Here is a 72,089-nt window from a genome sequence, read left to right on the forward strand (position 1 = left end):
ACCCTCATCAAAAAGCTGGAATGTTAAGTAGTCTCTTGTGTCTGTCTATATATATTGTGTGTCTATGGCATTGAATGTTTGCCATGTATATATACATTGGAATCCGCCCCGAGTCCCCTGCGCGGTGGGAAGGGCGGAATATAAATACTCTAAATAAATAAATAAACAAATAATTTTGTAATACTGCAGAATTTTGCAGCTACTGAAGTGATGAGGATGATTTTAAAAACACTTCATAATATATTAGGGGCATTGTTATTGTTGGAGCATGCAAGGAATCGGTGAGTATGTGTGTCAACTGCAAAATAAGATGCATGAAGCTGATTGGTTGGGCAATGCCCAGGGTGATGGCTGAGCCTGGGACTTTTGGATACTGTTACATTTTTGTTCAGGCTTGAGCTATGCAGGTGCAAAGAGAAGAAGGGAGAAGCAGAGAGAGACAGACTGATTTGCTTCATGGCTGCTGAAAGAAGGTCTCTCATATGGACACAGGAAGGACCATTTTAAATCTCTCATAAAAGGACATTATGTGAGTTGATGCAACTGATCACATTGTACATATGTTGTTCTGAACTACGAATAGTAAACTACTTGTTCTTTACTGTTCACCTGCGTGGCCTATTTACTCTCTCCTGCAAGGCAGTGTGTGGGCTGATCAAATATGAACTATACATGGTTTATTATACATTGTGCCACAGTCACATTATTTCTCATTGGGTTTACCTCTTGACTCACTAGAAAGTTTCTGTCAGCAACAGAATTCTAGGGAGGGCTGGGCATTTTGGAAATTCCATGTAAATTCCCTAGAATGCCTTGAGATTGAACCACTCTGGGAAGTTGGAAACTAAATCATTAACACTAAATTTACAGATATCTGGTGGATCCCTCTAAATGTGGGGTCCAGAAAAGATATCAGTGTACACAGACCTTTCCAAGCTGCTGGGACCTTGACAGCTGCTGCTGATGCCATGACATCACAGATTCTTCCTTGCCTTTAAAGCTTTCTGCAAACTATTGCCCTGCCTGAAATCCAAGTAGTACATGAAAAGTGTTCCAACTGCATATATATATATATCCTTGTAGGAAATGCCACAACATTTATATATAACAGAGGTTTTGAATATCAAATTGCCATTAACAAGTTTCTTTTAAATAATTCTTTTTTAAAAATAATGAATGTTCAATGATAGCATGAAAGATAGAGACTGAAAATGTTTAGTTACTTTTACACTTACAGGGGTAGACTCATTAAATGACTGAAGAGAAGTTTCGAGCGGTTCATATCCTGGCTCATACTACACTTTATAGTTTGTTATTAATGCAACAATGGGGTGGATGAGAGAAACATATGCTTTCAAACATAATAGCTTCTAGTGTTGAGATGGCTTTTCAAAAATCAGTTGAAAGTTAGGTTGTTGTAGGTTTTTCGGGATGTATGGCCATCTAGAAGCATTCTCTCCTGATGTTTCGCCTGCATCTATGGCAGGCATCCTCAGAGGTTGTGAGGTCACAGCCTCTGAGGATGCTTGCCATAGATGCAGGCAAAATGTCAGGAGAGAATGCTTCTAGAACATGGCTATACAACCTGAAAAACCTACAACACCCCAGTGATTCTGGTTATGAAAGCCTTTGACAATACATCAGCTGGAAGTATTTCAGTTATTTTGAGAAATGGATTAGCAAAGAGGTGCCTGAAATGTAACTATAATTAACTAAATGACAAGCAATTACTTCCACAAGCTAATTTCCAAGTTCTGAAGTAGTTGTGATTTGTTGCTGAAATTCTGGCCATAGCTATAAACAGGGAGGTAAGTCCAATTAACTACAATGGGAATGACCTGCATGTCATATGAAACTTGACCCCTGTTTCTAAAGGAAACAGCTGTTCTGTTCATATCTGTGTTCTGTTCATTCCAGTTTGTTTGCTCTGAGTGTTTGAAAACTGATTTCTATTTGTAAGTTTACTTGTCAATAAGCTTTAACTTACATGTGCTCTTTCAGCTTGAACTAGGGATTAGTAACCTCAGATAAAGTTTACTCAAGAGAAGAGGGGGAGAGATTTTCCAATGTTCCCCGTAAAGGTAAACCTTGGATATTGCCTTTTAGGTCAAAGACATGACTTTATACACTTCTAAATTGTCAGTGTTCTCAATGTCAGATTGGTTCAAGGCGTGAACCAGGTACCACTGAATGCCCCAGTTCAATTACTGTTACCTCATGGTCCATGAACTACAGCCCTATTATTTTCTGTAAATTTCCTATACTACAGTATGATTATTGCTTTGCTTTCTTCTCCCTTCCCTCTACACCAGGGGTCCTCATACTAAGGCCTGGGGGCCGGATATGGCCCTCCAAGGTCATTTACCTGACCCTCGCTCAGGGTCAACCTAAGTCTGAATTGACTTGAAAGCACACAACAACAATAACAACAACAACAACTATCCTATCACATCAGCCAAAAGCAGGCCCACACTTCCCATTGAAATACTAATAAGTTTATATTTGTTAAAATTGTTCTTCATTTTAATTATTGTATTGTTTTTAAGTGGTTTTTTTGTATAACAAATAAGATATGTGCAGTGTGCATTGGAATTCATTCACTTTTTTTTTCAAATTATAATGCAATCCTCCAACAGTTTGAGGTACTGTGACCTGGCCCTCTGTTTAAAAAGTATGAGGACCCCTGCTCTACACCATACTTTTCTTCACATACTACATTCAAACACTTTGGGCTTGGCATGTTGAGAATGCTTTGAGACCAAAGCAATGTTGTTTTGTTTCATCTTGTTTCCTTGCTTGTTTTTTTTTTTTTTTTGGTAGTATCACACTATGTAACAAAATTTGGGAAAAAATGTTCCTGATTTGAAAGTGTTATTTCCTGTTTAATTGTGAGGTACTTACTTTGAATGTAGTTGTTATACTCCAGAAACTTTGTTTTTTTGTGACTGCCACAAATTATATTGAATTGGTTAAGATTCTATGAGATATTCATTGAAAAACAATAGAAAAATGTGCTGCAGGATGTTCCACAAAAACAAAGTTTTTGCAGTTTAATAAACTTAATAAAACACAGTATTTTCTGTTGGTCAAAGGGGTTATGTTTGGGAAGTTTGACAGAATTGGTGGTGGGATACAGAATGCTCTTTGATTGCATGTGAACTATAAATCCCAGCAATGACAACTCCTAAATGCCAAAGTCTATTTTCCCCAAACTCCACCAGTGTTCACATTTGGGTATATTGAGTATTCGTGCCAAGTTTGGTCCAAATCCACCATTGTTTGAATTCCCAGTGCTGTCTGGACGTAGGTGAACTACAACTCCAAAATTTGAGGTCAACGCCCACCAAACCGGTCCAGTATTTTCTGTTGGTCAAAGGGGTTATGTTTGGGAAGTTTGACACAATTGGTGGTGGGATACAGAATGCTCTTTGATTGCATGTGAACTATAAATCCCAGCAATGACAACTCCTAAATGCCAAAGTCTATTTTCCCCAAACTCCACCAGTGTTCACATTTGGGTATATTGAGTATTCGTGCCAAGTTTGGTCCAAATCCACCATTGTTTGAATTCCCAGTGCTGTCTGGACGTAGGTGAACTACAACTCCAAAATTTGAGGTCAACGCCCACCAAACCGGTCCAGTATTTTCTGTTGGTCATGGAGTTTTGTGTGCCAAGTTTGTTTCAATTCTATCATTGGTGGAGTTCAGAATGCTCTTTGTAGGTTAACTGTAAATCCCAGGACCTACAACTCCCAAATGACAAAATCAATCCTCCCAAACCCCATCAGTATTCAAATTTGGGCGTATCAGGTATTTGTGCCAAATTTGGTCCAGTAACTGAAAATACATCCTGCATATCAGATATTTATATTATGATTCATAACAGTAGCAAAATTACTGTTATGATGTAGCAATTAATATAATTTTATGGTTGGGGGTCACCACAACATGAAGAACTGTATTAAGGAGTCGCGGCATTAGGAAGGTTGAGAAACACTGGGCTAGGCAATGCTGTATCATTTTAGGCTGGACTGTTTTTAACAGCTATTTGCTTTTTAATGGCATTGTAACTGAATTGTTTTTATAGTTGTAAACAGTTGAATTCTATTTGATATTTACCTTCTGTATGTTTCAGTTGTACTGCTTTTTAAATGTGAGCCACTTTTGATCACAAGTATAAAAACAACAATATCAACGACAATAATACAGTTCTGTGGAACTGCTAAGACTATGAAACAATGCCTATTTACTGAGAGAAATCCCACTGTATTGGTGCTCCTTGGAACGGGAGGATATATACAGTCTAAACAGAATGGGACCTACCTCTCAGTAACCTTGCACACAGCCTTGCATATCTATTTCAGCTACAGATCTGATCACTCAGTTAAAAAATAAAGGTTGCATAAGCAGTATGTTGTTTACATAGCATTCTAGAAATGGATGGATAAAGACTGTAAATGCTATCTCAAAAATGTTAGATCCACTGTCTGTTTAATCATTTGCAGCATTCTTAAAGTTCCCATTTTTGGTGGGAAGATCATTCCTTGCAGGTTCTTTAAATGGCTGTTTGTTACAGAAACTTTGGAATAATTCACATCTAAAGGAGAAAGCACTAACTGGTATGCAATTTAAACTTTTCCACAATATGCTTTGCACACAAAAAGAAAAGAAAAAAGAATTAAAATAAGTAGGCTCCCCCATATTACAGTTTTATAGATAATTGTGTGGTTGGGTTTGTCACTATGAGTCATGGCTAAGAGACAGTCGAGGTCAACAAGTGAAGGGCAAAGGTCATGCGAAGCATCCTGCCAATGACAGCTAGAATTGACCTTTATTTGACAAAGCAGAAATAACTTAGGATCTGAAGGAATGGTAGTTAAATAGCCATCAGAATATTGCATCTGAACATTGCATCTGGATTGATCCTAATCGGGCTTAATTCCAGACGCTAAATGGTCGATTAAAAGGCTATCTGAAAGTAAAATGAGCAAAGCAGGCAACCCCCACAGAAAATCCTACTAATAAAATACTTTAAAATGTTAAGGTGAGTCAGCTAAAATGACATACTTTAAGAAAATAGATCAATAATAGATTCTGTTGTTCAGAATACTCTGTATTTTTTGTCCAAAATCTTCTTATAATTTGTAATAGAAAAATAATGCATGAAGTGAAAATATCTTGAGTCAAATAAACTATATTTGGAGCCAAATTTTAAATGTATGATTTTAAAAGTACTTCCCACATATTAATTTTGTTATGTTTTTTACACTTTGTTTTTTTGTGACCTTTTGTTACATTATAGGCTGTGTCATCTGCTAACTATTAGTTTACTACAAATAGCATTTGCTTGGTATTCCCAAGGTCCATGCTCACTTCTAAGGTTATTTTCCCTTTTCAATGGTATCAGAAAAATGAATCCAGATACCAGAAATGAATCCTGCAAGCACCTTAAAAATATATATGACACTTTTCAAGGCAACTTCTGTCATTCATATTCCTTAGGAATAGAGAATCCTGCAAAACTGAAAATATTGGTGAATAAGCATTAAATACTTGCAGTTTTCTGTCTCTACCTCTGATGTGGTAGAGACAATGCCTCCTACTACAATGCCTCCTCAACCTGTGGATTTGGCAGGACAAAAGTAACGGACTACAGGGGAGAAAGAGACTGAAAAAGGCCTTTTCCTTAGAAACATAGAGCTGGAAGAGACCACAAGTGCCACCCAATCCAACCCTCAGCATCAGAAACACACAACTGAAGCCCTCCCAACAGATTGCCATCCAGCCTATGTTTAAAAACCTAGAGAGAAGGAAATTCCACTACTCTCCATGGCAGCATATCTCACTATCAAACAGTCCTTACCATCAGGAAGTTTTTCCTAATGTTTAAGTGGAACCTTCTTGCAGGTTGAATCCTCTGCTCCATATCCTGGTTTCTGGAACAGCAGTAGACAAGTTACTCCACCCTCAATAAGACAGCCTTTCAAATATTTAAACATGGCTGTCATGCCATCTCTTAACTTTCTCTTCTTCAGGTTACACACAGGCAACTCCCTAAGCCACTCCTCATAGAGCATGGTTTCCAAACCTTTGACCATTTTGGTTGCCCTCTTCTGGACATAGTCCTGCTTGTCAATATATTTCCTGAATTGTGGTATCCAGTGCTGGATACAGGATTCCAGGTGAGATCTGACCAATCCAGAATAGGGTGGTAATGTTACTTCCCTTAATCTAGACCAGTGATTCTCAACCTGTGGGTCCCCAGGTGTTTTGTCCTACATCTCCCAGAAATCCCAGCTAGTTCACAAGCTGTTGGGAGTTCTGGGAGTTGAAGGCCAAAACATCTGGGGACCCACAGGTTTAGAACCACTAGTCTAGACACTGTACAGCCAAGAATCACCTCGGATTTTTAGCTACCTTAATTAATTCCTCTGTTGAAAATCCTGTGCCATATCAGACGTCTTCTCCATCTGCAGAAAGTAGGGTTCCAAGATCTCAGATCCCGTTCCCTGGAGTGAAGGAGAAGAATCTCAGGAAGAGGGTGTTATCTTGGGCCCTTCCACACAGCCATGTATCCCAGAATATCAAGGCAGAAAATCCCACATTATCTGAATGTGGACTCAGATAACCTAGTCCAAAGCACATATTGTAGGATTTTCTGCCTTGATATTTTGGGATATAGGGCTGTGTGGAAGGGCTCCTTGACAACTATTATTTGAGTTCTCATTCTTAATTTGAATGCCTTAGTCTGAGCAACAGTGGTTGATTCTTCATGTATCATACTTAATGACATCAGCAGAAAGTTACCCTTGTAACACCACTATTGCAATATCACTCCCATGATCTCACAAGGGGTCAAATCTTGATCTCAGACTTGGGCCACAAACTCTCCAGATTTGGAATAGTCCTGACCTAGAAAAGTAGATAGTAGATCCTATAAGCCTTAGGGCGACCACAGGTACTTTCATACCTATAGAAAACTATGTATTTTATTGTTAACCAGCTCATTAAGATGTTGAATAGTCTAGATTTCTTTCCCCTCCAATTGTAATGCAAGGATAGGAGATCTTTGGTAGTCCTGATATTTTGGACTACATCTTCCATCAGACTCGGGTATCTTGGCCAATAGTGAGAGATTGTGAGAATTCTAATCTGAAACATGTGGAGATTTAAAGTTTCCTGCCCATGTAGTAATGTGTCACTTGTGAAGGTAGCATGTCTTTTTATTTCTGTATTTACCTCTATCATAGATTATCACTTGTGGCTGAATATAGTTATCTTCTAAAGGAAGAATCTTGGTGGGGGTCCGTAAGTGACTCTAGAGACCTATTCTGGACCCGCATGGTCTTTCACAGTGAAGACATAGATTTCCAGATAGAAGGTAGCCCTGGCAAGAGTTTGCTTGACGCACCTTCCTCTTGGCACGTTTCTCCCTTTTACTCCAGATTCATGCCTATTCAAAATCCATAGCTCTGTTAGTAATGGCTGGCTCCTAGTTAGAGCACTCGAGGGCTAGTTCTCTGTGTTTATGCCACATTTTTTTAAAGGTTAGCTGTAAGTCCATCTTTGAATCTCTTTTGCTGTTCGTCGACATTCGGTTTTCCATTCTTAAGCAGAGAATAAAGTAACTCCTTTGGGAGACAGTGATCAGACATTTGGACAACGCGGCCAGTTCAGCAAAGTTGATGGTGGATAATCATTGTTTCAGTGCTTGTGGTCTTTGCTTCTTCCAGAATGCTGATGTTTGTCTATCTGTTCTTCCAAGAGAGTTGCAGGATTTTTTTTGAAGACAATGCTGATAGAATCTTTACAGAAGTTGAGAGTGACACTTATAGATGGTCCATGTTTTGCAGGCATACAACAGAGTTGGGAGGACAATAACTTTATAAAAAAGCATCTCGATATTTAAATGTCCTGGTCCTCAAGCACTCTCTGTTTTATTTTTAAAAATGCTGCACTCACATAGCTCAGATGGTGTATTTTGGTGTCAATGTCAACTTTTGTGGAGAGATGGCTGCCTAGGTAGTGGAAATGATCAACATTTTCTAGTGTTACCTTTGTATTGACTTCTCATTAATCTTAGTATATCTCTACCAATAGTATGGGGCCATTGTTCTTTTGCATTTAGTCAATTTAAATAAAAGGGAAGGCACACTTCATGGCTCTACTTTTCTTTCAGTCCATTGTCATTCACCAAAGAGGGAAAAGTGGCAGGCACGTAAATGTTTGAAGCCTTCCTTAGTCGCCAGCTGTCATCATGTTTCAGTTCTTTTGGCTGATCTTATCTGCTGCAGAGTGATTGAAAGTAATTTGTTTTGGTTGAAAGTAATTTGTTTTTGAGAGTAATTAGATTATCTCTTTGGTGGCTTTCTACCTGGTGACCCACAGCTTCTCTCTGCCTTGTTGCTCATTAACATCAATTACCATAGAGGCCTTGCTCAAAGGAAGGCTTCCACTGCCCAAGAAAGGGTTCCCATTATGGAGCATCCTTCTTAAGCCTGTTAAGAGATAACAAACTTTCTGATGTTAAGCAATCATTGAAAGGTCAAACATATATGAGCCCACTGAGACAAATCACTCTCCTTTTTACTATCTGAGGGATCAGGATCACTAGTAATTAAGAAGAATGCTGGGAAGGGAATCATTGATTGGTTTCAAATGATGTGGAATCATGCATTGGCAGCAATAGAACAGGCCAGTTTTAGAACCACAATATATACGTGTGAAATCACAATGAAGGCATGCTATACCACACAGCTAGCTAGATTTAGAAGTTGATAGATGTAGAGATGTGAAAGCTTGGAAGGGGGAATCAGAAAGATTTGGAGAAAAAAGTTTCCCCTTTTTTTCAAAGCCTTTTTCTGAGAAAGAAAATTATTATTGAATTTTTTCTCTTAGTAATGAATTCACATTTCATACAAGGTATTCACATATTACTGCTTCAAATTTATTTTAAAAAATGGTGTAAGAGCAAGACTGTAATATAGTCCTCATATTGGTTTCCTTATTTTCAGTACATTCAAGGCCTACATTATGTCTTCTTGACACTATGGAGAATTAGCAGGAAGAGAAAATAACCTGTTGTATTATCTGACATTTTGTTCTCTTTTTACTGTTTTCCCTTCTGCTCCTCAAACTATCAAAACTGAGGAAGTTCCTGATAATCTAGGTGGTCCTTACAATTCAGGTCCATTTTTTGGCAAAATTAATTTAAAAAAAATGTAATTGTATGCTAAATAAGGTGACATCAACTATATCAAACATTATACTTTTAGCCCAGAGCTATATGTAATGAAATGTATGTTTCTAAAATATCAAAATTACTTTCAATCTGTTATTATTTTTGCATTTCTAATCCCCCCCCCCCAAAAAAATCAATTTTCACCCATGGCTTCAACATTTCTAGAAATTTTATATATCTAATTGAGAGAGGTTATAGATTAGAGCCAAACTTAATCAGACATGCATTCTAGACCTGATTTCAGTAAACTTATGGAAGAAGTAGTGTGATCCCCCCCCCCCTCACCCAATGGTCAGGAATACAAAAAAGAAAGGATTTAATGATGCATGGGAGTTTCTGAAAAGTGAAATATTGGAAGCACAATTTCATACAGTTGCAATGAGGAGAAAGAATAGGAGGTGTCTAAAGAAACCTGAATGGTTGTCTAAGGAACTTTCAACTGAGCTAAGATTTAAAAGGGACATGTACAAGATACAGAAAGGGGGGAAATTAACAAAGACAAAAATCAACAAACAAATAGCCAACACCTGTAGGGAAAAGGTTAGAAAAGCTAAACCACAGAATGAGCTCAGACTTGGTAGAGAGGTTAAAAACAATAAAAAGGGCTATTTTGGTATGACTATAGCAAAATAAAGAACAAGGAAATGGTAGGGCCACTGTATACAAGTGATGGCGAAATGCTAACAGTGGACAAAGAAAAGGCAGAAGTACACAACACCTTCTTTGCCTCAGTCTTCTCCCAAAAGGTCAACAGTACTCAGCTTGGGCATAATGGATCAGATAATGCACCGGGGGAAATGCAACAGAGAATAGATAAAGCGGCAGTACAGGAATATTTGGCTAATCAAAATCAATTCAAATCTTCTATGCCAGATGAATTCCATTCCAAGTGTATTGAAGGAACTGTAGAAGTAATTTCAGAGTTACTGGCAATCTTCTCTGAAAATTTCTGGAAAACAGAAGTTCCAGTAGACTGGAAGAATAAATAAATATATTAAATAAATATAATAAAAATAAAAATGGGGACTCAAACAATTACTGTCCCGTTAGCCTGACATCAATCCCAGGATTAACAGAGTCAATATTGTTGTGAGCAAAGGCATCCTGCCTGGAGATAACCCACCAAAACTGGAGAGTCAGGGAAAGCCTGAAAGCGGGCAACTCTATTCTGTTGAAACTATGTGCTTTTTATATTTTGAAATGGTGCTTAGTTTATGCATAAATAAAGCAAATAATCCTCCCATTTTCATTTTTTCCCTCCTTATTTTTGTTAGCAACTATGTCATTTTGTCTTCTGTGAAAGTGATTGTTTGATATGCGCCAAAACAAGAATAATAAAGACCTTTGAGGAATACAGTTAGCGGGCGTGTAAATGTGGTGAAGGAATGTTAGAGGCAAACTGAATAAATGACCTTTCTGCAACATTCTCCCTCAGTCACCATTTTTGTCTGCATTAGACACAGTTAATATGCTTAAAAATACTCTTCCCCACTAGTTTTCTTAACAATTTGTCCCCCAGCACTTCCTTGCCTTGATAAATTTCACATTGCTTAAGAGGGCCCCTTTAACAGTGATACTATGAGCAGCTCAAGACTGCTTGTATGGAACAACTCTAGATCTGAATCAATCCAATATATGTGCTTCAGAATTTATTGTGTGCCAGTGCTCCAAGGGGGATTCTCTATGCTAGCATACATTGCTGTGGTGGCCTTGTGGAGACAGGTTAGTTTTTTTAAAGCACAATGAAAAAAGGAAGATTCTTCACTATGGTCAGTAGGAAAAGCAAGCTGCTGATTCCAAAAGGACTTTTTATCTGATGCCATCCTTGGTGTGTATGTATGTGTATGTGTGTGCCCGTCCATCCATCTATCCATCCATCCTTAGCTTTTTGAAGATTATATATATATATATATATATATATATATATTATATATATATATATATATATATATATATAATCTTATTTCCCTAGTCCTGCTGCCTTCCCATTTCCACCAGTGAACCTCCACCCTTGTATTCTGTTTACATAATACAAAAATACAGGAAAACTATTGAATATTTATACCTCAGTATGTTCGAGCCTTTAACCATTTTCCCCTGGTTTCTCTGTCTATTCTCTAGTGTAAACACAATGAAAATAGATTGACTGTAGCTCAGAGTCTTATTAATCTTATACATAACCGTCTGTCCAAGGTTCTCAATAGTATTCATTTTGTTTTCTTCATCATCCTGTATCCCGTTTTACATCATTTCCCCTCCTTCTCCCCCCCTCCCCCGGAACAGTCTAGTACTCCTGCTATGCTTATTATAGTTGTTCAATCATGAGTATATTCTTATTTAATTCCTCATATCTATCTTTCCCCTTTATTATTGAAATGAGACGCTTCCATTTTGCCTCCCAGGTCTTTCTGGTTTGGCCTATCCTATAATAACTTACTAATATAGTCTTGGAGAAGGTAGTCAACTAGGTATTTATACCAAGTTTTTAAAATCCCATTTCTCATGGTCCTTCCAACCTAGGACAACTGAGACTTTAATTGCATCCATCACGTATTTTATTATTTCCTCCCATTTCATCTTTAGTAAGAGATCTTAGTTCCTCTCTTCTGTTTCCCACCCTTAAGTAGCAGAACTCAACAAGACCTCTTCCTTTTGCAGGCTTGGGCAAGACAGGAGAATACTTCAATACTTACTTCACTAGTGTAGTGTAGAGAAGGAACAGCCCAGAGAGCTGGATTATTACTGTTGTGTGTTATAGAGTCAAGGAGGATAGTGAGAACCTGCCAATGAAAGCAAAGCACAGATTATCAGAGTGAGTTTAAGATTAATTCTCCTTCTCAAGATAATTGAACAAATGTGTTGCTGGGAAAGGGGAGTCCAAGAACTTTGCAAGACACAGCTCTACCATTTTGCATTCAGACAATTTACTAGGAAGAAGGCTTATTTGATGTGAAGACCTGGCTGGTGATGCAGCTATCTCACTCCATATTGTTGCAATCAGTTGCTTACACCGCTATAGTCCTGTTATTCTACTATCTACCAGGACAATGTCATATGGATCTTGGGATCTGCAGTTTGATGAGGGGCATTCAGAATTCTCAGCCAGAAAGTACTTGTTATAATGGAGGTTAAGGTGGAGTAATAGTGTTATAACACTCAGGGGCGGCTCAACCCATTATGCGAAGTAAGCATTTGCAGTATAGTTCATTTTGCCCAGGGGTGCTCTTGAGGCGCTCTTGGGGGAAAATGGACCTTGACATATGCGAGTTGTAGTTACTGGGATGTATAGTTCACCTACAATCAAAGAGCATTCTGAACTCCACCAATGATGGAATTGAACCAAATATGGCACACAGAACTCCCACGACAAACAGAAAATATATATCAGTCATTGGTTGGGGGGGGGGGGGAATACTGTTTGCTTACTGTTGAAAATTACCTAGGGCCGCCTCTGATAACACTGCAGTAGTCTTGCATATTAGAGAGCATAAAGTAGCATTGCAAAGTAGGTCTGGATCTGACAGAATTATGGTGGTATGTACCTATTTAAGTGGATGGGGCAAGTGGGAATAAGTTCAACATCTGTTAATTTCTCCTCCTCCAAGTGAGTGTCCAAGAGAAGGCTTTTCTCCTTTAGCAAAATCAATGAGAAACTTAATTCAAATTTAAGTATGACATAATAAAATGGCTCTTTGCAATTAGTTTCAGACCATGTTTTATTGTATAGCCTGAGCACCTTTTGCTTGTGCAATCCACTGAGGGGGCATTTCAGATTGTGTTCTCCAAATGTAATTATTGATACAGGCGGTAATAGTAGCTACTGGTGTGTGGCATGTTGACCTCCATGACATGACAAGGGTATTAACCTTTGTGATCTTGACCCGTGTCTGGTGGCAGAGGCCACCACTGCTACAGATTATGCCTTCCCTGCATGAAATCACAAACAAATTTCATTATTTTCAGTAGGAAAAAAGAGCCTTCAGCTTTGGAAGACAATGGTTGTGGGACACTTTTCCCTGACATAACTGAATTAGTCTCAGCAAATACATTGTCTTTCGCAAGTATACACACATTATTTCATACTTTCATGAAAACAGCTAAGCCGGAAAAGGCAAGTGCACAACTTTCAAATAATCAAATTTACCCCAAGATAAGGCAGAGAGAGAGGAGCACCCTTAACTGATCCGACAGCAGAAGTTGTTGGATTTTCAGCATTAAAAATGAGTCTTCACTTTCAAAACTACAAATAAAACAACTTGGGCAATGTGATTGTTGGTGGTACTGCACATTAATAGTTTTAATATATATATTAAAGTTATTTTAAACATTATTTTAGTGGAAATCAGTGAAATTATAATGTGTTAAATAATCATCTTTGATGTTCCTGCCTCAGAATGGCTTACATTCACAGATGAAAACAATTTTTGTCTACTAAAATTTAAGTAATCTTACTGCGTTCACCGCCTTTCCTATCCCAAAATGGATTTCTTGAAACAATAAATATCCTATTTTCCCGCCGAAGTGTGCTACACAGGCATATCTTGCCAGAGGGAATGAGAAGGTTTAGTTGCTGTGGAGGCAACTCAAGGACCCTTGAGTTATTGAGATTGTATTTGGCTCCTCTTCTATAGAAGCATTGTTAGGGTGGGCATCTTGTCAGAGGCATAAACACAAATGCTCTTGCCTTGTGGCTCTTAGCCTGGGGTTAAGACAGCAGTAGAAGACAAGCAATACATGGACCTTGGGAAGCCTTTGCCATAACAGTGTGTTTGCTCTCCAAATAAGGAAATTGAGCACTTATAGAGTAGAATTGCATGAGACCAGCTCCGGCTAAGGATTGGGAAATCTTTAGGCTAAACTGACCTGTTTAGCCTATGACACTTGGCTTGTTCTGTATTTCTGGTGAGATAAGTCCATGTTCAGAAAATACAAAGGGCTACTCCCATTTCAGTCATAACAGGCAAGAGGAGGTATGGCAGTAGAGGGAGACCCAGCTAATGGAGGAGAAGCAAGGAAAGACATCTCACTTCTGTTTCTCCATCTGTTTCTCTATCCAACCAATACATTCCTGGTTACTCTAGGAGCCCCTGGTAGTGCAGTGGGTTAAACCCTTGTGCCAGGAGGACAGAAGACCAACAGGTCAGAGGTTTGAGCTCCCTCTGTCAGCTCCAGCTCACCATGCGGGGACATGAGAGAAGCCTCCCACAAGGATGGTAAAACATCAAAACATCCAGGCATCCCCTGGGCAATGTCCTTGCAGATGGCCAATTTTCTCACACCAGAAGTGACTTGCAGTTTCTCAAGTCACTCCTGACACACAGAAAAATAAATAGGACAACCCCATTAGAATCCAAAGTACTGCCACTTCACACCAGATCGGTGACTGCGAAAAGCTGTATGATCCAGGACTTGGCTAAGCAGGTTGACCTTGTGAATATAGATGAAGCCTGGTTAACTGATGTGGGAGGTGTCACCTTGCCCCCATTATGCTGAGCAGGTTTTTGGGTAGAGTTAACAGGCAAGAGTTGATGCAGGAGGAGAAGAAGCTGCAGTGATTTGTTTTGTGAGCCCATTTCTCTTTTGAGGTGTCATGTCCTAAAATCTTCAAGATTTGAGTGTATACATCCAGCAACAAGGCAATGAGAAAGGGTGGGGATTCTGTAGGTGTAGACTAGAGAATATCCAACTGTCTACCTGCTGTTGCTGTTAGAGAGGTAATCTTATTGGAGGATTTAAACATCTATGCTAAGGTACCCCAATCAGGGCCATTTAGGATTGATTTCATGGCTTCCAATTAATTAAAATCTGGCCCTACACATATCTTGATCTGGTTTTCGCTCATCAATATTATGATGACCTGGGTGGGACTCTCTCCCTGCAATACTGGTGACTGCAGACTTGATGGGAGCTAGCCATGTTGTTAGATACTACTATCTTCCAGATAGGTCCAGCAACTTTAAAGAATGAATAAAAATCCAGAAGAAACAAACATAAACAAGGAAGCCACTGGCTACCATTGCCAGCAACCCTGCCCACCTCACTCTGCCCACAAAATCTGCTGTAGAAGGATGGAACCCCCTGTGGACCAAGGGTCCATTCACGTGGCATATATAGTTCTATTATTCCATTTTACAGCCCAGTCTACATTGTAAAGTGAAGCATTGGAATGTGCTGCTTGAGAATGCTAAAGGCCTCTCCCTATACTGCAAATCCCAGGATTCCATGAGAAGTTGCCATGGCAGTGAAAGCGGAATATAGTAGTATAATTACGTAGTGTGAATTGAAAGAAAGGAAAGAAAAACAAATTAGAAGAATGCTTTTGCTACCACGCTCAGGAATGTTTGCATTGGTGGGAAAATGGGGTGTTGGCCATTTACTATATGCATGTCATGAAATGGCTGAGTTAAGAAACAAATGATGTGTGAAACCTAGCATCTCTGCACGATGTTCTTGTTTGCCAAGGAAACTGGTGTATGTAATTCAATTATCGGGTTTGCACTTAGTTTGCAAATAAGTGGACAAATACCTCACTTTTATTTAGCCAATAGAAAAATATTTTTGGTTGGTGGTTTTCAGTTTTTCAATCATATTAAGTCGTTTTGTGAAAGAACTGGATTCCATTATTGTTGATATAAAAATTGGACATACCTAAAAAGAGGCAGTAGGACTTTGGGTTGCCATTTTGATCATTTTTTTCTTACGTTTTGTTTTGGAGATCTGGGGGGGTGGGTGGGTTGTAGGGTGATAGAAGAAGCAAGCTGCCACATTTCCAAGCAGTTTGGGTGGCTTTGGGGCCACGTTCAAGCACAAAATGATCTGAAAATTAGCCTTCTCAATTAAAATTTTGGGGGGGGGGGGAGTTTCGGGGGCTTCTGCAACTTGTGGCCAGCAGGCTGCACTTTGCTCCCTTCCAGTCTACAACATACTGTCAAATTTCATGATTCCAAAATCACATTTGAATTTAAAGAATTGAACTTATGTTTTGGAATTCTCAAAAGAAAGCTCTACAATGGATATTGTGTTCCTAAAAATCACACTGAAATATGCAATTGATAAATCAGATTTCTACAAGACAAGAACTTTTCAGTCATATTACTTTGTATTTATTGTATACCGCTATAAATATAATAACAAAAAATCAGCAATCCCAAGCTAAATACAAATGACAAACTGATCAGCTTCGATGCGGTGTCTCTATTTACCATGGTCCCAGTTGCAGACACCATGGCACTCATCAACCAGAGGTTCCCAAAAGACATCACGGCGCTGTTTCACCATTGCCTCATCACCAGCTATTTTCAGTGGGACAGTGAATTCTACGAACAGAAAGATGGAGTAGCTATGGGGAGCCCTCTCAGCCCAGTCATAGCTAACTTCTACATGGGACACTTTGAAAAACAATCTCTTGAAACAGCAACCAAAAAGCCCACTATATGGTTCAGATATGTGGATGGCACTTTCACCATTTGGAGCCACTAAGAAGAAGAACTCAACGGGTTCCTGTAACATCTTAACAGCATCCACCCAAACATCCAGTTCACTATGGAAAAAGAAAAGGAAGGAAGACTGCCTTGTCTAGATGTTCTAGTCATCCGTAAACCAGATCAACAATTGGGTCACACCGTTTACAGAAAACCCACACACACAGATAGATATCTACATAAAAACTCCAACCATCACCCAAGTCAAAAAAGAAGCACCATTAAAGCCTTGGCAGACTGTGCAAAAAGAATCTGTGAACCCCACCTCCTCCAAGATGAACTGAACCACCTCAACTGGGCTCTACAGGCCAATGGATATTCCACCTCAGACATCAGAAGAGCTGCAAGACCAAGAACAAGCCACGAGAGTCAAGATGAAGATCCACCCAGAGGAAAAGTGTTCCTGCCATACATCAAGGGAACCACTGACCGCATAGAGAAGCTGATGAGGAAACACAACATACAAACAATCTACAAACCCACCAAGAAAATCCAACAAATGCTACGTTCAGCAAAGGATAAGAGGGATCCTCTCACCTCTGCAGGAGTCTACCGTATACCATGCAGCTGTGGACAAGTCTACATAGGGACCACCAAACTCAGCGCCCAAACAAGAATCCAGGAACATGAAAGGCACTGCAGACTACTCCAACCAGAGAAATCAGCCATAGCAGAGCACCTGATGAACCAACCTGGACACAGCATTTTATTTGAGAACACAAAAATGCTGGACCACTCTCACAACCACCATGTCAGACTACACAGAGAAGCCATTGAAATCCACAAACATGTGGACAATTTCAACAGAAAGGAAGAAACTATGAAAATGAACAAAATCTGGCTGTTGTTGTTCATTCGTTCAGTCGTCTCCGACTCTTCGTGACCTCATGAACCAGCCCACGCCAGAGTTCCCTGTCAGCCGTCACCACCCCCAGCTCCTTCAAGGTCAGTCCAGTCACTTCAAGGATGCCATCCATCCATCTTGCCCTTGGTCGGCCCCTCTTCCTTTTGCCTTCCACTTTCCCCAGCATAATTGTCTTCTCTAGGCTTTCCTGTCTCCTCATGATGTGCCCGAAGTACTTCAACTTTGTCTCTAGTATCCTTCCCTCCAATGAGCAGTCGGGCTTTATTTCCTGGAGGATGGACTGGTTGGATCTTCTCGCAGTCCAAGGCACTCTCAGAACTTTCCTCCAACACCACAGCTCAAAAGCATCTATCTTCCTTCGCTCAGCCTTCCCTAAGGTCCAGCTCTCACATCCGTAGGTTACTACAGGGAATACCATGGCTTTGACTAGGCGGATCTTTGTTGCCAGTCTGATGTCTCTACTCTTTACTATTTTATCGAGACTGGACATTGCCCTCCTCCCAAGAAGTAAGCGTCTTCTGATTTCCTGGCCACAGTCTACATCTGCAATAATCTTTGCGCATAGAAATACAAAGTCTGTCATGGCCTCCACATTTTCTCCCTCTATTTCCCAGTTGTCAATCATTCTTGTTGCCATAATCTTGGTTTTTTTGACGTTTAGCTGCAACCCGGCTTTTGCGCTTTCTTCTTTCACCTTGATTAGAAGGCTCCTCAGCTCCTCCTCGCTTTCGGCCATCAGAGTGGTGTCACCTGCATATCTGAGGTTGTTAATGTTTCTTCCAGCAATTTTCACCCCAGCCTTCAATTCATCAAGCCCCGCACATCGCATGATGTGTTCTGCATACAAGTTAAAAAGGTTGGGTGAGAGTATGCAGCCTTGCCGTACGCCTTTCCCAATCTTGAACCAGTCTGTTGTTCCGTGGTCAGTTCTGACTGTTGCTACTTGGTCCTTGTACAGATTCCTCAGGAGAGAGACAAGGTGGCTTGGTATGCCCATCCCACCAAGAACTTGCCACAATTTATTATGATCCACACAGTCAAAAGCTTTAGAATAGTCAATGAAGCAGAAGTAGATGTTTTTCTGAAACTCCCTGCCTTTCTCCATTATCCAGTGGATATTGGCAATCTGGTCTCTCATTCCCCTGCCTTTTCTAAACCCAGCTTGAACATCTGGCAACTCTCGCTCCATGTATTGCTAGAGTCTTCCTTGCGGGATCTTGAGCATTACCTTACTGGCATGAAAAATAAGGGCCACTGTACGGAAGTTTGAAATCTGGCTACCAGTATTAAAAAATTCTAAAATTGCAACAGCAAAAACAGCAGAGAGAAAAACAGGCAGGGACATCTAATCACCTTTCAAGAAGAGTTTGCTCCAGGCACAGTCAGCCCATTGTATGCTAATCAAGGTGGTCAGTTGAAAGATTCACACCTAGCCCAACTTACAAAAGCCCTTTGTCTCACCCTGGTCATTCCACAGATATATAAACCCCTTTTTTCCCAGTTTCCAGCAGACCTCACCTCTGAGGATGCTTGCCATAGATGCAGGCGAAACGACAGGAGAAATGCCTCTAGAACATGGCCATATAGCCCGAAAAAACCCACAAGAACTGAATAATAACAATATATTTCCATATCAATGTATTTCTTTATAATTCTCATGTTCACGCACCAAAAAAATCAAGTATAAAATTAATCTTGCACTTTTGTATTTTTTTCTTGCAATATTTTCATTTATAACTGTCCACATTCTTGGATGTTTGATTTTTGAAATTCTTTTTCACTAATTAAAGTAAGTGTATGTTGATACGTTGTCGAGCACTGATGCCCCTGCCCCTGGGTCAACTGGTCAATCATCTGGAGGAGTGGAGGAAGGTTGTAGCAGCTACCAGACCTATCAAAACCATTTTTTACTACAAGCTAGCCTGCTAAATAAATATATATTGCAGTGTGTTATCCTAATTTCTGACTCTTTGTGTCGTTTCTACCTCCTGTCTCTCTCTCTCTCTCCCTTCTCTCCCATCAGGATTAATCAGAGTGAGGGTTGATAAAAGATATCCTCCAGCAAAATGTGGAAGGCTACAAGTTGCTAGTGTCTTTTCCTGCTTGAGAAAACTACCAAAAGTTTTAAAAATGGTTTTGTTTTAGTTACTTTTAGTTACAGAACATTTGAATGTCTCATAATTTCACAGTGGCTTCTTCATTTATTTGGTCATGATTTAGCACTGTTCATTGCTGCTGTGTGACTTCATCATTTCCCAGTTATAGTGATCCTGAAGCAAACCTGTCAGGAGGCTTTCTGGACCAGAGAGTGTGTGACTTGCTTAAAGTCACCCAGTGAGTTTCCATGGTTGAGCAGGTAATCAAACCTGGCTTTTTTGCACTGTTAGCACCAGCCAAATTGACTGTTGTACTTGCTTATTTACATTGCATCAAAGATGTTAAAGAGAGTGATGTTTGCATCTATTTGCATATTACAGTTCAAAATTGCCTTTTAATTAGGCTACCTCTGAAGTACAAAGTGGTCCTTTGACAGCTTAACGCACTCTAGGAAGTGTCAAAGCTATTTAGTAATATGTTGCGGTTCTTAGTGGGTTCCTATTTACCTCTGTCTCTCCCTCTCTCACACATTCATTATGGTCATACTTCTCTTCATTTCTAGTGACTGCAAGAAATGTATTTGGGGATGTTAGCTGATGATCAACACAGCTGCTTAATGTCAAGTGATGCACAGCAGGTCATCCTGAAAGAGCATGGGTTTTAGACCCACCTGGGAAATGCTTTTAATGCCAATCCCTTGGGGTAGAGATGGAATATCTGAGAATGTTTAGACTCCAGTGTTAAAAGTAAAACTTTGAAAAGAGATTATTAGGAGAAACCTGTTATCCCACAGCCTTGAGTGATGGACATTCCATGTGTTACAGGGTAAAGCTGAAACTACTACCTCCCACCAAAACAGTAAATATAATGTAATACATATATATTAGTAGAGATGATATGGAATTGTATGTTCAATCTACTATGGTGTCCTTTTTTTTTTCCTTTGCAAAAGGCTGAAAATGTAGTATCCAACATCATCTTGAAATCTTGCTTTTCGGAACACCTTCCTGGAAATTTTCTGTTAATCTTCTGCTTATATTAACAAAAATGCTGATATGGGCATACATTTTAAAAATCTTAATTAATAAGAGTCTTTTTGGAATTGCTGGGGATTAATCCTTTTTTTGTAATTCAGTTGTATATCTGTGAACATGGAAAAAAGACTGATTTACTACTTCAGAAACCCTAAAAAGAAATTATGATGGATTTTTGATGAACAGAGATTTTTTTCTGCTGTAATTGTTTTAGCCATATATATATATATATATATATATATATATATATAGTAAAAGGTAAAGGTAAAGGTAGTCCCCTGACATTAAGTCCAGTCATGTCTGACTCTGGGGTGTGGTGCTCATCTCCATTACTAAGCCGAAGAGCCAGTGTTGTCCATAGACACCTCCAAGGTCATGTGGCCAGCATGACCTTGGAGTATATATATTTTGGAATATATTCATCTGTGCCTCCTATAATATAAAGTGTGCTTAATTTCTGCTGTATTTTGCACCTCACAATATTTTATCTGAGAGTTGTCATTGTACCCATAAGTGAGATTCGACATGTTATAGTGGTTTGAGTGTTAGACAAGACTCCAGCAGATGAAGTTCCTATCTGCACTTAGCTATGGAAATATCTAAGGAGCTCTTAACAAAACACACTCTCTCAGCTTAAGAAAAAGACAAGATCAATACCCACTGAATAAGTCTTTAGAATTACAATATTTACAACAGGACAATGTAGTTATTTTACATATCCAACTTGCTATGCTGAGAGTCACCATAACCAGGAGGTACATAACAATAACAAAACATAACAGTACTGAGGCACATATGTGGTTATACAGCAGGACATACCATGGTGCATGAGTGGAGATAAACCATCATTTGATAATGTGATCACATCTCTCTTTACCCTAGCAACCCATTGCCATTGTTAGCTCTCCTTTAATGGAAAGTGGGTTACATTACTTCCATTTAGAAGCAGAGAGGGGGGCTATCAATAAAAAAAATTAGCATGGAGTAGAAGCACATTTTGACCAGTGGTGCATTCTGTCTCAAGTAGAAGCCCAACAGTATTGTCTTTTTCTGTGATGTTTCTGGCCATGTTCATCTTGATGGGTAAAAGGCAGAATGATACAGAAGAGTTCATGTTTGCCAATTACACAACATGGGTGGGCCATTTGGACCATAAACCCCTTCACCAGGTTGGTCACTCATCCAGTTCAGGAGAGATGAAATGCTTGTCAGCACCAATTATTTACAACAGGTCAGTGCAGCTGTTTTGCACATCCAACCTGCCAAGGTCGCCCTGCATAACATCCATGCAGCTTGCATCTGCTTTGTGTCAGTCATTAGGGAAACTTAAGTACAGATGACAAACTGCCTCCCACACCTTCACTTTATCTTCCTCCCATTGCAAAATAGGGTGCCTAAATAGAAGCTGTGCCACCATATATATTGTTTCCTAATAATTGGGAAAAGGTGGGATATAATTAAATAAAACAATAATAACCCATCATGAAGCTTTAGACCATCTTTTAATCTGAGAATGGATAAGAATTTTGGGTTTGCCTATCAAAATATGCACAGCTGGCCAATTCAAGTTCCCTTTTGCCACCCCACCCCTTTTAGGAAACAATCCAAGTTCATTCTTTTGAGCAATCATTGTCCAAGCCTGGGAAGTTTCAAGTTTGGGACAGTTTCACTGTTAGAGCAGTTGCTATGAATGTAAGTGAATTCACTTGTGGTTTTACCACAAAATACAACTGTTCCTGGATGTATAGAATCCTTTCCTAGTGTTGAATTTCTGAGAAATATGGCGCAGTACTAGGAAAACTTCTGCATATCTCAGAGTAACTATGGGAGAAGTCAGCCATCAAACCAAGAATGGATTTGCTATTCTAGTGGCAAATGATTGCTGGCCTTGTGCACATGTTTTAAGAGTTTTAAGCATTAGTTAACTTGGGCTTGCCTTCTTAGTGTTATGATTGCAACCTCCAGCCCAAGATAACCAGTGTTACATTATAATTTGAACAACAAAAATGTATAGGGAAACTAGAAAGCATCACAATGTGCTTTCAAGCATGCTTTGGTGGGACAAATTTACTTATTTTGAGTCTTTCACTATTTTTTTCTGTTGAGAAAGAGCCTAATCTCTGACCAGGGTATTACCTGACACTGTGTAGTATGTGCCTGTATAGTATATTTCCCCGGATACGAGTGATCTGTTAACTCCTGTATGTTAGCTATTTAACAGATGCGGGTCCATGGACCATAATAAAGTTTGTTGTTGTATTCTTTTCTGTTCATTTATGCTTGCTGTGTTTTAGTGCGTTTATCTCATAGGTGATTGGACTCTCTTAATGATAAATTTCTGCAATTTGCTCTGTGAGATTCCTCCCAAAGATCTAGATCTGTAAATATATATTAATAAATGACAGTACAAGCATGGTCCATACCTTGTCAGTTGTCCCAGATTAGCTAAACAGATGCAGTTGCAAGATTTACATGGGCATGTGTTGCACAAAGATACATTTACATAAATATGAGGTATGTTTCTGTAATTTCCAGCATCACATGAAAATGGTGGGATGAATTTTCACCAGATTTGAAAGAGATTATAGGATGGTATGACTTTACATAGGCTATATAGTCCATTCAGCATTCACTCCAATTATGTTATCACTTATACAGAGGATTGTAGTTGATTGGTTAAGACATGCTTTCTGAAAGGCAACTGAGACTGATGCCTAGAGTAAGGATTATTGGAAAACCCAAAGATAGATACACTCATGATCAAGAGCAGTTAAGACCAATAATTAATGATGGTTAATAATTCCCTTGAATAATGCTGGACAACACAGCTGGATAATAATCACAAAGACTGATACATCTCAGCAGTAAATTATATTGAATATACACCCTTTTTAACTACTCAGGTAGGAAATGATGAAATGTGAATTCCATTGCTACCCCACTTTTAACATGCTTCTTGCTTGATAAAAGTGTTCCATTGAGTGTGGGGCAACTCCAATTCCACAGACACCAACACATGATTGCAAATTATTCTCTATTTGTCCAAATACTGTGAATGGTATTGAAATGGAGATATCTGCATATATAAAATAACCCTTTGTTTTTAATTCTTATCTGTTCGGTGTATTGTGTTTCTGATGTACTTATCCTTTCTTATTTTGTGTCCATGTAACTACATAGAGAACTTTCCCAAACATAAACCTCTTTGGAATAAATCGGTGAAACCTTGTGAATGATTGAATTGCACAAGTACTTGTCCTACCATTAGGGAGAATGAGGTGAGTGCCACGGGTGGAGATTTGAGCTATGATTAATGGGCAAAATTGTCCACTATTTATTTTCTTAAATACTGTGGCACTTATGCTTAAATATATATAATGGTATGTGTGTTTAGGAGTAGTGTGCGGTTTACTTTTGAAGAAACATACACAGGATTGTACAGTAAGTAAGGGAAACATTTTGGAATAAATTATACAGCCCCTATATCCATGAGGATATGTTTCAAGACTCTGCAGATACCAGAAACTTTAGATAATAGTGAATCCTATATTCATAGAAACATAACGTTGGAAGAGATCACAAGGGTGATCCTATCCAACCCCATTCTATGCATGAAAAGCACAATCAAAACAGATAACCATCCAGCCTCTGTCAAAAAATCTTCAGAGAAAGGGACTCCACTACACCATGAGGCAATGTAGGCTACTGTCAAACAGCTGTTATCATCAGGAAGTTCTTCCTAATCTTCCAATGAAAACTCTTTTCCTGTAGTTTGAATGCATTATTCCATGTCCTAATGTCTACAGCAGCAGTAAACAAGAGAACAAACTTACTCCTTCTCAATAAGACATCCCTTCAAATATTTAAATATGACTATCATGTTCCCTCTCAACCTTCTCTTCTCCAAGCGAAATGTACTCATTTCCTTAAACTGATCTTCATAGGGCTTGGCTTCAAGACCTTTTACCATTTTGGTCACCATCCTCTGAATGTTTTCCAGCTTATTAATGTCCTTTTTGAAATGTGATTCCCAGAACTGGACACAATATTCCAGGTGATGTCTGACAAAATCGGAATGGAGTGATACTATTACTTTCCTCAGTCTAGGCATTATACTTCTATTCAAAGTGCTGACTTTAGCCTGTAAAGCCCTAAACACTTTGGGCCCAACTTACCTGTCCAAACGTATCTCTATGAACCATCTTGGAGACGAAGATCGTCAGGGGAAGTCTTGCTCTTGGTCCCACCTCCTTCTAGTTGCAGTTGGTGGAAACGAGAGACAGGGCTTTCTCAGTGCCAGCCCTTCAGCTATAGAACTCCCTCCCCAGTGAAATCAGGTTAGACCCTTCCCTCCTGGCCTTCAGAAAGAAATTGAAGACATGGCTCTGGAACCAAGCCTTTGAGTAGAAGCGAAGTGCAATAAGAGAAGATGGAAGATATGTAATCATGACTGGAACAGCCTTGACTATGATTTCAGACTGTGTGGTTTTAATAATTCTTTTTAATGTTTATATTGCTTTTTAATTTTTAGGTTTTTAATATATATGTTTATTTTGTTATTGTTTGTTTGATAAGGCATCAAATTGTTGCCTATTGTAAAGCTGCTCTGAGTCTCCTTCGGAGTGAGATGGGCAGGGTACAAATATGGTAAATAAATAAATATTAATGTAGCCTAGAATTGTATTGGCTTTTTAGCTGTCTCACCACATTCATGTTCAGCTTGTGGTCTACTAACACTCCTAGATCCCTTTTGACTATTCTTGATCTGGAAGCAGACCACAGAATTTCACCAGGGGGTCAAATTATGCCCACAAACACTTCCAGAAGGGAATATTATTTTGAGCATAAATAAGTGAAAACATGGATATCACATTCATTGATAAGGATTTGTACTGTACTACATATTTTCAAAACAGGATACAGTCATCTTTCTCACCTGAGGAGGTAGCTCCATTTCAAATAATTTCAAGCAGTACAATGTGTCCATTGTAAACATTTATCTATTTATTACACATTTAAATGTGCACAGCACATACACCACAATATTGAACAGCACCTGTATAAAACTACAGACAGATCTGGTAAATGGTGAAAATTTGTACCATGTAACATCGATATCAAAGTTTTATAACATTATCAGAACCTTACGATATAAACTATCTCTGAGAACTCAAGGGCAAGGATGCCACTTGTTGGCTAAAATGAAAACAAAGGTTATATAGAAGGAAAACCATTCATCACATCCATTGTGTAAATGGCTAAAATCGGTTATTCTGATTTTGTTAACTAGTGATACTGTGAGCTTCTAGAAGGATGATGATCCATTGCCAAAGGTTGAAAAAGTCACTGTTTTATACACAGCCAAACTGACTGGGGGAAGCAGTTTTGGGGGGTTTAGTCTGAAGAAGTTACTTTTCCAAGCTTTCCCCATGTGAATATGAACATATTAAAGATGGGGATATACAGGCTGCACAGAAGCATCCTGAATCTCACAGTGGGAAGCTTACCTGGAGTGCAAGATCACATTTCTCTTGTTTTCATAAACATCAGTGAGATGACTGAAAGATATCTGATCCTGCTATACTCCCACTGGTAAATAGTAATGGACGATTCCCCTCAAAAAACCTTTCTCAGATAATGTTTGAAATTATTTCCCAGTTTTAACTCAACAAAAAAGGAACAGGGAAAGTCCTCCTTTCCCTTCCAATCTCCCCACTTTTCAAAGTTGTGGTGAGCCAACTAGAGACAGGAAAGGCCAACATGCAGGTGTCATTCTTAGCATGGCCACAGCATCACCATGAACTTCAATCTCTGTCTGCCTATTGTTGGTTACTATCTTTTGTTGCTCAAGTGCAAAGCTATGGTTGTTGCTCTTGAGTCTGTTTTGTTCTTGCTTTTAGTTGGGAAGCAATGAGAGACTGGCAGAAAGGTTTGGGTAGCAGCAGGGATGAGCCAGACCCAATTTCAGGAGGTTCCTGGGATGATTTTGTAAAGGATTTCCAGGGTAAAAAATGACTCTAAAACAGAACATGTCCGGGAGTGTTGCTGGTTGCATGATAAGCACCTACCAAAATCCCCCCTTCTACACATTCATTAAGGGCACAGAACAATTTTCTCCAGTTTTCAGTCTAGCAACTCTAAAACTTCTCAAAATCCAAACTTGCCTGGTCAGTAGCTTTATCCTTCAAGGTCATCCATTAAGTACAGTACGCATGCAACTTATAAGCACAATATTGATCATGTATGGATAACAAGCAGGTTTCTTTTTTAAAATGCAGGAATGTAGAAAAGGAAAAAGAATGCTGAACTCAAATTTTCTGTAGCCTTGGAATTTTGCTGATGCCTAAATTTACAAAATATGTAAGCATTCCCTATAATTAGAACATGGAAAGTTACTTTTGAAGGTAATATGTTGTGTAAACCATTAGAAATTCATTATCGTTAACACTGTAAAACAAAACAACTTCATCGTGTTAATTATTGCTTTTCTTCTCATTACTTTTTCTATTACTTTTCCTTTACCTATTGGGAGCAGAGCAGATCCATAAAATCAGAAGTGAATGATATAAAGCAGGACAGTTTTGCTCTGTGTCTGAGAAATGCCTTAAAATCCTTTTTCAAGTAACTTGAAAATATTACTTGTTGCACCATAATAATAATAATAATAATAATAGTGTCAGTGGGTAATGCAATTTCCACTAACTATATTATGTTTGAAATGTAATTTCCTTATGACCTCATTGCAAAAACAAAAACAAAAAACAAAAAAAACTAAGTACAGGCAGCCCTCCTTATTCTGAATCCACAGATTCAACTAACCATGGATTGGAAAACTTCCAAACAATTCCTAAAAGCAAACCTTGATTTTGCCATTTTATATTTTATTATATTGCTGTATATAATGGGACTAGAGTATCCATGGATTTTGGTATCCATATGGAGTCTTGGAACCAAATCCCAGCGGATACTGAGGTCCTACTGTATAAGGAGCAATAAGTTACATCACTTGTACCCTATTATCCAAATGTTAATTATTGATACATCTAAAAATTAAATGGAAAATTGGGGTTGCTTCTCTTTCCACTCCAACAACATGTATGTTCTCATGTAAACATGCATAGGATTGTTATTTCTGATAGAAATAAATCCTTCAGATCCATATTTCGCACCCATAAATGACCCAAGATAGTCTGGCAGAGTGTATGCCTAAAGCAACTCAGGGGTGATTGTTCACATTGCTCTTATCTCAGGATCACTTGGTACTCACAGACTTTGCAATTTGCTTGCATTAAATTGTCTGAAGATTGAGAACCAAGAATCTATTGGCACAATCTTTGAGTGAGGGCATAGGATGGCTACGGCCACTCAGTTTGCCTTTCTTCAATGGCCTGGGGTGATAAAGAGAATGTTTCACAATAACAATTTCATTAGTTCAAGTAATCAAGTAATAGCTGCAACTATCTTAATATAAGCTCAGTATCACATTCTAATACCTCTCATATTAAACATTTTAGTAGCAACACGGCTGCATTAAAGTAACAGAAGGACCTTGTGGGAAATAATATTTGGAAACACCATGCCATTGACACCAGGCCAGAGAACTGGTTGGATAGAATGTAAAATGTATGCTTCGTATTACATGAATGACCCTATATGAGCTTGTTCTCTTGCTTCCTTTTCTTACACTGGGATGCCTACGAGAAAACAATTGGAAGCTTTAGGTTTTATTTTTAAACTGGAGATATTAAACCAGCATTCTCCACTATGTCTGAATTCAGACACAATCTCTTCTTGTTATGATTAGATTCAATCCTGGCTTCTTTGAATGAATCACAGTTTAAGCAAGCCAAGTTAGGAAGCTACCATTTGCTGAGCTCAGATCATTAACCCACCCTACTTTACAGTGACAAGCATAACCTGTCAAAGGTTTGATGGAGATCTTCCCTTGCCAAGGCTTGGAGGGTCACACCATGGCAGTTTTTCCTTCTTCAGAATGCTGCACCGTGCCATTGGATGGCCAGTTGTAATTTAGTATGGTCACTTTTTGACACTTCAAGGAAGGCTGGCCATGAAAAGATTACTTATGGCCAGATGTAAATATTTGTTATTGTTTGAGTATTTTTATGGCCAAAATATTTTTCAATATTATTTATTTTGGTGAGCAGTGGAAGTTGGGGGATTCATGGGAATTTACACTATCCCTCCCCCCTCAAGATGTCCTCATGTAGCCGGTAGGGCACTTGAATCCCAAACTTGTCCTAGTTGTATCATACCAGAGGACGAGAGGAGAGTGTGCGAGTCCAAGCCTCATGCAGGTTCAAGTATGTAACATTAAACCATAGCTTAGTGTTACATCTCAGAGCTCCTATTTCTCTCAGTTAGCATGCACAAGCAGTCCCTTGCTTCACTGCTAATCAGCCCTTTAGACTGAACCGACTGTCAGCTTTCACATTTCCCCAAAAGGGAAAACAGTTCCCCTTTTCCTGTCCTGTGATGAGGGAAACCCTGGTACATTCTCCAGGAAGATATAAAGAATTACGTATTCCATTCTGACCCCGGAAAATGCTGATTGCCAATATCATAAGAGTTTCTTGCACAGTTGCCAGTGTGGTTTTGCATATAGTTACTGTTTTTGTATTTTTGTACATATTTCACAAAGCTTTTGTTGTTGTTTATGCACAAAACCCATTACTCATTTTGCTCTCATAAAAGAGCACATGAGGATGGTGTGTTGCACTGAGATGCCCTGACGGGGTATCTCGATGTGTTCAGCTATCCTTTCTCATCAAGGATGAGATCAGAAAACTTGCAAATCTCCTTTACCTCATTTTGCTCTCATAAAATGTGCAGTATTTTAAAGAACAGCCTAGAAAGTGGGATCTATGCTCCTACTTTTGCACGTCTTAACAGCTACACTTTTGACTTCCCCATTGTGGCCCCACTTTTTGAGCTCTACATCAACTGGAAGCAGCACAGCCAATGTAGGGGGGTTATAAGGGCTACAATCCCTTAGTATCTGAAGGGCCACATGCAATATCATGTATCTGCAAATTATATTGTATTGGTGCAGCAGCAAGAGTGAAAAGACTGCATGCAGAAATCCCAGCTTAAATCTCCATTTTTCTCTGGTTAAATGGATCAGTTAGAAAGGAATGGGAACTATTTTTATCTGAAACTTTGGAGAGATGCTGCTAGACAATACTAGACCATTATATCGCAGGTTAGTCAGTGTTAGATTGAGCCCATGGTTTGGTGTAAGGCAGGCTCCTGTGTCTCTCTCAGGCAGTGACAGGACAAGTGTTGGGGAAAACTACAGTTCCTACAGCCAGCATGGAGAATGTTCCATGCAGATTGGTGTAGGCTGAGAATGTTATTCCCTAACTATTCCAGGCTCCGTATAGCTACCATGTGATGCAAAGGCCCCCAGGTTGACTGAATGAGCACACCGATCTAGAGATTAAATGCCCAAAGGAGCAGAGCTTTCTGAATAACAACTTCCAGGTCACAACAACAAGTTACTTTTGGACTCCCCAACCTAGTATCCAGTGGGATTCTGGGAACTATAGTGAAAAAAAAGTAACACTTCTAAGATTTGCAAAAAAAAAAAAGCTCTTTCATGTGTTGTCGAAGGCTTTCATGGCTGGAATCACTGGGTTGCTGTGACTTTTGTGGGCTGTATGGCCATGTACCAGGAGCATTCCCTCCTGACATTTTGCCCACATCTATGGCAGGCATCCTCAGAGGTTGTGAGGTTTGTTGGAAACTAGGCAGGTGAGGTTTATATATCTGTGGAATATCCAGGGTGAGAGAAAGAACTCATGTCTGCTTGAGGCAAGTGTGAATGTTGCAATTGGCCTTTAGCATTTAATGGCCTTACAGCTTCAAAGCCTGGTTGGTTGCTGCATGGGGGAAATCCTTTGTTGGGAGGTGGCCCTGATTTATTCTTATCTGGAATTCACCTGCTTTTTGAGTGTTGCTCTTTATTTACTGCCCTGTTCTTTCTCCCACCCTGGACATTTCACAGATATATAAACCTCTCTTGCTTAGTTTCCTACAGATCTCTTATCCGCTGAGGAGGTCTGTCATAGAGTTTGGCGAAACATCAGGAGAGAATACTTTTGGAACATGGCCATGCAGCTCAGAAAACTCACAGCAAGGAAGCTCATTAATATTTACTACATATTTACTCCTAATAAATAATACCAACTTATTGCAGCCAAATAAGTTGGTGGCAAGAAGGAAAAATCTCCAAAATAGTTGGATAGGTCCTATGAGGTTGGGACTAAAATCCAGAATGGATTTGCTACCCTGCTATCGTGAAAGTCACAAGCTGTCATGGAAAGTGGTCCCACCCAAAGTCTTTGAAGGCCTCCATTTGCCCATTGCAGTCATAAGTCTCAGTGGCAGCAAGCCAGCTGCAACAATAATATATGATCATCACTTATATGAAACTGTTATGATAAAGCAGCTAGCACACCCTGAGCCTATACCTTGATTTCCTAGTGCTGCACATCTTATACTCAAGTCTCATCACTGTGAGCTATCACTTAAAAAGAGTTTGCCTTTAAAGAATCTCCAGATGAACGTAACATTCTGCTTTCAAAGCCACACTTCTATGTTAAAAGAAAAATGAAACCCAGCCCTCAAAGCTTAGCAGACATTTTTCAGACTTCCCCGATCCTCCCCCTTCCACCCTGCTGCCATCATTCTTAAACCTGTCTGTTCATTCTTTGCTTTAAAGACATGGTTTACATTCACAAAATATATAAAGAAAAATATAGGGTTACTGGATGACCATATAGTGCTGCAGCCTGACAGCTGTCTGCAAATATTTTCACCATGATTATCCTTACTAAAAGTAAATCACTGGGTAAAGATAGCACAAACGTGACAAGGCTCAAATTGGATGCAACCAACGCTATCTGGAATACTTGTGGCTACATGGGGGTGGGTGGGTGGGTTAGAGATTTGGGATGCTCCCTCTCACAATGGAATTGTAACACTAAATGAATGGGAAGGGAGGAAAATGTATGCACCCTCTATGGAGTTAATAAAAAGGAAACTGGCTTTAAGAATGAATGAATAAGTGAGGTAGACTTGAATCATGGTAATCTTAGGGAATGAAATGCTAAGGCTGCAACCCATAAGCCATTTTACATCATAAAAATTCAGTTCAAGTTATGAGGATTTTTTAGAGGAAGCCTACAGCTACATTGCAAAACTATTTTATATCCCATGTATCTTAATAGGGGGTGGGGAGTTATATTGGTAGAACGTGCAGTATACTCTGTATTCTGACACTGTGATGTGGATGAGCAAGTGGAGGTTTTCTCCCCTATGTCTTTTCACTGAGTCTTATGTGCAGGAGTTTGTGTTGTAACTGCTCTGTAGACAGTGCAGAATTGCACTGTTAAGGGTATTGTTAGGACCTCAAGGAATATACAATGAGGTATCATCCGGTTCCACCTCTCTCCTGTCATATTTCTGCCCACTTCACTTTGGGTCTTGCATTGGTAGAGCAAATACACAAGTGTTATGGATACACTGGAGATACCCTAGTGTCACAAGGCCCTTCTACACTGCCATACAAAGCAGGTAAGCAGAATTGTGCCATAAGTTTATTTTCATGTCTGCAGAAACAACTCTGGCATTCTGAATTCCAAACACCCCTTATAAAACCCAACTCTAGGGATTACTTGCAAGACACTTTTGCAAAACTGTAAAGCCATTGCAGTTCAAATAACTCAATTATGTTTGTATGCTAAAGAGTTGGAGAAATGTGCTCATGATGACTGAGCAGTCTTTGGAATGACTCATCCCATAAGCAAGTCTATCTTCAGCAAAGAACTGCCTAGTGACCTATCAGAGATGCTAAAGCCATTTGGATCATTGGTCCACAGAAAGCTCAACTAGCAACAGGAACATCTGGGGCCATTTCTTTTGTAATGATGCATTTCAGGCTTGCACTGAAAAGTTGATATATGATTAGTGGATTATGGATTGCACCCTTGAAGGCAGCAGCATATTAATTCCTTCTAAATATTGCATCAAAAATAACACATCAGCTTCAATCATCTGGCCATGACGTAGAATAGTGGTGGACAACTCATAGCCCACTGGATACTATTAGACTTCAATTCCAGTCACTCTGCACCAGCGGCTATTCTGGCTCAGGCTGAAGAGACCTGTAGAGCAGCAACTTGGTAGCCCACGATTTTTCTACTGGTTAGAGTTGCCTACCCTACCTCAGAGTTTAATCACTTTTAGAAAAGGAAAGAGAGAACGATCCTGTTTATGAACACTATTTAGACATTGCTAGTAAATGGGAATGGTGTTATCACAGTTAAAAGATTTGTAGTTTTAATTCCAAACTCTAAATGCTACTAGTTAATCATAATCTGTTTCACAGTGTGGAAATTTATGGGGAAGGAAATGAGCATGTACAGTCCAAGGCAGATCAACTCATAGTAAAGCAAAATATAGCTTATCCATATTCTAGTTGCTGCAGAATTATTTTCTGCTTGATTCACCCTGCATGGCTGATGTGGATCTAGCAAGGGCTTTTATGCCATGGCTTGGTGGATTGAATCCTATGGGCTCCAAAGAGACTGCCTCCATGAAAGTTCAGAGTTCAGCAAAAGCAGATCTAAAAACAGCTTAGGAAGGTGGTATTCCAAGGTTACGTTTTCTGTACCAGCAGTAAACTGATACCATTTCAGTGAAATAGCAATGCTGCACAAAAGGAGGTCAGACATTGTGTTTTGCTACAAGCTGGCATCAGAACTGAGGATGGTTTGCCCAGTCCTTTTTTCCCCTCCCAAAGACTAAGATCTGATCTGTCAGGTATCACTGGTTTCTTTAAAAAAAAAAAGGGAAGGGAGGGAGGAAGAGAGGAGAACAACCATTTCATGTCCACTAACAAACACTGTACAACACAGAGAACAGTGCAAAACATTGTAAATATAGGAATCGGATTTCACGTTAAAAACAAACAAACACATAATAGCAGCACACCTGTGATAACTTACAAAAAAAGTTAAATAAACCACAATGCAAAAAAGAGTCCTCTAAGGCTGCATTGTGCAACCAATAGCTTAAGGTTGGTGGTTTTGTTTTCTGTGGGGTGTTTCTTTCTTTTTTTTTTCTTTTCTTGTTTAGGAATTAAAATAAATCAGAACTATAAATAAGTTTCTGGCAATATATACAGACTTAAATAATTTAAATATCTTACATCTACTCTTGCATAAAACTCTCAAAGAAAAGTGCACCATAGATTCCGCCCATTGCTTTTCCACTTTCTTCATTGGGCTTGGCTTTTTCCCCCTTCCCTGAGGTAGGTCTGAAGGGACAATTCTCAAATCCTAGGAAGAAAATGTGTCACTGTCATGGTAGGAGAGACTTTGTTGCCTTTTTTTGTTCTTCCATTTTTGCTCAGTGCTATGTACATCCCTGGATAAATCTGAGACTCATAAGCGTTGTAGTTGTTTGGCAGCAGGATCTCCTTGAATTTACACTCGTCATTGAAATAGTTCTGGAATGAGAAGAAAGGAAGGAAGGAGACAAATGATATCAGATGTACAAAATGCTCTTGGAAGTGGAGTCAGGAAAGAGGTGCCTTCGTTGTAATAGTATCTTTTACTATTCTCTCAACCACCACCACCACCCCCCCTCGCAAAATTAGGGCTGCTAGAAACCCTCTAAGGAAGTGTTTTTCAACCTTCCTAATGGCACAACTCCTTAACACAGTTCCTCATGTTGTGGTGACCCCCAACCATAAAATTATTTTTGTTGCTACTTCATAACTGTAATTTGCTACTTTTATGAATCATAATGTAAATATTTGATATACAGGATGTATTTTCATTCAGTGGACCAAATTTGGCACAAATATCCAATACACCCAAATTTGAATTCTGGTGGGGTTGTAGGGGATTGATTTTGTAATCTGGGAGTTGTAGTTGCTGGGATAATAGTTAAACTACAATCAATTCTGAACTCTACCAATGATGGAATTGAACCAAACTTGGCACACAGAACTCCCATGACCAACAGAAAATATTGGAAAGGGTTTGTGTGCATTGACTTTGAGTTTTTGGAGTTGTAGTTCACCTACATCCAGAGAGCACTGTGGACTCAAAAAGTGATAGATCTGGACCAAGTTTGGCATGAATACTCAATATGCCCAAATGTGAACACTTGTGGAGTTTGGAGAAAATAGACTTGATAATTAGGAGTTGTTTTTGCTAGGATTTACAGTTCACCTACAATCAAAGAGCATGCTGAACCCCACCAACGATAGAATTGGGCCAAAGTTCCCACACAGAACCCCCATGCCTTGAAGGGACTTGCTGGTGCAATGCTCCCTCCAGCCTCACACGCTCACCCTCGCTCGTACATATGCACCACACTGCAATGCGCTGAGCACATTTGCTCTCCCCTCCCTGCTTGAAGTCTCAGAAACAGCCCTCTCCTTGGCTGAGAGGCTGTCCAATCACAGCAGAGGAGGGTTTTTGGTGGGAGGATTCACCGTCTGTTTCCAAAAGGGAAGATAAGGAGAGGTGGAGAGATCTTCAGCCTTCTCTGCCAAAGGGGTTCCTAAGACCATCAGAAATATATGTTTTCTGATAGTCTTTGGTGGCCCCTCTCAAAACTCTTTGCGGCCTCTCCCCGGGGTCCTGACCCTGAGGTTGAGAAACGCTGCTCTAAAGACTTCATCAGACAGGACCGTAAGTGGGTGAAATGGCAAGGAAGCAACCCACATCACCTCCTTACCATCCCACGGCATTTCCCATCTGCCCCAGGCGCTGTCTCTGGCTTAGTCAATGAGAACATGGGTAGTCACCTATGTTCTCAGGGTAACATCTCAACACCCTGCCAAGGCACAGCCAGAATGAGCCCCACTAGAAGTAGCCCTGCATCATGTGATAGGCTCTGGAGGGCTCCATCCTGGCTGCATCTCAGCAGCATTCTAGGATGGGAAAGAGCCCTGTCTGATGAAGCCTTAACACTTCACAGATTAAAACCAAGTGATCTCAAAATGTGGTTAAGATGGAGAACTTTATTAATGAGGAAGTGTAAAGAGGCAGGAGGGGCTGCAGTGGTTAGCTTTTGTCCGAACCTACAGGAAGGAGGAGAGTATACCCCACTTCTGTCTCTTAGCTGCTGAATTACTTGAACACAAACTTTTTTTGCACTTGGAAATCAGTTTGTAGCAATTGAGATAAGCTGAGAATAAAGGGGGGAAATGAAGCAGGGTACTGTAAAAGCAGCTGGAACAATAGCAACAGGTTAATTTAAGCACTGTCTGCCAAATTGGGACAGTTAAGAGAGTACAGTCCTTTGAAAGAAGGGATATTTTGAACAGGCAAACTGCTAAAAGGAAAAAGGTTAAGCAATTGGGGACCACCAACACTCCACCACTTAGAAGTTACCTAGAAATGCTTTTCATCAGGAGGAAATCCTTGTAAAGAAAACTTCAGAACTATGTCTAGCATTTAAATAACCCACATGGATTTAAATCTCTGTATACTGAAATAACTTAGCATAGTTCATGATAACAAAGCCAAATAATTGCCATCATCATCATCATCATCGTCATCATCATCATCATCATCAAAAACAACATAAAAGAGCATTTCCCTCTGCTGTACAACTAGCAATCTAGCCTTTAAAAAAGCAGTGCAACACTTAAGGGGACCAATCTATTACTAGTCTATTGGCCTCCATAAAAACCCTGCTTTGGGCTTTTGAACTGGTAATATTGTGCTGGCAAGAACACAATTTTTCCTTTTCTCTACAACTGTAGCAATTAAGCGGAATACATACTTGGGTATGCTATGTTTCAGAAAATAAAACCGGCAAAACCATCTCTAAACATTCCTTACCTAAGAAAACTCTGTCAAGATTTCTTTGATTCAAGCTTGGCAGAGAGTTGGATTAGATCACCCTTATAACTCTATAATCCTACAAATCTTTGAAAGTCATGGGATTGCCATAATCACACATAGGTTGATGAACACATATCAGATTCCAGGCTGTTTTACATGTATTCATAATGTGAAATACTCAGTGAATGAGAAGCTGTTCTAGACCCAATTGTCCTAATGTCATGACCTTTTAATACAGTTCCTCATGATGTGATGACCCTCAACCATAAAATTATTCTTGTTGCTACTTCATAACTGCAATTTTGCTAATGTTATGAATCATAATGTAAATATCTGATATGCAGGATATATTTTCATTCACTGGACCATATTTGGCACAAATACCTGACACACCCAGATTTGAGTACTAGTTGGATTAAGGGGGATTGATTTTGTCATTTGGAAGTTGTAGTTACTAGGATTTATAGTACACCTACAAAGAGCACTCTGAAATCCACCAACGATGGAATTGAACCAAACTTTGCACGCAGAACTCCCATAACCAACAGAAAAAACTGGAAGGGTTTAATTAGCATTGGCCTTAAGTTTTGAAGTTGTAGTTCACCTACATCCAGAGAGCACTGTGGGCTCAAATAATGATGGATCTGGATCAAACTTGGCATGAATACTCAGTATGCTCTAATGTGAACACTGGTGAAGTTTGGGGAAAATAGACCTTGACATTTGAGAGTTGAAGTTGCTGGGATTTATAGTTTATTTATTTATTTAATTATTTAGTACACTTGTATACCGCTAATATCTCAGCCTGTGCGGCGACTCATTGCGGTTTACAACATATTTAAAAATACAATATTCACTATAAAAATATAAAATAAAATATAAAAATACATACATATACATACATAGTATTGGGCCACCAATACAGACCGGAACATCTCATAGTTAAAGTCGTAATCCAATTCGTTATCCTTGATTGCTAGTCCATGATCAAAACATCATCACATCGGAATTAGTTGAAAACTTGCTCGAACATCCAAGTTTTCAGTTTTTTCCGAAATGCCATTAGCGAGGTGGCTGATCTTATTTCAGTAGGGAGGGCATTCCAAAGCCGGGGGGCCACCACAGAAAAGGCCCTATCTCTCGTTCCCGCAAGCCGCACTTGTGAAGCAGGCGGGATGGAGAGAAGGGCTTCTCCTGAAGATCTTAGGGTCCTGGTGGGCTGATAGGCTGAGATACGTTCGGATAGGTATGTAGGGCCAGAACCGTTTAGGGCTTTAAAGGTCAAAGCCAGCACTTTGAATTGGGCTCGGTAGCTAATCGGTAGCCAGTGGAGCTGGTACAGCAGAGGAGTTGTATGCTCCCTGCGCCCTGCTCCTGTTAATACCATGGCTGCCGCCCGTTGGACTAATTGGAGCTTCCGGGCCGTCTTCAAAGGCAACCCCACGTAGAGAGCGTTGCAGTAGTCAAGGCGGGATGTAACCAGAGTATGGACTACCGTGGCCAAGTCAGACTTCCCAAGGTACGGTCGCAGTTGGCGCACGAGTCTTAACTGTGCGAATGCTCCCCTGGTCACCGCCGAAACCTGGGGATCCAGGCTCAGCGATGAGTCCAGGATCACACCCAAACTGCGAACCTGTGTCTTCAGGGGGAGTGCGACCCCGTCTAACACAGGCTGTAACCCTATACCCTGTTCGGCCCTGCGACTGACTAGGAGTACCTCTGTCTTGTCTGGATTCAATTTCAATTTGTTCGCCCCCATCCAGACCGTCACAGCGGCCAAGCACCGGTTCAGGACCTCGACAGCCTCCTTAGTAGCGGGTGGGAAGGAGTGACAGAGCTGGACATCATCTGCGTACAGATGACACCGCACTCCGAAACTCCGGATGATCTCGCCCAGCGGCTTCATGTAGATGTTAAACAACATGGGGGACAGTATTGAACCCTGAGGAACCCCACAAAACAAAGGCTGTGGGGTAGAACAGGAGTCCCCCAGTGACACCTTCTGAGACCGACCCTCGAGGAATGACCGGAGCCACTGCAGAGCAGTACCTCCGAGACCCATTCCCGCGAGGCGTCCCAGAAGGATACCGTGGTCGACGGTATCGAAGGCCGCTGAGAGGTCAAGTAGCACCAACAGGGACACACTCCCCCTGTCGAGCTCCCGACGGAGATCATCCACTAAGGCGACCAAGGCTGTCTCGGTACCGTGTCCCGGCCTAAAGCCAGACTGTGCCGGGTCTAGATAATCCGTGTCTACCAAGAATGCCTGGAGTTGTGAGGCCACCACACGTTCCATGACTTTGCCCAAAAAGGGAAGATTGGAAACAGGCCGATAGTTTACCAATTGAGTGGGGTCCAGTGATGGTTTCTTCAACAGCGGTTTTATCACAGCTTGCTTTAAGCTGGCTGGAAAAATGCCTTCCCGAAGGGAGGCATTAACCACCACCTTAACCCACTCGGCCAATCCCCCTCTGGCCTCCTTTAGAAGCCAGGATGGGCAGGGGTCTAGGATGCATGTGGTAGCTCTCATTCCTCCAAGCACCTTGTCCACATCCTCGGTTTGAACCAATTGAAATGAATCCATCAAAATCGGACAAGCAGATGCTCGTGTTACATCCTCAGAGACTGCCGTTAATATGGTGTCCAGTCCAGAGCGGATCAAAGCGACTTTGTCTGTAAAGAACCGAGCAAAAGCTTCACAGCGAGCTGCCGCGTCATCAGGGCACCCATCCTGAATGGTGGGTTTTAAAAGGCCTCTGACAACTCGGAACAGTTCAGCCGGACGGTTCTTTGCAGACGCAATAGTGGCTGCAAAGAAAGTTTTCTTTGCGGCTCTTATTGCCGCGGCATATGACCTTAAAAAGGACACAAACCGTGTTCAGTTTGGCTCGCTCGGATCCGAACGCCACACGCTCTCTAGTTCCCTCTTCTTTCGCTTCAACACCGCCAGCTCCTCAGTAAACCAAGGAGCTGGTTTAGTTCGGCTACTTGAGAGGGGACGTTCTGGAGCGATCGTGTCTATTGCCCTGGTCATCTCCCCATTCCAGAGAGCGACCAGGGCATCAACAGGATCACCAACCGAGGTGGCGGGGAAATCCCCAAGAGCCATCAGGAATCCTTCCGGATCCATAAGCCTCCTGGGGCGGACCAATTTAATAGGTCCTCCACCTCTGCGGAGGTTAGGGGGTGCAGTAAGTCTAAAGCTGACCAGGTGGTGGTCGGTCCATGGCAACGGAGAGATGGATAACTCCTCAACACCGCCACCTTCCTCCCATCCCTGGCAGAAAACCAAGTCCAATGTATGTCCAGCACTGTGGGTGGGGCCAGATACTTGTTGGGACAGACCCATGGTCGCCATGGTAGACATGAAGTCCTGAGCCGCTCCCGTTAGGGCAGCCTCGGCGTGGACGTTGAAGTCCCCCAGCACAAGCAGCTGTTGGGACTCCAATGCCAGGTCCGAGACTACCCCCGCTAGCTCAGGTAGGGAGACTGTAGTGCAGCGAGGTGGACGGTACACTAGCAGAATCCCTAATCTGTCCCGGTCACCCACCCTCAGGTGGACGCATTCAAAATTTGTTGACTGCGGGATGGGGGTCCTGGTCAGAGAAATGGAATCTCTATAGACTACTGCAACCCCGCCTCCCCGCCCTCCGGATCTCGGTTGATGCTGCACAGAGAACCCGGGTGGACAAAGCTGGGTCAAGTTTACACCTCCAGCTTCGTCCAGCCAGGTCTCTGTGATGCACGCCAGATCTGCCCGTTCATCCAGGATTAAATCCTGGATGAAAGTTGTTTTACCATTGACAGATCTGGCGTTCAACAGCACCACTTTCAATCCTGAGGGACCGCCATCCTGGTTACACCTACTTACCGTATCAGGAGACCGATTTGGGATTACTAATGTTGTTCCACGTTCCCTAGGCCGAATTAAAGGTCTCCTTTTCCCGTATCTCCCCTTCCCCACCACGACTTCTATGGGGGCTCCTCGGTTAACGGAAGCCTCTCCCTCCTCCATGACGCATTTGATGCTTATAATAATAAACCAAGGATCATTGCGGTTTGCATGCCATGTTACAGTTTCAGTTTGCCATAGCTTTGCCTTCCAAGTGGTCTTCGGTCCTGTTAGGCTGTATTCGAGTTCCCTCGTGCTATTCCATTTCTTCTTACCCACATATGCAATTAGCAACCAAATTAACAGATGCCAAGAAGTAGATGGTGGCATGAGTAGTAATTGTTAAGCACAGTCAGGGCAGGGTTAAGCTGTTGAAATACAGATGGAAACTTATTTCAGCACAACACAGTAGAACAACAAATAAATGCGATGGCTTAAATTAACCCAAGGTGTTAACTAAAGTGCGTCATGGAGGCCTGATTCAACACTAGCTGTATCAATCGAATTAAAGTGCTATAGTTGGTTAAGTGCACAAAGAAGTAGTTTAAAGTGCTAATGGCATAAAGTGCAAGATCACAACAATTAATAAAATACACGATGTAACCAACTGGTCATGGAATCAAGATTAGTTAGCAACCATCAGGAACGGTCAGCACAAATTAAGATGGTCAACATAGACTACAATAATAGTCAATAAAAGCAGAGGTAATTGGCACCGTCAAGAATGATTAGCACACTCAAAGATAGATAGCAGGGTTAAGAAAGATTAAGGTGCTAAGGCTCATATAAAATAATAGTCCACTGATGTAATAGGTTAAGGTGCTGATAGTATAAATGCTAGTAACCCACAAAGTTGGAGACAATGAGATGCCGGAAGATGGCAATAATTAAACCAAAACAAGGATGGCCCACACGGTTTTCCGGATTTGGTGGGTTGCCCGGCGAGATGATAAAAACTCGAGCAATGGCGGCGGATTACTCCCAGAGGGATGGAGGAGCTGGGGCGCTGGAAAACGGCAGATCAGCGAACCGGTGCAATGAAGAACTCCCTTGAACGCCAGGCCGGACGTCCTTAATTGTTGGGCCGGAGCCGGAACGCCGGGCTGATGACCGAGCACCGGGTGGGTGACAGGAAGGGACGACCAAGTGTCCGGCAGAGCCGGGGCCAACGCGTCGGGCCACGGCAGGCAGCAAGCACACGGGAGACCGATGCGCCGGAGGCCCAACCAAGCGCCAAGTCGAACGGCAGCTACTGGGGCCGCGAAGGGTTGGCGGGGCAGGCGCGCCAAGGACCACAGCAACAGTTCCACAACGGAGGCCCTGCAGGACACCAGGCCAGAGGCACTAGCGGCCGATGGAATCGAGGCCAAACGCCGGCTGGGGTTATTGAAGGGTCGCGTCAATTGCCGCGGTAGCAGCACCGGCCGGGCAGGGGGCTACTCACCCTTCACAGCTCCCTGAGAAGGGGAAGGCTCCCACCGTGGCCTTAGCTACGATGATGGTGGTGGCAGTGTCAGCAGTGTCAGCAGCAATGGCGGCAGCAGCTCTCACCCGGTTGCTTGCCCCCTCCCGGGGGCAGCTTTGCCGCGGCCCAATTGGATGGCAGAGTGGCGGTAAAGGCCCAGCTGGAACACGCGGCGCTCGCAGCGGCGGCCTCAGAGGCGGCTTTGGCAACAGCACCGGCCCTGACACGTCCCTCCTCAGCACTCTGAGGAGGGGATGGACTCTGGCAGCAATTTCGCTGCGGCAAGGGCGACCGCAGCAGCGGCAACAACAGCGGTCTGTCTGTCTATCTCCTCTCGGTCTCCAGCACTGAGTTCTCAAGAAGTAGCTACACAAATAGATGTCAAAGGAGCAACTTCGTAGGAGTAGCTCCAAGCACTGAGTTCTCCAGAAGCAGCTACACCAATAGATATCGAAGGAGCAACTTCACAGGAGTAGCTCCAAGCACTGAGTTCTCAAGTTCTCAAGAAGCAGGCAGGATGATAGTAAGGTGCAGCTGGGAGGCAGAGGTTTTAAAGCCTCCTTTCCTGGCTTGCTTATCTCACCAGTGTGGAGGCGAGGCAGCCAGGACGCCGATCCTCTCCTGTTCTTGCAGGCCGAATGATAGTTCAACTACAATCAAAGATCATTCTGAATCCCACCAATGATAGCATTGGGCCAAACTTCCCACATAGAACCCCCATGCCTTGAAGTGACTCACTAGTGCAAGCTTTCCTCAAGCCTCACACACTCTCCCTTGCTTGCGCACGTGCACCACGCTGCCATGCGAAGAGCATGCCTGCATTCCCCTCCTCTGGTTGGAGTCTGAGGAACTGCCCTTCCCTTGGCTGAGAAGCCAGCTGATAGGCTTGCCAATCACAGTGGAGGAGGGCTTTTGGTGGGAGGATTCGCCTCTGTTTCCAAAAAGGAAGAGAAGAACAGGCGGAGAACTCTTCAGCCTTCTCTGTCAAAGGGGTTCCTAAGATCTTCAGAAATATATGTTTTTAATGGTCTTTCGTGACCCCTCTGAAGCCCCCTTGTGACCTCTCAGGGGTCCCGACCCTCAGGGTGAGAAATGCTGTTCTACCATATCCTTTTATAATGGTTGTGACCATTATGAATATTTTTGACTCTAATTCTCATTATACATTGTGTCTAAGAATGACTTAAGCCAGAAATGGGGAAGCTGTTCTAGACCCTTTATTATATCACTCGCCATCTACACATGTTTAACTCCATAACGACAAGTGCCCTTTTATTGTTGGATTGTGTAATCCACTTTTAAGTAGATTCTCCCAGATATCAGTCAATTGGGGTCTAAATATAAATCTTTCTGATATAGGATTCACTTTCCAAATACATGTAGAGGCAGGTTTCTAACCTCATTTTAGCAACAGATCCATATTCTATTATTTATTTAAATTTCCATATTAAACTCAGTTAATCAACTGCTTAAGAGTGTGGATGGAGGAGGGGAAAGTCTCTTCTTACATTTACAACAGTAAAGCCCCTAGGATATTTCCAAGCATGGAAAATCCTTGGGCAGCTGCCTTGAAAATGAAAGAGAGAGGGATTTCTTCGCCTTATGTCAAGAAGAATTTGAAGAAAACAAAAAGCAAATCATGGATTCAAAGGAAGATTTCAAGATTTTGCCCTTATTATTGGATAATATGCCTCCTACTCTATTATGGCATTTGTGGGACAGACTCCTAAATAACCCTTATAGATACTCAAATGCCCAATGAGAAGAGGGCAGCTGTAGTCTCTCGATTGGAGAACAGTAATATTGCTGTTCGATCCCTTTAAAAATGGTGATGAACCTTTTCCTCCCTTCTCCCAACTACTATAAGATTTGGAGCAATGCTTCAGAGGGAACAGAAAAGCTGCAGGTGGGAATGCAGATAACATCAGCTCCTCTGCTAATCAAAAAGTCCAAGAAGTTTGGCCATGTAAACTGACCCCATCATGACACTGTTCATGAGTCTGCCTAATCCTCTTTTCAAGACAATGGCTGCCGCCACCACCACAACTTAAGGTAATAAATTCTCTGTCAGAATAGAAGAATTAAAAACTGTAAGCTGCAATCCAATGAACATATATCAGTTGGAGAAAGCACTTCCTTGCTTCATAGTGGGAACATATAATCCAGATGATACAGAAATTGCAGACTAGGGCCCCTTTCACACAGTCCTTATATCCCAGGATCTGATCCCAGGTTATCTGGTTTGAAATGGATTATATGAGTCCGCCCTGCCAGAAAACCTGGTATAAGCAGATATTCTGGATCAGCTCTTTGAATATAGGGACTGTGTAGAAGAGCCTTGGCTCAAAAGTAGTACTGGTGGGATTGTGCCATGAAACTATTTGCCTACACATTGGCTCCACCAACTCATTGAAACTGATTGGACTCAAAGTCAGCCTGGTTGGAATCCAACACAATGTAGAATCAATACACAGTGATGGAAGGCTGATATCAAAAAGATTTTCAAATGTAATGCTTCCTTGAAATTTAAGTCTGAGATCCTCACAAAATTTGTGGCACATCCTCCAATTGTAGGAGCATATTAAGACAAGCTGACACCATAAGAGATATCAGATTTAAGAGGCCCCACAGTGCTACTAATCAAAATATGTATTACTCTAATGATGTAAAAATGGACATTTTGTGGCAAGATATATACCGTGATTGTGTGTATGTTACCGTGATTGTGTTTATTGTGTTTATTGTAATTTTATATTGCTATGTTGTCTTTTGTTTTATGTAATTGCGTTATTATTGTTTATTATTTGCATTTTCGGTTTTGTTTTATTTCATGTAATTGTTGTTTTGGGCTTGGCCTCATGTAAGCCGCACCAAGTCCCCATTGGGGAGATGGAGCGGGGTACAAATAAAGTTTATTATTATTATTATTATTATTATTTAGAGAGACCTCAGGGACCCTATGCTGCAGGCTATAATGCCTGATAGTAATTTTTTCATTTTGCAATCAAGATAATCCGATCTTGATTGAATCATCGATTAAGATGATGATGGATGGCTTTACTACATGTTAATATAGGTTAACACTTGCATTGCTGAACTCATATGGGGGATGTGGCAATATGGACTGTTATGTTGAATATCACAGACTCCAACTGTCCCTACTTGATAGGGACACTCCCAATTAATCATTTCAGCTGCTTTTAAAATGTCCTAGATTCCACCTCCAACCTTCTTCCTTTGTCCTCAGCTTATGAGAGTTGCTGTAAACGTATTCAAAGTGAAAGAGTATTTTGCACACAATAAAATCAAGACAGTAGAATAGAGAGTATGGAATCATCTAGTTGGCTCAGGCAAATGCAAACTGCAAACAGATAAAAACTTATCTGTTTTTCCTCATTAATAACTTTTCCATCTCAACCACACTATAATGTTGTTGAGCATCCTGGTTTTCATCTGGAATTGCTCCATTTCAGAATTCACCACTGAAACACACTTCACCATAAACCCATAATAATGAGTGTGGTAGTCTTGAAAAGTAACTTCCAAATTCTCTCTCACTCTGCTTAAAAACCACATCCTTTGTGTTGTTTCTCTGACAGATAGGTCTGTATCCAATGATGTCACTGCTGTAGAAGGAACTGTCAAGCTGTAGAAGGAATTGTGCAAGCTTTTGCAACTGTTTCCATAATAATGTAATAGAACATAACTATGCCAGCTAGCATATCAGTCCTGCTTACATCATGTTGGATTTAAGCCATGTCTCTGCCTGTCTGAGACATAGCATCACATCAAATTTGCTACAATTATAGTCCAAAACTATAGTGCAAAAACTGAAGCAAAACCCAAGACTTCTACAAGAAATTATTATTATTATTATTATTATTATTATTATTATTATTATTACCCTACTTTTTCTCTCCACACGGAGAGTCAAAGCGACAGAAAGGCCTTTGGCTAACCTAATGGGCTGCACTCAGTAGAATGAATGGGAATTGGAAGCATCTTTTAGGGCTGGCTTACCCCATTCTGAAGTTGGTGAAGTAATGCACACAGATATCTCGAGAGAGGGTGGGGTGGAGAATAAGACCATTAAATCCAGAGTCTAAAATTACGAGGCTGCACTGCTGCCCTTGACAGCCTTAGATTTAACCCTGCTTACTTTTGGACAAGTCAGTTTGAAAGCGATCTCTTTCCAGAATGGTTACACTGAGCTGCCTGCCCACACCAGCGTATACAAATAGGGAGGCCACAACAGAAAGACAGCTGGAAATGACCATAAACATGATTTGTATTATTTTTAGCAACTGAGTGGACTTCAAGAAATGAAATGCCACTTAGCTATTTGTTTGCAAGATTGAGCATTTTTTAGAAGGTAGCTCCTTCCAAATCACTCATTCCTGCCTTAAGAGATCAAAGGAATGCACACATGTATGAACTAACAAACATATGGAAAGCGGCTAGGAATATACTCATTTGCTTTTCCAATTAATAAATTAAGGGCCAATAAGCACCTTGCATGATTGATCTTTCATATCTGATCACTGACGTGCCATGAAGATGGGACAGAACTAGTCCCTGAAATTCACACATTATATATATATGTGATGTTAGTGCCTAAATAAAGGTATCCTGGAAGCTGTAGTTTGGTGAAGCACCAGCACTCTCTGGCAGATAAAACTTGTAAAATGATATATCCTAGAATTCCACAGCATTGAGCCAAGGCAGGTAAAGTCTGCATTAATTCTATAGTGTAGATACACCCAAAGATTGCATGTTTTTCAAGTTTCATTGGAGGCCATTCCAGCAATATAGAATCAGAGTTGGAAAAGACCTTGTGGGTCAACCAGTCCAACCCCCTGCCAAGAAGCAGGAAAATCGCATTCAAAGCACTCCTGACAATTAGCCATCCAGCCTCTGCTTAAAAGCCTCCAAAGAAGGAGCCTCCACCACACTCTGGGACAGAGAGTTCCACTACTGAACAGCTCTCACAGTTGGGTGGGAAGTTCTTCCTAATGTTCAGGTGGAATCTCCTTTCCTGTCGTGGTAATTTTGAAGTTCAGGTGCTCCTCATAGCTGTCTCCTCATAGTGTAGTACAACAGAGGTGGGAACTGTGTGGATCTCCAGAAGTTGGTGGTGGTAGTGTGACTCCCAGCACAATGATGCTTAGGTATGGGAGTTGTCGTCCAACAATATGTCAAGAGCTTTTTGATTCCCACACCTGATTTAGTATACCCAGCATGTTGGTTCAGTGTTGTGGGGGTCTTGGGATGGTGATTGTTGTTTGTTTGTGCACGTTTCTGTTTTTGTTTTTAATGTTGATGAGGTCAATGGACTAATCAATAAACTTTGCTTTGCTTTGCTTAGTATACCCATAAATTAGTTCTAGCAATGTCTATTTTTACCAGGAACAGGTGTTTTTGTAAAGTTAATTGTCTGTGTTGCCTATTCAGAACAAAGCCAGTCTAAAATACTTTGCATTGCAGGAGACAGTACCCACAACAATATATGACTTCTGAAAAACTCACCCCTACGTTTCTGTGAGGAGTGCAGCTAAGCTTTAGAGGAAATAGGTTTACCTTTACTGAATAGCAAATGACGTATTTACACTGGTGAATCTAAAATGTGGTACTTTAACCCTCTAAACCCTGATTTTATATTTCCAAAGTATGGGCAAACATAACAATTGAGTTTCTATATTCAGTAGCTCATGATGCGATCAGAAACTTTTTTCATACTTAAAATTATCTGATTGCGGAGTGCAAACTATATGTGTTCATAGCTTTCAGGCAGATCAGATTTTTAATTTTTAAGAATTTAAATGCTGACACAGGGAAGAGGATTCTCTCTGAATGAGGAGTAGAAGTCCTTCCCTCCTCAATGTAGTTCTGATGCTAACGAGTAGCAACAGAATACACCACTTGGACTTTTTTCCTCCTATTGGAAAATGATTGCAGGTTGGTTTCGTAGCCAGAGAAGAAAGGGCAAGATCTCCTTTTATTGGTAAGCTGCAGTTAACTTCAGAGTTTACAGTGGGTACATTGTTGGTGCACTTATATTGGCATAACTATGCCTACATTGTAGAATTATGCAGTTTGGCACCACTTTTGCAATCATGGCTCAATGCCATGTAGTTTGAAGAACCAGCACTTTGTAACAGAGAAGGCAAAAGATCTTGTAAAACTACAACTCCCAGGATTCCATAGCATTGAACTATGGCAGTAAAAAGCAATACTGCATTAACTCCACAGTGTAGATACACCTAACAGAGGCACATTCCATCTGCAGACATCCATCTTTAGGCAGCCCCATATATGGAAAGAGCTGCATGGAAAAGCAACGTTCAAAAGGTTTTGGCTTCTATGACAAGCTAGGCTTGCTGCAATTCTGATCCCCCCCCCCCCCATGTGGTTATCTTAGCTCCCTCCTGCCCCGACTGCTTTAACATCACACCCAAAGAGAAGGTGTACTGTACTGTAACACTTGCTCCTTATTTTATGATGTGAATTTCTCCTGACAGGTTTGTTCTCCTACTATGATATTTAGGGTATATCAGTGGAAGACCACTTCCTTTCTGGATGGGTCACTGTCTTGGCTGTGCCTTTTATGGAAACAGATACTTGTGTTGGACCAGGACAATTGATCACTACACAGTTGAAGCAGTCTCCAGCAGAGTCTAACTGAGCATGCATCTATACCATAAGACTAACGCAATTTGACACCACTTCAACTCCCGTGGCTCAATGCTATGGAATTATGGGAGCTGTCATTTTACAAGGTCTTTAGCCTTTGATGCCAAAGGGTGATGGAGCCAAGATACGTGCAAGCATCTCCTTGAATATTGTTAGCTCACTTGCCAAAACAGACAATTATCATGGCTTTTGCTGCATCTGTGCATTAACAAAATTTTCTTGACTGCAATGGGATCTGCAAAGTGATTTCCTGCTGAGGGTGTAGAATATTCAGGTGAAAATGTTGCCTTCCTTTTCTTGTGACATTTCTAATGCTCATTCAACCATAATGCAAGACCACAACACAGAGATTGTTTTGAAACACCTAAGAAAAGTTACATTTTTTGGATTACTATTCACAAAATCTCCCTTCAAACATAGGATGCTTTTCTAAATTCAACATTTGTGTTTTCTCTGTAAGCTCACACTATCCAATTATTGTAATATTATTTGATTTTAAAATATTTCCATGATACTTTTCCAATGCTGTTCACCAATTATTTTTTTTAATGCACCAGTTCTTACATTAGATCTTCTGAGAAGATTCTAGATAAGTGTTCAAAATGAAGAAGGGTTTCAGTTTATACACACATTTTTGACAACATAGAAGAGATGTAGCTGACCAACTCCATAGTTACTACTTACAGATCCGTATAGTTTGCCTTTACTGTTCATGGCTACAAAGAGTCCACTTTTAACACCAAAGATGCTCACTACTCCTCTTTCCACAGGAGAAATCTCCAGTAAACCTATAAGAGAATAACAATGTTTAAGGAACCAACTGAGAAATACACACATACACAATAGTGATATACATTCTGTTGTATTGTCGAAGGCTTTCATGCTGAAATCACTGAGTTACTGTGAATTTTCCAGGCTGTAAGGCCATGTTCCAGAAGCATTCTCTCCTGATGTTTCACCATAGATGTGAGTAAAATGTCAGGATGTCATTGTTCCAGAATGCTTCTGGAACAAGGTCATGCAGCCCGGAAAACTCACAGCAACCCAGATATACATTATCTTATAGCAAGTTCTGAAGAGTGTCCACTCCAACTGGTGTTGTTCTCGTCATATATGTTTGACTAAACCAGTGGTTTCCAACCTTTTTTTGACCAGGGACCACTTCACCAGGGACCACTTTGAACAGGGCCACTTGATCAGGGACCACTTTGACCAGGGACCACTCTCCAACATTAGCACCAAAAGTGTTACGAATCAGTTTTTGGTCAACTTTAGATTTGGTTTGGTTATTTGGGGTGCTAATTCAGAAAATTGCATTGGATAGACCACATCAGCTCTAGTTTCTGATACTTAATATATGCCATCCAGTAGCCTAGCCACCATCTGCTCATCTACAGAAAATCATACTTAATAAACCTTGGCACTATAAGAGAGTTTTGCGAGAGGAGTCGCTCTCATTGCAACAGTATAGTAATAGTGAGGCTGCAGACCATATTTGGGAAATACAGGACTAAACCCATTCACCCTGATTGATTTGTTGCCCTCCATCTCCTTAGACTTCAGTCTGGTCTTCTATACTAGAGTTCAAGAGCCTTTTCTCTCACTATGCTGATCTATCCAACAAAACTTTACTACTCCCATTCCTGAAATGAAATCCACTATGGTTAAAGTTAGGGTTTGTTTTCTTTCTGTTTTCATGGTTAACCGTGCTTCTCACTTTGTCCTGCTTAAAATAAGTGACAGTATGCTTCAGGATGAAACATGAGACATTTGTCATGGTGCTGCCGTCTTGAACCCCCGCCCTCCCTTGCAAGTCCTATTGTTTCAGTTGGATAGCAGTTAGAATTAGAGTCATGGGGCCATGGGGTTAAGTCACGAACAGATGCTTTTTCGGTGGACAGTCCCAGCCTCTGTGGGATCTTGAATCCCAAATTATCTATTTATAAAACCAATTGCAAAAAAAGAGGAGGGATATATGAGAAACTAGTCACAGCCAATCTAGAGGCATTGCAGCAGTGGAAAAAGCCTGATTCATCATCATCACTATCATCATCATTATTTGAAACACAACAAGATGAGTCCACAGCAGACAAGATCACTCTAGGACTGTTGTTGTTGTTGTTGTTGTTGTTGTTGTTGTTATTATTATTAGAAACACAACAATATTAGTACACAGCAAACAAGATCACTATGCTGTTTGTTGTATTGGATCACACATCGGACACTTCCCCAGTGTCTAGGACTATGTGATGTATCAGTGAATAATGCATGCAGATCTGAGTAGGGTGGCCTTTTGCAGCTGACAGATGGTAATTTTGTCAGCACCAATTGTCTTTAAGTACAGGCCAAGGTCTTTAAGCACTGCACCTAGTGTGCCAATCACGACTGGGACCACCTATACTGGCTTGTGTCAGAGTCTTTGCAGTTTGATCTTTAAATCCTCTTATTGTGTCATCTTTACTTCTCTCAATTCTACTGACACCTGGGATTGCAGCATTGATGATCTATACTTTTCCCCCACAATCACACATTGGACACTTCCCAAGTGTCTAGGACTGTGTGATGTATTGGTGAATAATGCATGCAGATCCCAGTAAGGTGGTATTTTTCAGCGGACAGATGGTAATTTTGTCAATGCCAATTATGTTTAAGTGCAGGCCAAGGTCATTAGGCACTTTACCCAGTGTGCCGATCACCACTGGGACCACCTTTACTGGCTTGTGCCAGAGTCTTTGCAGTTTGATCTTTAAATCCTCATATCATGTCAGCCTTATTGTTGTTGTTGTTGTTAGCAGCAGAATAGGTCTTCCTTTAAGCTAATGTAACATATGCTTAGAAGAGGGTTTAATGATCAGAAGAGGGTATCACATTTTTATCCTTTCTGTAAGACATCTTGAATTCAGAGGTAAGGATGCTCTAAATGGGCTATTTTGTCCAAATTCCACAGGTTCAAAGAACACCTGTATCACCAAGTGTAGGATTTGTGAATACCACTATTTTTTTAAAAAAATGTTTGATGTTCTTACATAGAGAAAGGAGCAATATTTGCTGCTGGTGGGCAAATATTTTACTCTTGTGTTATGTGCCTTCAAGTTGACTCTGATTTATTGCCATTTTCTTGGCATAATTGATTCAAGAGGTTTGCCACCTTCTGTTGAAGCTGAGAGAGTATGACTTGCTCAAGGTCAGTCTGTGGGTTTCCACAATCAAGCTGGGAGTTGCGCCCTGGTCTCCCAGAGTCCTGTTCAAACACTCAAATGGTGCTACACAATTTGATCCAGAATACAAAATGAATCATCTCTAAGTGTAGCACTTGGTTTAACATTTCCTGCTTGTACTCATTACAGGCAGACAGCATAGTGTAGAGCAGGCATAAGCAAACTTTGACCTTCTGGGTGGGTGTTTTGGACTGCAACTCCCACAATTCCTAACAGACTCAGGCCTTCCCCCCAGGCTGTTAGGAATTGTGGGAATTGCAGTCCAAAGCACCCGGAAGGCCAAAGTTTGACCATGCCTGCTGTAGAGATTTAAGCATTATACTATGAGCCTGATGGTTCTACTTGAACAATGAGCTGCAGCCCAGAATTCCTTAATCCATTCAATTGACACTTGACACATTGGAATCCCTCCTTAGCTATTTGTTTTACTTCTTTATTGGTTTTTCTACCCCTCTTTTATCCCAAAATAATAGGATTCAAGACTAGGGAGGGAGTTTGCTTGTTTGTTTACTATCGTTCTTTGCAAGATGTAGAGTAAATAAAGCCGAGCAGGGCCTTTTTGGTGTAAGCAAACCTCATGAAACTGACAGGAGGTAGTGTCGAAGGCTTTCATGGCCGGAATCACTGGGTTGTTGTAGGTCTTTCGGGCTATGTGGCCATGTTCTAGAAGCATCCTCTCCTGACCTCACAAACTCTGAGGATGCCTGCCATAGATGCAGGCAAAATGTCAGGAGAGAATGTTTCTAGAACATGGCCATATAGCCCAAAAAACCTACAACAACCCCTTTGCTGGAGGTCTTTGCAAAGGTCGAGGAGCACACTGCCAGTCCTCCCTCCTTACAATCCACATGGGGATTGCTCTGTTCCCCAACACACACCTGTCCCACATTCATGTCCACAGACTCTTCTCGTTGGAGTGTTTACAAGGCAGAGAAACCTTGAGAGGTGAAGCAGCCTTGCCTTCTATCCACTCCTAAATTTGACGGCTGGGACACAGGGACTGGCAGTCCTCTCCGTTTCCGGAGGCCGGATCCTTCTAAGGAGGGCATCCGGAGCAGAGCTTTTGAGACCAGGTGTTTACCTCGACCCTGGCTTCTCTGGTTCTCTTTCAAGCTCGCTCTCTCTTTCTCGCGTGGGCATCTTTCCTTGAAGGTCAATACGCTCTAGAAGGGGGCGGGGGGACAGTTCCCTTCCTAGCTTCTCCTCAAAACCTCTTCTTGGGAAAGGAAAGCTCCCGCTTCTTCAGGGGCGCATCCATTCACCACTGTAGAAGCAATGCAGCTTGACAACCCTTCTACTGCCATGGCTCGATGTTATGGGATCCTGTCACCAAATGACGACTCCCATGACTGATCCACCCTGAGAACAAATCACATCACAGCCTCTCCGAAAAACTAAAAACCCCTTTGCGCAACTGGTTTACGATGAACACTCCCGTCCTTCCCAGGGTTCTCTCTCTCTCCCTCTCTCTCTCCCTCTCTCTCTCTCATTCACTCACACACTCTCTCTCCCCCCTCCCCCACCACACACACTAGTGGGCTCAGGGATTCTGAATACAGACTGTTTACTTCTCTTTAAGTCACCTGGAGGGAGGGGCCGAAGTTTGCCCATGCCTGATCTAAACTGCCCTATATCCCAGGATCTGATCCCAGATCAGGCATGTAGCCGGGGTAAGTGGGGGGCTTGAGGGGCTTCAGTCCCCCCCCCCCGAAATTCTCAGGGTGGTCCGCGAGATAGACCTTACTGGTGCGTTATTTAAACTGTTATGTTTATTCATATCATGATCGGATCACCATGCTCAATGTATCCCATATGCATGGGGGTTTTGGGATAACGATACAAAAGGTTTGCTAGGGTAGATCCTCAGCCCCCCTCCCCCCTCCCGAATCAAACTCAGCCCCCTCCAATCAAAATCCTGGCTACGGCCCTGTCCCAGATTATTTGTTTATCCCAAATTTTCTGGCAGCGTGGACTCAGACCCCTTCTACATTTCCATATAACCCAGATGATCCGCTTTGAACTGGATTATGGGAGTCTACACTGATAATCTGGTTTTTATATGGTAGTGTAGAAAGGGCCTCATATAATCCAGTTGAAAAGAGATAATCTGGGATTTTTTTGTGTCAGGAGCGACTTGAGAAACTGCAAGTCGCTTCTGGTGTGAGAGAATTGGCCGTCTGTAAGGACGTTGCCCAGGGGATGTCTGATGCTTTCAAGGGGCTAAACCCTTGTGCCGGCAAGCCTACTGACCAAAAGCTTGGAAGTTCGAATCTAGTGAACATGGTGAGCTCCTATCTGTCAGCTCCAGCTTCCCATGCGGGATGTGAGAGAAGCCTCCGCAGGATGATAATCTGGGATCAGATTTTGCGATATGGGGCAGTTTAGATCAGGTCTGGGCAAATTTGGGCCCTCCCAGATGTTTTGAACTTCAACTCCCACTATTCCTAACAGCCTCAGGCCTTTTCCTTTTCCTCCTCAGCCGCTTAAATGAGGAAAGGGCTTGAGGCTGTTAGGAATGGTGGGAGTGGAAGTCCAAAACACCTGGAGGGAGGGTCCACGTTTGCCCAGGCCTGGTTTAGCTCCAGCCTTTGACTGCTCTGGAGTCGGGAGAGTCCCTAGCTCTCTTTGGCAGACGTCGACCAAGACCTCGTCAGGAGCGCCAATTCCCAGAATGCCATGGGAGTGAAAGCGGTACGGAAGGAGCGGCAGGAGTGACTCCAGTGGAGACCCTGCCCCTTAGGGCGGCGCGGACTTACTGTATCGGTTCTCGTTGTGGATGCCGTTGATGCGGCTGTCGGGCAGGACCTGGATGTGAAACCCGATGCCGACGTTGCAGTAGAGGCGCCGGAGCCGCTTGATGCCCAGCAGATAGTCCCCGTCGCGGCTGGCCTCCCTCCGCTCCGCGCCCCCCTCCGCCTCCTCCTCCCGCGGCGCTGGGCAGCCGGGCCAAGGAGCGCGAGAAGAGAGCCTCCCAGCGCCACTCCAGCGTCTGGTTGAGCGGCGGGGCGGCCAGGGCCAGGGCCGAGGCCGAGGCGGGCGCGCACCGGGCGGAGCCAGGCAGGGCGCCAGCAGGGCCAGCAACAGCGGCAAGGGCAGCAGCAGCAGGGCGGGCCCACAAGACGCCCGCGGGCCCCTCATCCTGGGCCACATTCGGGGCCGACGGGCACGTGGCGGAGGAGGAGGAGGAGGAAGAAGAGGCGGAGGGCGGCGGGAGGCTAAAAATACACCCCGGGCGGGCGCCTCTCTCTCTCTCTCTCTCTCTCTCTCTCTCTCTCTCTCACCTCCGGGGCCGGGCAGGCAGGAGGAGCAAGCCGTAGGGCGACAACGAAAATATAATAATAATAATAATGGGAAGCGGATGTTCGACGGGGACCCCCGAGAGCTTCAGAAGAGGAGCGCCTCCGCCCAAATACGGAGAGCCAAGGATGGCCTGGGAAAAGGGCGGAAGGCCAACGCAGGAGGGGAATCGAGAGGAAAACAGCGGCGGGAGCCCAAGAGCTCAGGGATTGGAGGCGCCTCCGCCCAAGGGGTGGGTGGCCAAAGCGGGACAGGCGCCACAAACAAACCCAACAAGAAGGGAAGCCGGGAAGTAACGTTGCAGGGCGCAGGGGGTGGGGGTGGGAGAGCCCAAGTTGCGTGGAACGGAGCCCAGGAGCGTTGGGGTGGGAGCGCCCAAGTTCCGTGGATGGGAAGCTCAAGAGCGCAGGGCTGGGAACACCCAAGTTGCGTGGAAAGGAAGCCCAAGAACGTTGGGATGGAAGAGCCCAAGTTGCGTGGATAGGAAGTCCAAGAGCGCAGGGATGGGAGAGCCCAAGTTGCGCGGATGGGAAGCCCAAGAACTTAGGGATGGGAGCACCCAAGTTGCGTGGATGGGAAGCCCAAGAGCTCAGGGATGGGAGTGCCCAAGTTGCGTGGAAGGCAAGCCCAAGAGCTCAGCGATGGAAGAGCCCAAGTTGCGTGGAAGGAAGCCCAAGAACGCAGAGATGGGAGCGCCCAAGTTGCGTGGAAGGGAAGCCCAAGAGCATTGGGATGGGAGCGCCCAAGTTATGCCAAGTGGAGGGCCAGGGATGGCTGGCTCGCTGGCTGTGGGTCTGGAGAAGGTTGGGGTGGGGTCTGCTTGCGGGAGCGCAGCTTCTCCTGCCTTGGCGCTCCCCCCCTCTCTCCCCCTTCAAGAGAGGACGCTCTCCTTCTTCTATTCCTCCTCCTCCTCCTCCTCCTCCTTCCTCCTCTCCTCCTCCGTCTCCTTCTCCTCCGCCTCCTCTCGAGCGGCTCCACCATCGCCCTCCGTCCCCCCGAAAGGCCACCAACCTTTATAGATCCCGCAGCTCCCCGCTTACATCACCGCCCCCTGGTTGCAAAGGCGCAAAGGGGGGCGCGCGCACCCCGAGAGGAGCCGCTCGCACGGATGATGGACTCAAGGCGAGGAGGAGGAGGAGGAGGAGGAAGAGGGTGGCCAGGGACATCCCCACCACGCTCCCCTGCCCATTGGGTCTTCCAGGGAGAAAGAGGGCGGGCTTGAGAAAGAAAAGAACGAAAAAGAACACCCTCCTTTCCTTCTTATTCTTATTTTAGAACTTTTCTCCAATAGCTGGACTTCGGTGGCCACTTTTCTCCTGCCTCTCTCTCTTGATGTTTTCTCTCCTCCTCCCAAGCGGCGGTGCCAACCACCTCCAATTGGAGGCACCAAGAATGCCCAGCCCGCCTTCCTTCCTTCGAGGCTGCCAACCCAAGGCGTCTCTATTTCTTCTTCTTCTCCTTCCTCCTCCTCCTCTTCCACCCAACAATGTCTTACTTTGTGGAAATCTGTGGAATTTCAGTCCCCCTTTTTAAAAAATGTTGTTGTTGTTCTTTGGGTTTTACAAGGAAGGGGGGAGGAGGGAGGAGGGGGGAGCCCAAGAATGCCTTCACGGGCCGCAAGCCAAGAGACGGGCTGCAAAAAGGAAAAGACTTGCGACTTTTGTTTAAAAGCCCGAAAAATATATTGAAGGGGGGGGGGGGGGAGAGAAGAGAATGGAATTGAGGAGGAAGAGGGAAGTTCAGGATTTGGGGGGAAAGGATGCCAAGCAGTGGGTTTCCTCGTGAGAAAGCCTCGGTGGGAAATGCTCCCCAAGGTACCTCAGAGGCGCATTCTCCAGCGATCACACGGATACATTGGAATGGGATCTTAAAGATACTTTGGTATCTGATCGTTTTAGGTTACACAGAGGCGCTTCTTCAAGTGTCAGGCTGACAGGCCAATGGAGGAGCAGCAGCAGCAGCGGGGCTCTGGTTACATATATGCTCCTTGGAGTCATTTTTCTGCCTATATAGGTATATATTATAGACTATATAGACAGCAAGAATTCAAACTCGTTTTCCCCTCAGAGCCAAGAAGGGCAGCTTGGGCTTGGAGAAACTTGGGATGCGTTTCAACCAGGCCTGGGCAAACTTGGGCCCTCCCTCCAGGTGTTTTGGACTGCAACTCCCACCATTCCTAACAGCCTCAGGCCCCTTCCTTTCCCCCCTCAGCCGCTTTAGCGGGTGAAAGGGCCTGAGGCTGTTAGGAATGGTGGGAGTTGCAGTCCAAAACACCTGGAGGGAGGGCCCAAGTTTGCTCAGGCCTGGTTGAAACACCATAGAATCAATGCAGCTTCACAACATTTGAATTGCCATGGAATCCCCTGAAGGCCCCTGGAGTCACTGGGGTTTGCCTCCCACCAATGCTTCAGGGATACAGTGGCCTGGGAAAAGATCCCACAGAATTTGGAGAGAGAAGCTTACCCTTGAGCAGAGCGGACGAAATACCCTACAGTCCTCAGCTCCATATGACCTCGGAAGCTAAGCTGGGTCAGCCCTGGTTAGTACTCAAACGGGACGCCACCCAAGCCTATGCTGGAGGCTATATTTTGGAAGAAGGAACGGGCAAAGCATCTCTGGGTACTCCTTGCTTAAGAAAGACCCGTCATAATTCGATAATCGATTTGAAGGCACATCTATCTAACTCTATCTACACACAAACATGTTTCTTACTTATATCCTTAAACAACCACCACCATTTCCTCCTCTTCCTTCTATTTTCCTCCTCCTCTTCATCCACCTCCTCCTCATAGTTCTATTCTTCCTCCTCTTCCTGTTCTTCTCTCCTCCTCCTCTTCCTCTTCTTCTTCCACCACCACCTCCTCCTCCTATTTCTCCTTTCTCTTCTTCTTACTCTTCCTCCTCCTTTTCTTCCACCTCCTCCTCCTCCTCATGATCCTATTCTTCCTCCTCCTCTGCTTCCTCTTCCTCCCGCTTCTTCTTGCTCTTCCTCCTCCTCTGCTTCTTCTTCCTATTCTTTCTCTTCTTTTCCCTCCTCCTCATTCTCATCCTGTTCTTCCTCCTCCTCCTCCTCTTCCTCCTCCTCCTCCTCCTCCTCCTCCTCCTCTTCTTCTTCCTCTTTCTATTCTTCCTTTTCTTTTTCCTCCTCTGCTTCTTCTTCCACCTCTTCCTCCTCGTCTTCTTCTTCCTCTTCCTCCTTCTCCGCTTCTTCTTCCACCACCACCTCCTCCTCTTCTTCCTCCTCTTCCTCCTCCTCCTCTTCCTCCTCTTCCTATTCTTTCTCTTCTTCTTTTACCTCCTCCTCATCCTGTTCTTCCTCCTCTTCCTCCTCTTTTCTTCCTCTTTCTATTCTTCCTCTTCTTTTTCCTCCTCCTCCTCTTCTTCTTCTACCTCCTCAACATCATAATCCTATTCCTCCTCCTCCTCCCTCCTCCTCCTCCCGCTAAGTCGTGGAAAGGCACTGGGAGACCCTCAGCTCCAGAAGACCCTGTGATAGGGTCGCCAAAACGCCATACGTCGGAAATGACTCGAAGGTGCACAACAAGCGTATTATTCTTGAGTACAGACAACCAGGGGCACTTGGGATCCTATGTGCCTTTACCCCTTTATTTAACCGACGCCTGCGAACAGCGACTGGGCGCAGGTGGGCAGCGCTGGCATGGCGGTGAGCTGAGCTGTCCCCCGGCCCGGGGCCATTCTTGCCGCTTTGCGCACCAGAGCCGGACCAGCGGGGAAGCAGCCCGGCGTGCAAGGGACGGGATCCCGCTGGAGGCAAGGAGAGGCCTGACTCACACACACACATACACACACACACACACACACACACACACACACACACACACACTCACACACACCCCCCCCGGCGGCCCATTCATTCCTCCAAGAGCATCCGGAATCGTTCTGACGCTCCCACCTCAGGTTCCTGAAGACAGCGGAGGGAAAGAAGGGCCAGGCTGGCCTCCTCCTGTCTTTTCTTTGCCACCCAGGGGTTTCTCTCATCTTTCTAGACTTAGTTGTTACTCACTGCCTTCTAATCTACTTGTTTGCACTGTGTCGAATAAAATCAACCTATGGAGGATGTTCTTCTTAGTTCGGCTAAATCTGCTAGTCAAATGTGGACTAGGCAATGCTACTATTAGGTGGATCTGGAATTGGTTAAGCGACCAAACCTGGAAAGAAGCGACCAAACCCAAAGGGTGCTTCCCCCCCAATTGAGTCCCCTTCGGAGGAGATAAAGCAAGGTATAATGGGTGACGCCTGGCTCAACAACAGTCCATCTGAAAAAGATCTTGGAGTCTTTGTGGACAACAAGATGAACATGAGCCAAGGGTGTGATGCAGCAGCTAAAAAAGCCAATGGGATTTTGGGCTGCATCAAAAGTTGTCTAGTGTCTATATCAAGGGAAGTCAAGGGGCCTCTGTATTCTGCTTTGGTTAGACCTCACCTGGAATACTGTGTCTATAGTTTAAAAGAGATATTGACAAGCTGGGAGGTGTCCGGAGGAGGGCAAGTAAAATGGTCAAAGGTCTGGAGACCATGAATCCATATGAGGTGTGTCTTCAAGAGTTGAGTATGTTTAGCCTGCAGAAGAGAAGGTTGGGAGGAGACATGAGATAAATATGTGAAAGGATGTCCTGAGAAGAGGGAGCAGACTTGTTTTCTGCTGCCTTGGAAACTAGGACTCAGTGGAGCCATGGGTTCAAATTATAGGAAAGGAGATTCCACCTGAACATTAGGAAGTACTTCCTGACAGTAAGAACAGTGGAGCTCTCTACCTTGGAGTGAGGTGGAAGCTCCTTCCTTGGAAGCTTTTAAACAGAGGCTGGATGGCCATCTGTCCGGGTGCTTTGATTGTGCTTTTCCTGCATGGCAGGGGGTTGGACTAGATGGCTCATGTGGTCTCTTCCAACTCTATGATTCTATGATTTATGACCACCCTAAGAAAGAGAGACCTACCCAGCCAGGCCCGTAGCCAGAATTTCATTTCGGGAGGGGGGGGGGCTGAATTTTTTTCAGGGGGGGTTTCGGGGGCGGGGCTGAGTCTGAGTGAAAGAGGGTCTAGCCTAGCAAACCTTTTGTATCATTACCCCAATACCCCCATGCATATGGGATATATTGAGTATAGTGATCAGATCATGATATGAATAACATAACAGCTTAAATAATGCACCAGTAAGGCCTTTTTGCAAACCACCATGAGAATTTCGGGGGGTGGGGGGCTGAAGCCCCTCAAGCCCCCCCCCCCCCCCCCGCTACATGCCTTACCCAGCCATACTGTCCACAATTGCAGAACCTTGCAGAATGAGGGGATTGGATTCCTTGGTCATGCCAAACCTTCTGGAATGAAGTCTTCTCTTTTTTTTACTACCCTTTACAAAACATCATTTTTGTGGTTTCTGTATGGTTTCTGTGCTGAATATGCCAGTGTAGAGGTACAATTTGAAGTGCAAGTGCACCTTATGAATCCTCCCACCACACTCCAAAGGAATTAAAAATGTGAATAGCTCTCCATATTAACAATCATAATCTAGCCGTTGTCAACAGCAGCAGCAATAGGTTTCTGATCCAGTTAATGGGGCTCTATTGCGTATTGAAAACTAAATTGACCCCCCCCCCCCAAATTCATATTGCAAGTCTACTATTTTTGTACTTAAGCCAATGGACTCAACCAAGGAAGCCATGGTCCCCTGTCTGTTAGACCTGAGCAGGGCTGTTGAGGCAAGGCTAATTTATAGCACCATCATCAACTAGAGTTGACTGAGGGCGGTTAATAAGATCTACAGGAAATTGGGAATCCTAAGGGAAATGGCAGGTGTCAGCATCATTATCTTTGCTGGCCATTGTCACTGAATTGTCATATCAACCCAAGGTGCTCTGGTTCCACCACACCAATAACAATGATGTCCACCTTCTTCTCTCTTCCTCCCAGCCTGCTCCACCTTACCGATGGGTGTGTCCCCTAGTGAAGTTCTGTTTCTTTGTGAAAAGAATATAACAAGAGCTCTGCAGGTTCAGGCCAAAGGCATCTTTCATCCAGCATCTTGTTTCCTATAGCGGCCAACCAGATGGCTATGAGAAGCATGGAAGTAGGTTTTGAACATCACTGTCATTGTGTATTGACAACTGGTGTGTTCAGAAGCATGGCATAGTGGTTTGAGGATTAGACCATGACTCTTGAGACCAGATTTTGTAACCTTCTGGTGGACCTTGAGTGAATCACAATATGTCCGCCTCAGAGGAAGACCTATAATGTCCCTCACTATCAGGCTTTTCAAACTAAAGAAACCCAAATAATGTGATTTTATCAAACAGAGGCAATGGGGATGTTGGGAGGGGAGAGGCTGACTATCCATGAAAGGTGCAACAACAAGCCTCCTGACTGCTGCTTCTCTTCCTCCTCCATCCCCCTGAGTGGAGCCAGTCCATGTGTTGCCTGGAAGCGAGGCACCTTGCTGTCTTCATTTTTAGGCCTGTTCCTAGGGTTATTTGGGGTGCTGATTCAAAACATTGCATTGGATAGACCACATCAGCTCTAGATTATTAAATGTGGTTTTCTGAGGGCAAGCAGATGGCAATTATTGGATGACATATGTTCTGTATCAGAGACTAGAATTGATGTGGTCTATCCAATGCAATATTCTGAATCAGCACCTCAAACAACCAAAGTTGACCAAAAGCTGATTCATAACTTTTTTTTGGTACTAATGTTGGAGAGTGGTCCCTGGTCGAAAAAGGTTTGGGAACCACTGATTATGAGCCAGTGTCTTTAAAAAAGATCTGCTCCCAGTGGAAAAGAGCTAGATTGAAATTGGTTTAATTGATGATCAGCAGACCAAAACTGATTTGTTGATTTGGATTAAGACGGTTTTTTGGTCACTTCTTGGGAGAATGGCTAGAGAATTGTCATTGTGAGCAATTGCATATAATTTTTTTACCCATTACCCTACTGGATCGATGGCTATATATCAGTTATGGTAGCCTTCTATTCAGTTGACATGTCGAGACAGAGAACTAGATTAGATGGGTCTTTCAGTCTGAGATGACAGATCATCTACCTGTATTAATGGCCATAACTACCAAACCAAAACTGATATTTTCCATTTAATGAGTAAACATAGAGAGCAAATTAGAACAGGCTATGTAATTTAAACTATCCTGTAGAGTAGAAGCTGTTACATTAAACTTATAATTCAGGGCAATTCTGGTTGCTCACTCATTATTCTTATTGCCTTCTGATCTGCATTATTACCTAAATCATAATTTCTGGGTAAAAATAGTTTTGGTTTAAATTGGAGAAAACTGAGTTTTGCCAGAGATCTTGATTTCTGTGAAATGAATTAAGAGTTGAGTCAGGCCCGTAGCCAGGATTTCGTTTCGGGGGGGGGGGGGGGGGCTAAAAAAATTTCAGGGGGGTTCAGGGGGGGGGGGGCTGAGTTTCGGGGGGGGGGGGCTGAGTCTGAGTGAAAGAGGGTCTAGCCTAGCATACCTTTTATATCATTACCCCAATACCCCCATGCATATGGGATATATTGAGTATGGTGATCAGATCATGATATGAATAAACATAACAGTTTAAATAAGTAAGGCCTTTTTGCGAACCACCGTCAGAATTTCGGGGGGGGGGGGCTGAAGCCCCTCAAGCCCGCCCCCCCCGGCTACATGCCTGAGTTGAGTACATGATGATACAATGAGACATTTTGTCTGATGTTTTGTTCATATAAACGAACATATAGTGGGCCCTTCACAGTCACTGGGGTTTGGGATGCAGGATTCCCCAAAAAGCAGGAAAATGCAAATAAAAGGAACAGCTCTCTAGAGATCTCTGGGTCCTAGTCCAATACTATGGAAAATAGGTTAAACCCTTGTGCCGGCAGGACTGAAGACTGACAGGTCAGAGGTTTGAATCTGGGGAGAGCACGGATGAGCTTCCTCTGTCAGCTCCAGCTCTTTATGCGGGGACATGAAAGAAGGCTCCCACAAGGATGGTAATATTCAAAACATCCAGACGTCCTCTAGGCAATATCCATTCAGATGGCCAATTCTCTCACACCAGAAGTGACTTGCAGTTTCTCAAGTCACTCCTGACATGCACACACACACACACAAAACCTATGGAAAATGAATTGTCTGCCAGGCATTCACCATAGAAGCACACTGGAGGGCCTACACATGCCTAGAGAAATGTTATTTCTAGGTCCTCTAGCATAAGGTAACCCTGGACTTGCGCTAAAGGATCTAAAGATTCCTCAAGATCATGTATTCATTAAATCAGCAAATAATCAAAACCAAAAATGCAATCCATCAAATATGGAGGGCAAATTGTACAGTATTACATATCTGTCTGCTTGGTATTGCCAATGCTCTGTTTAAAATAAGATAGGCATTGAGTTGCAGGTCCCTGTTACATGAACACACTGTCAATGAATGTTCTCAAATTGGATGAGGAGGGAGAAGGTAGCCCTCACAAACATATTGCCACTATTCTTATAACATTGCTGCTTCAATTTTTTGCTCACATTAAGTTGTAATGATCCATTATCAGGGGCAAGTTACCATTGTGAAAAGAGAAATAGCTCACTACAAAACACAGAACACCCCCTTATACCACATGAGAGTATTTGTACATCCTGCCCAGTCTTGAGCATTTTCAATAGCAGCATTTCTCTAGGTCCATAGACAGTGAAAGTGGGGGGTGGGGATGGGGTGGGTGGAGGGAATTTCATATCTGTTACATAATTCATTTTGCTGGAGATAAATGAGACTAAACCTGGGGCCTCACTCATGCCCAAGAAGGTGCTCAGCAACTGAGTTAGTGAGGAGCATCCCTCTTCAGCTCAGAGTCCCTCAGACAGTTGCCAGAAGGAAAGAATAATTAAACTTTATTTATATTCTGCTCTATCTCCTTGAAGGGACTCAGGGCGGATACTAGAGACCATGGTAAAAGATGGTAAAAGACATTGCCCAGGGGACGCCCGGATGTTTTTGATGTCATAGCATCCTTGTGGGAGGCTTCTCTCATGACCCGGTATGGGGAGCTGGAGCTGACAGGGGAGCTCATCCACACTCTCCCCGGATTCGAACCTGCGACTCATTGCATCACCGACGGCAGTCTATAACAAGAATGGATGAAGGGTTGTTGTGTTTGTTCAAGTTGTTTCTGTCCTATGGTGATTTTAAGCTGATCCAATCACAGGGTTTTCTCGGTAAGCTCTGTTCAGAAGAGAGCTTTGCCTTCCTCTGAAGCTGAGATAATGTGATTTTCCAAGGTCACCCAGTAGGCTTCATGGTCAAGCAAGGATTCAAACCCTGGTCTCCAGAGTTGTAGTCCGATGCTCAATCCACTACATCAACAATAAAAGAAGAGACCAAGGCTTTTCAGTTGAGCAGGACCATAGTCAGTTGTAAGATGTTCCATTTTTCTATTTATATTGGCAGGGGGGGGGGGGGGGGAGGAATGTCTTTAGTGTGACCTCTTTTTATGGATCACACTGAACTGAGATACTACATTTTCAGGAGCTGCCTTCTTTCCTCTAGATACCATCACCTAGTGACTGTGGTCACTTTATAATACTGAAGGCAGTCAAAATATACTTCCATTCCACAGAGTCCTTCACAAAGTGGCCATTATGCCTGTGAACAATAAACAAACCATGAACTGAACAGTGATGATACAGACCCATCCAATAAAGTCAGGATCATGATCAGTCAGAAGAATGAATTTGGATTCTCTGTTGGAAATACTCAACCTATCCTTCATGGATAATCTCCAGGCCAGGTGTGGTAGGGAGAGGGGCAAAATGAGAGCCCCTAAACAAGAATTCTAAATTTTCCTTCAGTCTCCAAATTCTAGTGCTAGAGTAACTTAATATTTCAATTGGGCATCTAGAAATACACCCTGGGCATCCAAAGGGAGGCATAAGGCAGTTACCAAGTAAATACAAATGAAAAAATATGAGTTCTAGATGTAAACGATTGTCAGTGTTTTACCATATGTAATGCTAAAAATTTGGAGACCGAAGGAGAATTGCATTTGATAAGGTAGAAATCATGCTTAGGATGCACTGCCCTCCTTTCCCAGGTACACTTCTACTCCAGACACAGGCATTTCTGTGTGGCTAGGGTGCAAAAGGGCAGAGAAGGTCGACAACCACAATGTTGGTATAGACTGACCACAGGCATGGCAGCCACAATTTCAGCAGCATGTCTTGTGGTGAAGGAGCATGATTAAGTGCCAGAAGACGAATGTTTGGGGAAGCACAAGAAAGAACTTAATAGCCATGTGTTGCTCATATGCTTCATGTCCCTCACCCCTGAAATTATTTCAGAATTTGAATATCCAAATAGATATTAGGATAAGTATATGTTATGCACATCTATACCCATTTTTGTTTTTTTCCCTTTATTGTTAGAAGTATTTATTAAAATATTTATTTTCTTTTTATTTATTGAAATTAATATTCTACCTTTCTCCTGAGCATAGGATTCATTATTTTTTTAAAAAAATCTTTAAAAATCTAAGAACATGTTTTGGCAGTGGCTGGGGGTATTTTGAAAAAGTTAAAGCTTATGCATGAACTGCAACCATTCCTAGAAATGTATGACCTGGAAGCAACGAGACATTCCCTGGTTACATCCTGCTTGGGTTACTGTAAAACACTCTATGAGCCACTGCCTTTGAAAAGTGTGTAGAAAGTTCAGCTGGTTCAAAGAGCTACAGCTGGACAACTGACCAAGGCTCAGTTTTAAGGAGAGTTGCTGCTGCTGTTCTTGTGTGCCTTCAAGTTCTTTCCAGTCTTTGATGACACAAATCAAATCTAACTCAAGATCATCTTGAATCCCAAGGATGGGGAAAAGGTAGGATTTAGGTAAAAAGGAGGAGGAGAAGGAATGGGGGGAGGAAGAACCACAAATAAAAACCTACCTTCTCGAGTCTTCTTCTCTCCTTCCCCACCCATGTAAACCTTTTTAATCCTATAGTTTCAGATAGGGAAACCATAATAATAATAATAATAATAAAACCTTTGTATTGTCGAAGGCTTTCATGGCCAGAATCACTCAGTTCTTGTGGGTTTTTTCGGGCTATATGGCCATGTTCTAGAGGCATTTCTCCTGACGTTTCTCCTGCATCTATGGCAGGCATCCTCAGAGGTGAGGATAAAAAAAACCTTTATTTGTACCCTGCTACCATCTCCCGAAGGACTCAGTGCGGCTTACAAGAGGCCGAGCCCAAATACAACAATAAAAACAGCAGCAGCAACAACAACACAATAACTCAAAGAAAGAAAAAAACAAAAAACAAAGCAATAGCATTAACAACATCTAATGACACAATTAAAAACAATGGTCGGGCCAAATGTAATAATTAAAATTAAAAAGTTAAAAAGTGCTGGGCATGGCAAGGTGGGGTGTTTGGAGGGGGATGGGCATGCAGATCCTGGATCTCTGATAAAGTGCGTTGGGACATAAAGGAGTTTCCTTATTCTGGAAACCATCGCTCTGGTTACATCCCGAATAGACTACTGCAACGGATTCTACATGGGGTTGCCTCTGAAGACTGCCCAGAAGCTCCAGCTAGTCCAACGCTTGGCAACCAGGTTGCTCATGGAAGCTGGGTACAGGGAGTGTACTACTTCCTTGCTACACCAGCTCCACTGGCTGTCTATTAGCTTCTGAGCACGATGCAAAATGCTGGTCTTAACCTATAAAGCCATAAATGGTTCTGGCCCACTTTACCTGTCTGAACGTGTCTTCCTCTACAAACCATCAAGGACTTTAAGGTCATCCAGGGAGGCCCTGCTCTCAGTCCCACCACCTTTGCAGTCGTGTTTGGTGGGGACAAGAGACAGGGTCTTCTAATTGGTGGCCCCTCGGCTGTGGAACTCTCTCCCCAATGAGGTCAGGTCTGCCCCCTCCCTCCTGACCTTCAGGAAGCAATTGAAATCCTGGCTATGGAATCAGTCATTCACAGATTAGATGGTGTCCTGAGTTGCCCTTAAAAAACAGCCTTTAGACAATGTTGCAAGTAAAAGAAAAATGCTTTACTTCAGCAAACACAAAGATAAGCAAAATGCAATTGAAAAGTGCAAAAGAAAACAAGGAAGTCTTAATCCAGACACAAATTAAAGTCTCTTACAAAGTCCCAAAAGAAACACAAGTCTTCGATCAGACAGCGGGCAATGAACTAAGTCCTTAGCAGCAGACACAAAGCAGATTCCATTGGAGTGAAAATAGCAGTATCAGGGTCGTTTTTACCAGCGAAAGCTGACTGCTCCTGCCTCTGATTTATAGCCCTGAATTCCCCATGCAGGAGGTGCTAGGGTATCTCCCAATTAGCTCAATGTTTTTAGCAGCTATTCTGGCTGAACATCATCGGTGCTCTGTCTCTTTTCGTCTCTCAAGAAATGTGGGCACTTTCAAACCCTCATCATCTGATTCTTCTTCTCCTTCCAATTCCTAAGCACTTCTCTGTTCCCCTTCCTCTTCCGAAGATGAGGAATCCCTAACAGATGGATTGCACCAGCAAAGGCAAAGATTTTTTGGATTGCTATTTTGGATTGAGTTGGATGATATTTTAACTTGGCGAACTGTTTTTATATGTATTTTTATAATTATTTATTATGTATGTTGTTTTAGTATGTGATTACATTGTATGGCATTGAATCTTGCCTATTAGAAGCCGTTCTGAGTCCCTCCACGGAGGTTGAGAAGGACAAGATAGAAATGTTTTAAATAAATAAATAAAGCCAGAGAGTTGGGTCCAGTTTCTGTACAGCTAAAAGTCTTCTTAAAGAGAAGAATCATTGTTCTTACATGGAAAGGTTTTCAAGGCCATGGACATGATGGGCTTGCCAGAGAAGGGGCTTTCAGACTGTAATTGTAACCACACAAAAAAGACTCTCTTCCTTGTTCATGAGTTAAGATTTGACAAGGGGTGCCTGTTAACAGCTAAGGATTCTCTTATGGTAGAAGATCTCTTTCAGCACCCTAGTCCCAAAGTAGGTTCTTAACATCCATAGCAAATATTTTCAACTGAAACAGCTAGTATTTTCCAACCATGGAAGTTAATTAAAACCACAAAGCATTAGTTAAAATGACAACTCATGATAGTATCATTTGAATGTTGGGCTTATCAAATGAAAGTGGTACACCTGAATCATACTGAGTCAGACTATGGGGCCATCATCTAACTCAGTCACATTCAGTCCAGCTATCTCCAACAACTATTTCCTGCTAATTACCTTAGCCAGGAGTGAACAGGTATGGCAGGTAATGCAATACAAATCTTCCTGTTGAGCTATGCCCCCACCAATGTTGTTACTATTACCTAGCTACAAGTTCAACAACTTCCATTTCCTTTTTGCATATTCCCATTGAGCTTTATGGACTTGTCCATCAAAAATGAAAGAGCTTATGCATATGAAAGCTTTAGAGCAGTGGTCCCCAACCTTTTTTTGACCAGGGGCCACTCTCCAACATTAGTACCAAAATAGTTATGAATGAGTTTTCGGTGAACTTTGGATTCAGTTTGGTAATTTGGGGTGCTGATTCAGAAGATTACATTGGTTAGACCTCATCAGCTCTAGTTTCTGATACAGAACATATGCCATCCAGTAGTTGCCATCTGCTCACCTACAGAATTCCATATTTAATAAGCCTCAGCACTATAAGAGGGTTTCACGAGACCAGTCGCTCTCATGATAGTCACTCTCGTTGCAACGGTGTAGTACCAGTGAGGAAGCAGACCATATTTTAGTTCTTGTGGACCAATGGTGGCCCATGGACCAGAGGTTGGGAACCACTGCTCTAGGGTTTCAGTGGTAGTCTAGGATAGGATGAGTAGAGGTGCACCACTTTTCCCCCCTAATATGTCAGGGACAGATACTATATTTATGCTCATTGGGTATAACTGCTTCGTTTTTCCTGGAACCTCTCCATGGATTGGCAGCCAATGGCTCGGAGACCACACCAGCTTGGGAGCCACCAATTTAATTATCACAGAGTGTAAAGAAGGGATATGAGAGGGAGCTACGGATAATTTAGGCTCCAACTGATGCTTTGATGGTTTCAGGTAGCACATAGGATTGTCCCTGAAATTACTGGGATGCAGAAAGGGCCAGTCTTCCACACACCCTGCCACCTCACAAAAAGACAAAATCTAATACAAAAACTTGTACATTTTGGAAGGAGTCAGCTTAAAGGTTAGCATTGGCCATACGTCTCTAAAATTCTGACTTTAGGCCAACTTTTTCCAAAATGTGCAGGTGCTGAAGACTATGCCTTTCCAAGAGACAGTCTTATAATTTTAGGGAGAGTTCTATCAGCACTCTGAGACCTGTTTTTGTAGCCTGCTATCTTGTGGACATTAGAGTCAGTCCATTGGAATGTAATGGGATTTACTTCTGAATGAACAAACATGATCCAGCTATGAGTGTGTAAGTGATTTTGTGGGTATATTCTTACTTGGGAGTGAGCCCTATTGACCTCAGAAAGGTGTACTGAGCAAACATGCATAGTGCATCTGAAGAAGTAGATCCAGTCTATAGAAGCTTATGCTATCAATTTGGTTCTCTAAGGGCCCTTCCACACAGCCCTATATCCAAAAATATCAAGGGAGGACATCCCATATTATCTGGGTGTGGACTCTGATAACCCATTTCAAAGCAGATATTGTGGGATTTTCTACTTTTATATTCTGGGATATAGGGCAGTGTGGAAGGGCCCTGAGTCAGTATCTATGGTGCTACAAGGTTCCTTTGAATGCATAGAGTAGATCATGAAGTCTGACTTAGCACATCAAGTCCATGATGGTCAGCCAGACCTTAGAAGTTTTTTAACCTTCTTAGGCCTCATTAAGAACATTTGAAATTGTTTGAAAGTCATAACATGTCCCCTAGACAGAAGAACGTTAGAGTGGCATGCTCACTAATGAGACAGGGAATGCCATTTACAAGAGCCACTAAACTGGCTGACAAGGCTTTGAAATCTACAGAGAAAGGACAGATCTTCCACAACATTAATTGATGTATTTCAAAGGGCCATTTGACAGCAGAAGTTCGGTTTCACCAAAGCAGAAAATGAGGTAATAGTTACTGAGAATGGTCTATATATGCATGTGTTGTGGGCTGTAGTGCGGGAGCCTGTCCCATTAAGGCTTTGTGAACCTCTCAACACATTTGATCCTTCGTATTACTGTGTATTTGCTCAATGCCCTATTGTGGCTGGCCACCGCTATACTTCACTGCCCCTGTCCAACATATTCCAGCGCAATGTTGTCTGAAGTAATATGTTTTTGATCAGGGCAAGGCGTTAACAACGGCGAGCAACAAAGGAGCCCAGAGATCAAATAGGGCAGCAGCGTGAAAGGGAGGAAGAAAAGCATTTGTGTGACCATAGAGCCAGATTGTCAGCATGCGCATGAATGCAGGTGCGCATTTCTAGGCAGGCTCAAGAGGCCTGGCCAGCGAGGGAGTCTCCTGGCGACACTCACCCACCATTCCATGCTTGGGCCCCCAGTACTGGTCTGCATTCCAGCCTGTTCTCCACTCCCAGCCCCTCCACTTTGACATAGAGAATCAGCCAAACGTGAACGTGAGAAAGCTTTGGCAGACGAGTCTCTGCAACTGATGGCTGCTGCCCGGTGGCTTCTGAAATGATAATCATCCAAAGAGGCGTGTGCAACAAGGGGCCTATGAGGAATGGGTCTGCTTGTTTGTATTGACCTACTTACATACAAATACAGGGAAAGGGGGCTGCATTTGCGTACAAAACTGTCCAACAATATACTTAATGAAAGGTCGGTCCATTTACCCTCCTTGCTCCACTACTCATTGAGCAGATCAAAGGGATGATGGGACAATGTTTGCCTTCAGCCTCTGAATTTATGAATTACATCAATGTAACATCTATTTAGCAGAGTTAACAATGTTAATTTGGAAATATTGCCACTATGTAAATGTATGGTGAATATAATATAACACATGCACTTGTGTGATAGTTGCTAGAGATAGAAGATAGGTAGTAGCTAGGTAAGGAGAGAGGGAGCAAGCAAGTAAGACAGAGTAATTCTTTAAGCTGATGGCCATACCATATAGATCACAGGTGGTCAAAAAGAAGATCCCAGAGCATTATGAACCTCATGTACTGTAGTTGGATCCCCAAAGGCCATCCCTGGCCCTATTGGAAAAAATTGGACATTTCCAGTTTTGCAAACGCAGGGTTTTGTTCTCAAACTAAGTGCAAAGTCCAGAATAGCTTCTACCTTTCGGCATAGAATTACACCCCATTTTAGGCCAGAACTACAGACCCTGGTAGTTTCCATATGTATGAGTCTTGTGTTTTTTGGTTAATTTAGTCAGTCTTCATTTGAGGTGTGGAAAGAACTTGGGACCTACATAGCGGGCCCTTGAGGTCTACCTCATTTAAAAATCTTAAGATTATATTGACGGTTCCCAGGCTTTGTTGCTCCAGGTATTTTTTACTTCAACTCTCAGAAGCTACAACCAGTTTTCCACATCAGAAACACTGTTGTAGATTTCAGTATCAAAGCATAACTGCAACATGCTTTTAATTAATGATGACAGAAGCCTAGGAACTGAACTTTATAACTACATTTTATCTTCCTGGGAATTTTATATGGTTTTACTCCTTTGAGTGACAATTTCATGTTCAACAAGAAGGTATGGGATTATATTAATGGCTTAAATTGTATATTGCATATATTAAATTGTATATTGCATATTTAGCTGCTGTTGTAAACTGCCTTGGGTCCTCGGAGAAAGGCAATATTAAAATTTCCAAATAAATAAATAAATGATATGAAATGCAACAAAATAAGTCATGTACTCAGAAACAAAGATAACAATAGGCCCTTCCACACAGCCATATCATCAGAATATCAAGGCAGAAAATCCCACAATATCTGC

The 72,089-nt window shown here is 42.5% G+C and overlaps 1 protein-coding gene across 1 annotated transcript; it reads right to left on the reverse strand.

Moving 5' to 3' along the window:
- Positions 1 to 33,670: 33,670 nt before the first annotated feature.
- FGF4 (fibroblast growth factor 4) lies at positions 33,671 to 55,020 on the reverse strand. Its single transcript, XM_060754910.2, is given in 5 exon segments — positions 33,671 to 34,249; positions 49,337 to 49,440; positions 54,627 to 54,781; positions 54,783 to 54,918; positions 54,921 to 55,020. Coding segments are annotated over 5 exon segments (672 nt in total). The 3' UTR covers positions 33,671 to 34,072.
- Positions 55,021 to 72,089: the final 17,069 nt, after the last annotated feature.

The sequence above is a fragment of the Anolis sagrei genome, chromosome 1, assembly GCF_037176765.1.
Source record: "Anolis sagrei isolate rAnoSag1 chromosome 1, rAnoSag1.mat, whole genome shotgun sequence".
Classification (NCBI taxonomy): Eukaryota; Metazoa; Chordata; class Lepidosauria; order Squamata; family Dactyloidae; genus Anolis; species Anolis sagrei.